The sequence below is a fragment of the Zonotrichia leucophrys genome, chromosome 7 (assembly GCF_028769735.1).
Source record: "Zonotrichia leucophrys gambelii isolate GWCS_2022_RI chromosome 7, RI_Zleu_2.0, whole genome shotgun sequence".
Lineage (NCBI taxonomy): Eukaryota > Metazoa > Chordata > Aves > Passeriformes > Passerellidae > Zonotrichia > Zonotrichia leucophrys.
In genome coordinates, this window is record NC_088177.1 from 15140795 (window position 1) to 15191771 (window position 50977).

Here is a 50977-nt window from a genome sequence, read left to right on the forward strand (position 1 = left end):
GGTTCTCTACATTCAACAGCTGTCTCTGTTGATAGAGTCTTAATTTTTTATTTTTTTTTTTACTATGAATAATCCCATTTCTGCTTTTAATTAGTTTTCCAAGTATTCTAATTGTATCATAAGGGGAATGAAAACAACTTGTTCAGATAGCAGTTTAGACCATTAAATAAAAGACAACAGGCCTTTTTTTTTCAGAACTGACTCATAGGAACAATATAAGCAGCAAAAAGGGTCCTGAGAGGCAAAAATAAAAAATGTAGGATTAGATCACCCAGACATTTCAACTGAAACACTTGGAGATCCATCAGACCATAATCACACCGCAATTACACAGCAGTTTAGGTGTAGAAATGACTGCTTTTACAATTCCCTGCAAAAGAAGAAGGAATTGGCAAGAATTCTTCTTCTGAAGCAGCAAACCATATTTTCTTTCTGGCAAGCAGCAGAATTATTAATGTTTGTAAAGTATGTCAAGATCTATCAATAGAAAGTGTACCAGGAACAGAAAACACATCACCACCCATGTGTTACAGAGACCTCCCTTAAATTCACTCCTTTGAAATCCAGCTTGAATTAAGAGCTACATAAAACTTTGATGTAAAGCAAATAATTGTTCTGCTTAAAATACAAGCTGGTTTTGTGCTTTGAAGATGTGTGGCAGTAAAGAGAGGGAAGTCACAAATGATTTCCATGGGAAACATATGACTCCACTGCACTCCTATCATTGCTCAGACATCTACTCCTGGGTCTTCTGTTTACACTGTGAAAGGATGTGAAACCTCAGAAGTATTAGTTCTTGTATATTTACATGCCATGAGCACAATGAATTTGCTTGCTCCCAGGGGCAAATCATTGAGCATGCTGATTGCTAGAATCAGAGTGCACTAAACTCAGGTTTTGATCTATTAAAATAGACTATTTACAGCAAAGGTTTCCTTTCTGAAGGAACTTCCCTTGTAAAATATCAAAAATTTTTGCCCTTGTAGAGTTTGATGGTACCTATATGCTTAGAAGAGGTTGCACCTTTTTGCACAGTGCACTTACTGTGGTTTTGGTACTGAAGCTGATCAAGCACAACCCATTTTCCTTTGAGGTCTTCACCAGAGAGAACCAGCAGACTCACCTGAGAAACCCACATTCCCTGTTTGCAGAGGCACAGGTATTTTCAGGAGTTATAAAAAAATTACATATCTGATGCTGTACTAAAACAAATTGAGTGAAAAATAATTTCCATTCACAAAAGGAAGAGAAAATGCCTAATTTTAGCAGATGACAGGTAAGGAAATTTATTCTTACAGCTCTATAGGCAGACAGAATAGGATTTTACATACCTCACTGGATTTTTGTGCTGCTCATTTTACACCACTCACCTGTCAAAATGTCCAAACATCTTTGCAACATCTTCTTGCTCAGAGCCTCTTGGCAATCCACAGCCATTCCACAGTTGCTGCCAGCCATCCCTACCTTTCTGGCAAGTGTCTGCACCATATGTAAAAAAGTAAAAATGACTTTTGGCCTAAAATACCATTTCTACAAATCCAATTTTTAATCAAAATTTTATTTGAGAATCCCTTCTTATCCTAGAATCTGAAGTAACTTGAAGCTAATATTGTGCATATATTTATGACTCATTAAATATTGACCTTCCCTTTAAGTTGGTCAGGTTTGGTTTTAATTTTTAAGCCTCTTTTTAGGAAAAAAAGTGACTTCTCTGAAAGAGTGCAAACAAGAGGTAGGGGTTCATTCTAGACTACATGCAAGGTGAAAGAGTGCATTAGTTCTTTTCAAGGGCAAAAATAGAGATCATGTGAAGAATGTGCCAACTTTCCATAAACACCCAATGGACAGCAATTTAAGTTCCTAATTGTATTTCTGTTTTTCCAAGGACAGAAGAAAGAGAAGGACTTCAAGGAAATGAAACTCTTCAAGTACAAGTATCAGCACAATTACATTTGCAATATCTGAAAGGCATGAGTTTTTCTTTCTAAGGACAGAAATAACATGTTCTAACAAGTGACCCTGAGGTAAAGGGTTCACTCAGAATTAATATTTTGGAGTACACAGATTCTCATATAAAAGGCACTGTAAGCCCTCCTGATGCTGGATAGGCACTGGAGCAGGCTGTTCAGTGACTAATGCATCCTTGCTATTCCCAGCCTTGGAAAAAGCAGATGAATCTGCTCTCCAGCACCATCTTCCTTAGCAGTGCCTGCGTGCAAGACATTTATTTCATGGCTGAGGTGAAGCTCATTGTGTAAATTAAGCACAGACCTGGCACACTGCAGATGGTGTTTCACCTTGCTGACCTCATAACCACATCTTTTCAATGTGCATAGAAGGGTTTTACTGCATCTCTCTTTAAGGAAGCATTTCTACTATTTTGTCAGTAAATTAGTATTCAAAGCCTAACAAAATAAAGACTACGGATTTTCTTTCAAAATCAGCTTAATCTTTCCCAGTTAGATACACTAAAACAGCACAGAGCCTGTGTCACACTGTGTTTAGAGGCGGAGTGTGCCAGGGAGGATGGAGGGGAAAGTGAGGATGGTGTGGGCAGGAGCTCTGAGATATTTCTTAACAAACCCCTTTAAAGTGCTGCTCTACCACTATGTGGAAGCTCAAGGGAGGAAAAATCTCAGACTTGGATACCAAGCTGAAGCTGTCCAGCAGGTCTGAATTTCAAAGTAACCTTTAAAGGTGGCTGACTCCCAGCTTATAGAGAGCCTTTGTAGTCACTCTTTTTGAGGGCAGGATGGCTGAAATTTCTACCTTGTTGGTAGTTCTTAGGTAGAAGTTACCAGAATCCAACAATTTTCTGTTGCTTTTCTTCAAAGGGTGATGAACAACAACAATCTGTTCTCAAAACATGAGAGATTCTTTTACAGTGTTGGTTATTACAGAAATTTTTTTCTTGTGTCCACTCCTACACCTCAGCCAGTGAACAGGACCCAGACTATTTGGAAAACTTCAATTTTTCACTTGCAGTCTCTCAACCTAAACTGTGCAGTTTTCCTGGCTTTTGTTTAACTCAGGAAACAGAGCCAATAAGGAGCACTGTTACAGCCAAAGGGAGAACTCATTATTTGAATTGGAGTGCCACAAAGCTTAAATCATTCTAGTGATTGAAAAGAAACTTCTAGAAAATAAACTTGAACTTGCAAAAATTTTAAAATCCTAGCAAGCAGATTATAGCTACTTTACCTCAAAGCAACAAATTGATAAATTGCTTCCTACTTAAGGTGATACATTATTGTGTTCTGCAAGAGCAGTTCTGTGACTTGATAATCAAAATTCAGATTTGTGATACTTAATGAAATTCAAAATATGTATTAGTAGCAATAAACCTCTCTGACAGTAGAAAATTTACACTTCCTGACCCTGTGAGAAGTTGTAGCCTGCAGTCAGAAAAGTGGATTGTTACTCTGTGGTCAACTCTAATTGTCATTCTGATAATACTTTACCAGTAAGAAACACAAGGATTTTAGTTCCTTCCCCTTCCTAAAGGTCCATGCAGGGAATCTGTGCAAAGTGCTTGATGCAATAGTTTAAAATAAAAGTTTACTTGAAAAAAATTTTTTTAGGGCTCAAATCAATAGACTTACCACATTTGTAGCATTCAACCTTTAAGTTTATATCCTTCTCGTTCTAAGAATAAACATTTACAGAATCCAAAAATGAAGTCCAGTGGTAAAGGCAACATTTTTTTTTCTTTGAAATGCTGGAAGATCCTGTACAGATTTTTCCCCATGTTCATTAAACACTGTTTAACGTGTTCACATCACATCCAAGTGAAGTGATTTCAGTGCTTACACCAAAGGCTGTTTGATTTTCCAGGCATCCAGAACCACTGGCATGTGCAGTTTGAGTAACAGGATGTTTCACACAGAAGAATAAAGCTAAAGCAGGTTAAAGCAAGGCACATCCCCTGCCAGAAGCACAGTGTGTGTTGGTAAGGGACTTTCTTACAAGGAGATTAAAAGGCTGTCACCACTGAGGAATTTCATGAGCACCTTTGCTAAAAGAATCTGAAACAACTGCAAGGTACTGTAAAATAATTATCAATGTTTCTGATAGAAGGACCTGTTTGAAGTGTTTGCAGCTTCTAATCAAATTTCAATGCTTAAGGAATTTCTCAAGGAGCAAACACAGCAGTTTTGAGAGCACAGTTGTAGTTTTTTCCCTCATTAAGAAAAAATACAGGTACAATGTCAAATGTCCTCCATCAGCTTCCCAGAGGCTGAAGCAGGGATATGTTCAGCACAGCTGTGGCAGGGCTCCAGCAGTGGTAGGAGGAAAGCTTTGTCCTGCCTGCCAAGAATGTCAGGCAGGAGATGGAGAGCAGCAAGCTGAACTTTGCCTTACATAGTGGCTGACAAGGCCAGAGGTCTGCACAGCTTTCATATTTTCATTTGGCTTTCCTTGCTTACAGAACTGTTAACTCTGTGGGAATCATCCAGGGGCAAAAAAGCTTTCATTGTCAGTAACTAATTCATACTGTGCTAAGCCTGTAGTCAGAGGTCAGCTCTCACTCTGGTACCCAGCTACTACAGAATTCTTTTAACATACCTTCTCAAAAAGACTTCCCACACACCCCATATTGCCTGACAGGGTGGATTTATTCATCTCTTAACCTAAAGAGCCCTGATTTGTCATAAACACACAAGAGAAAACCTCACATGACATATCCCACATTTGTATTTCACTGCTGAAGTTTTTCATCCTGCTCATGATCAGCTGAGGGAACATGGGACCCCCAAACCTTCAACAGCCATTTTCTTGTTACCTTTACCAAAGGACAACTAATGTAAAGAGTTTAATTTTGTTAAAAATTTCTTGGTTTGTTTCTGTTCTGGTGCCTTGACATCACACTCATTCTTTCAATTCCATTTTCATAAACCTTTTACCCCTCTAATATACAAATGACTGGGCTGGGGCTATTGCAGTAAGAAAGTTTTGGTGGGAATTTGGTTTAAGTCACAGAACAGCTTCAAACAAAATACACAGATTTTTCTTTTCACTGTAGTAAAGAAAAACAAGCAGGTAAGTTGTTGGGGGTCTGACATTTTATAACATTTTAATGTTCTACTTTGCAGAGTTACTCTTGTTTAGAGGCAACTTTGTATAAAGCTCAGTATTTTGTCTTTCCTAAAATATATTTTGAAGTGTGTGTTCTTCTGTTGTCAATTTTTTGCTGGTTTTGCCAGGAACATCCAAGTGCATGAGGCTGAGTGACACCCATGTGTTTGGGATGTTTTTCACCTAGCCAAAAGTCTCTTTTCCCTCAGCTCAGACACTGAATCAATATCTTGTTCCACTGACTAATGGACACTTCACATGAGTTCTAGAACATGCAGTGAAGCTGCAAAGGCATTTTGGTGCCTGACTGCTACATGAACAACAGGAATCACTCCCTCCACTGAGAACTGGCTGATCATTTTTCACCTTTCCAGCAAGCACAGCACTATCAGGTTGGATTCTTTCCACCTCTCATTCCCAGCCCCTCCCTGCAGAGGAAATACCATGAAATGTTTTTCCAGAGGAACGTTTGATTTCACAGATACTGGAAGTTGCCCACACAGGCTCTTTTCCTGTCCATGAAGGAATGGGGTGAACATGCCAAGGGGCATCAGATGTGCTTTAGCCTATTTCCTGCCTGAACACTGCGAAGGAACCAGGAAAGCTGTAGCCAGGAGGCCAAAGGGTTTTCCCACAGTGCAATATCAAATCAGGGTTGTTCCCAGGGAAGGTCCTTCACGTGCTAGGAGTCAGTAACCACTGAGATAGCAGGATGGGGGAGATGGATCTGTGCTGTGTGGATAAAGAAAGGGGACTTAAACTGCTCAAGTTTCTGTCATGGGAGTTTTGTTTCATTTTTAGTTCTGATCAGGATATTCATGGCAAAGGCAGCAAGAACACTGCTTGCTGCTCATGAAGCTGTATTTCTCCTATACAGAGTGAACATGAGTGGTGCACCCCTGACTGCAGATTAAACAAGAGCTTCTCACACACAGCCAGAATTCAACTACCTTAAAATGCAGGGTTTCTCATTATACTTATGTTTTCACTTACACTGCCAGTTCAAATTTCCAGCCTTACAGCTGACCTCTGACAATTTTATTTTTTCCTTGGCAATGCCAAAGGAGTAACTGCAACCAGAACCCCAATCCTAAAAAGACATACAAGTTGATATTAGCAGCCTTGAGAAGATTGCTAGCCCTCCTACCTGCATGCAAAGTTAGTAAAACTAAAATGGTTCAGAGTTGACCCTGCCATGGTTATATTGTATGGATTTCAGCGATCTTTAATTCAAATTAACTGTCTCACAAGAATTAATGTTTGGGAAAGAGCCCCACAGATAATTCTATTCAGCAGGAACAACTTTAGTGATCACTGTATCCATTTGACTGAGTTCTCTCACTAAATTGTATAACCCAATGTTTTCCCATACCGACTAATGAGTGATGCATTAATGGAATTACTATATAACCACAGATAAAGGAAGAAAGGAAAACCATTACTAAGGAACATGTGATACCATGAGTCTCAAAATACTCTTGAGATAGGTCTGCACTACTTGCTGGCTAAGAAACTGCTGAATCATGCCCTTAGACTCATACCAAAAATAGCATTGCATTTGGCAAAGCACACACAAGCTATTAACATTCCCTATTGTTCCAGCCTGCTGCTTAGCTGTGGGTTACAAAGGATGGAAACGCATTCTCTTACCTTTTCTGTCTCCTTGAGAGAAAGAGAATAGCAAATATGTTTTCTCCTACAGTAGTTCTCCCTTTCACAATATCAGCTTTTTAACAGGAAGTTCCCAAAACCTTTTCAAAGCATTCAGTGAGCTCTCTGCATTTAACACACCTCAGAACAGGTGTGTCTTCTTACCTAGAATTGATGGGTAGCAAATGTCACTCATCTCCCAGCTGTACTCCTCCCTGGTGAGACTGATTTTCTCAGTACATGATCGAGAAGTTATTTCTTAGAACTAACGGGAGAAAAGAACATTTCCTGGTCATTTAAAGACTGTATTAATATGAGGAAAGTGATTCTCTCTGAGATCTAGGAAAAAGTGACTGCTTAATGCCCTTAATGAGGAGGGAAAGGTTTTAAAAAGTTGAGTTGAAAAGCTCCAGCTGGAGTTAATTATGTTCTGTAAGAGGCTTTGTAATTACTGTGTTTCCTGGCCTTCAGCATCATGTAGGTGAAAGGACAGACCAGAGCTGCCTTCTGAGCTTCTCTGTGTGCTCATTACCTTCTCCCTCATTCCTTGTGGCCTGGAGTGCCAGAGCCCTGGACTGAAGTCCTGGGTTTATCAGCAGCAAGGGTGCCATGCAGGCTGCTGGGCTGGACTTGGGCACTGTGTGAGGTGGCTGGGCACCCCTCTCCAGCAGCACAGGTGCCACCTCTTTCCAGCCCCTGTGCCAGCGTGCAGGGCCTCTCACTCCGGCCCTGAGGTACCACAGCTGCTGCCAGCCTCACCCTGGGAGTGCTAAGGACAGGAATAGAGATAAGGGAAGGAATAAGTCAGGTAGAGCAGCCTCTCATCAGAAGTGCCAGGGGACAGGCAATGCAAAATTGTAGAAGGAAGACTAAGGGAAGAAATATTTTCTCTGTGTGAGAGTGCTGCTTCCCACCTCTCTGGCTGATTTAACCTCTCCACAGTGGCTGACTGCCATCCATATAGTATCTGACTATTTAAAACATCTTATAAAAAAACAGAAAATGTATTACCCTTTAACCATCTGCTGTTACCTTTACCCAAGAGCTGGGTCTCACATAAAGAAACATTCTCAAGCCATTTTTAATACAAGAGGGGTAAGAAAAACGTCTGTAGTGCCACAGTGACTTGAAGCTGCAGCTCTTGTATTTTATCTGTAACTTATCTGTCATTATGTAAATTTTCCTACAAATAAAATCCATCTTTGAAAAGCAAAATAATCTCCAAGCAGGAATAGTGGGTGGCCCAGCTCCCCAGTCTCTGTGGAGGGCAGTTCACCCAGAAAGCAGAGGGTGGTGTTTCCAGAGTTTCCTTTACAGAACTGGAACTTGTGGGAGACTCACAAGTCTCCCACATGGGGTCTGTGGAAGAGGCAGGCTGAGTTAATTTGCTGCTTTTGCAAAGCTGCTGTATTCACATGGCACAGGGGTTATAGGTACTCTGTGCCACACATTTCTGCTATATAGAAGGAACCCCTAACACATGATAATCACAGTTAACTTTGTGCTATGTATTTCTCACAAGTTCACGGGTAACTCACTGAACTCTTCAGCACAGATCTAACTATTCCTCTTGGTCTCTGATTGATAGGCTGAAATCCTTTTTGCTGAAATCGCCAAACACATTTTGCTTCATGATCCTAGTCTTTTAGATTTCAACAGCAAGTAACTGAGACATTCAGAATCCAGAAAGGGTGATTCCCTGCAGAGCCTGAGACACGACTAACCTGTAATAATGAGCTTTCAGTCAGTGTCAGTAGGATGGTACACAACTCTCTCAGTCCAGCTAACTTCAGAGGCAGCAGGAGGATCTAGAGGCAATTTACTGTAGGGGACAAAATGATGCTTCAGACTCAGGGATCTGGGAAAGATGGGAATGTTTGTGGAATAAACTGAAGGGTGCAGCGATTTAAATGACTAAAAGAGAGGTAACCCCATGAAACCAATAATCCTTAACCTGCAGCAACTCCTGCTGGGCTGCTGTACTTCCTTCTTCCTTTTATCATCCCAGGCTCCCATGCCTCTCTTTTTATCAGTCTTACTTTGCTTCTCTGTGAAACCCAGTCAGAACTCTCTTGCACATTTCAAACTAATGCCTGTACTTCAGCCTCCTGGCTTACTTTCCCCATCCTGTTGTTTTGTGATTGTAGCCAAACTTCTGGCAAAATTTATTTAGCATGATGTAACTTAAAAATCACTGAGTCATCCTCAAGCACATCTAATAATGCCTTGTATCACTTCCTCAGGATGGTCTTGAGAAACTGGTCTTTTCCCTTTTTATTAACAGTGTCATTCGCAGAGGTAAACAAAGCTAGCTGAATAAAAATGCACTGTAGGAACTGATACAGTAGAATTGATACTGAAGTGACATACTGAAGTGACATATTCCTCACTATTTTATTGTTTGAACTTTTATTCAGTAACAGTTTTCACAAGCAGCAATATATAATGACTAAATTGTTTTTAATGAGAAGCAGGAAAGCAAACTAATATCCTCCTATTCTGAAGTATTAGCAAAGAGGATTAGAATTGTAAATTTTGTTACTGATTCTGTCTTTTAGTAAAGAGAATTAGAAGGCCAAAATGGTAATAATAATTCTCTGAATATGCATTTTTGTTAATTCAGTACAACATTTGCTTGTTGTCCTCTCCCAGTGTGAAGGTTCTTGGAATGTACAATAGTGTATGGAGATCTTCACAGAATTACCTCAAGTAATGCTGAGGAATGATCCCAAGCAATGCTGCACACCTTAGGTGAACTACAGAAATAAAAGTTGCTGTTGCCTTGGCCACCATGTTTGGCACCAGGTCACAAGGGCAGCCCATGAAAACCACAGAGAACCCTGCTGGGTGCCCCACACTGGCTGCCCTCTTTCCTCTTTATCCCTCTTTTCTGGTGTTAAATTTGTCAGTGCATACAAAGTTATCTTCAGCAAATATGTGACGCACTGGAAATGTACAGACTCAGAAACCAGCACCTATCCTGAGCACATAGACACAACCTCCATGGTGTGGAGATCTGTGGATGTGGAGGAATGTGGCAAGGGTTGAGGAGAATGCTGACCTGTGCTTCAATTCCTTTGTGACATTTGAGAGGATATGCCAGAAAGTGCTGAGGTTACTCACATGATCTTCCAGCACTTCTGTTTCCACGCTCTGATACCAATCTAATCTCTGTCCTCTGTGGCCAAGTGGGAAATGCCAACTAGACAGTGGAGGCAACACAAAAAAGAAGTACAAGATTAGCCTGAATTTAGAGCTTTCTGCTGAACATCCAGCTATCAGCCTTGGTCTCTTTGCTCTGTTCCATTTAGATAAGACAACATTAGGATTTTATCACAGCTAAGGAGATAAAATGAAATTGTACATTCCTATATAATCCTGAACTTCAACTGGTAACCTGTACTAAAAATCCAAGTAAATAAGCCATGTTACCATTTTCTTACTGAAAATTTACTCTCTGTTAGCAAAGCAGAACTGGCTAAGAATTCATTATTTGTGGAGGGAGGACATACCTAAGCAATTACCTTAAGAAAAGGACAATCTCTCTTCTTTTCTAACCTGGTTGCCTTTGGTGTGAAACTAAAGACTTGGCCTCCTCAGGTCTGATTCTGCTATTCACAAAGTCTGTTCCTCCTTGGGTCCACACACTCACAAAAAATAAAGAAAATAGAGGAAACAAACAGTGGGAGAACAGTTTCTTTTCCCTCTTTTGGCTAAGATGAGCCTAATGACACAGATTCAAAGGAAGGAATTAAAGGTGACGAGGTGTATCTTGTTCCTTTGTAGCTACTGTGAATTTTGCATGGAGGCTGGTGGTATCTGCCAGCATCAGGCATTAATCAGAGCAAGAAAGAAAAGAACACAAAAAAGCCAAACCATGACTCCACTTCTTTGGCAACTGAAAATCTCTGACAAGGCTATCCTTGGATAATAAAGGCATTAAAATTATAGCTAAAGCTCCTTGGTGGGTGAAAGATAAAATGGCTTTATAGTAAGATATAAGAGAAACATTGTCTTAAAATGAAGTAAATAGAGGCTTCCCAACACATACAAAGTTTCTTGGTATTCCAGAGGGGGAAAAAACTTTTCCAAAGACATTCAGGAGATGTTCTTATAAAAAACCTTTCTCCCTGGAGAAGCATTTTTTTTTTTTCTTTTTACATTCCTTTGATGTGCATATGCTACTAGCTCTATTTTGTGCATTTCTCTCCAAGAGCTGTTTGTATTCCAAGTGTGCCTCACTGTGTGCAGGGGCACACAGAGATTATGCTCAAGGTATCTGTGGAGTGAAAATTGTGAAATTTGCAGGGGGTTTGTGCAAAGCAGCTGTGTCTGTGCTTAGACAGCCACTTAGGAAGCCCCACAGCCTGGATGGGGTGCTTGGTGTCTCTTTGCTCCCATCAGGCATGGCTAAACAATGCCAAGGTCAGTACAGGATGACAGGGAATAGTATATTGCAGTCAAGCAAATAAAGCCAAAACTGTCCCAAAGAATGGACAATTCTTTATCTTGATTGGTTATCTTTAGAAGATAAATGAACTGCAGCACACTTCATACTGTAAACAGCAACTTTGCCTGGCCTTACTCCAATAGCAGCTGAACAAATATTTCTAACATGGACTTTTCCTCCTCCCTCTTTCCCAGATGGACAGACCACATATTTGTACAACTCCCTTACATGTGATGTGGTCAGCCAGTGGAAAGAAGCTCCCAGAAATTCAGGAATTCACACATGGCATTTACTTTTTCAGCAGTCTGAGAACCAAGTTGGGCCTTTCTAGAAGCAGGCCCAGAAAATACACAGTCCCAATTCTTGAAGAGCTGTGGCTCTTACCTAAATCAGCAGGGTATCAACAGCTAAAGGAGCTCAAAGAAGGTGGCTGGACAGGAGATGTACACATTAAATGCAGGCAGGCTCTGCACAGGAATATTATGTGAGCACTCTGAAAAACTGTGAAGATTTGCTGCATTAGTGCTTGTGGTAATTGTTTTGATAGTATAAAAAAATACCCTAAATTCTTAAACAGGCTTCCCAAACATTTTACTAATCCTGCAGAACTACTTTTAACAGCAAATCCAGAAATTGCTTATAAACTGAAGGTGAACAGTAAGACTAATCCACTACCTCAGCAGCAGTACTAAAGGAAACACTGAACTGAAAGAACTGCAGAAATACATCACATGCAACTGGAGAAAAACAGAGCTGGGAAAAAATCATACCAGCTCTTGAAGAGTCAGGATTGGAAACTCCACAACTTGCAGAGTTTCAATATGCTGTATTCTGATTTGGCTAATACTTGTCTTCTCAAGCAACATTACACATTTCCATCCCCTTTTACACAGGCAGCTATGGTTAGCACTTCAACTCAGTCTCTAAGTGTCCTGAATTCTTTCACTCATTTCACAGAATTACAGATCAGGTAAGGTTGGAAGGGACCCCTGCAAGTCACTTAGTCCAACCTCCTTGCTCAAGCAGGGTTCCCTAGAGCACTTTACTCAGCATTGCCCAGAGCTCTGACTGCAGCTGTTACACTGTTCTGGCTTCTCTCTGGTTATCACTGCTGTTCAAGACAAATACAAAGGAAAAACTGAATGCAAGTCTCCATTTTTTTCAATTCCAAAGAGAACAGTATCCTGTATCATTCAACTAACGAAGCATACATGCTACAGATCCCATTTCCATTTATTTTTTTCACATTTACATATGTTTTCTCTTTGTAATGCTATAACCTTGCATTTACTTCCTATAGCAGGGGATGTGCATTCCCTACCCAGTATTTGGGAGTCGGTTGTGCCTAAATGAAGGGCCTTGCATTGAATTTCATCTTATTTTTTTCTGGACTACTTCATCAGTTTGTTACAGTGTGCTGTTGGCAATAGATACACTGACATTTCACACAGGACATGTTTTCAGCCACTTTTTTCCAAGGACACAGAACTTACTCAATCACACTGCTCTCTGCCACCTCCTTCACTTCCTGACAAAGAGCTTTTGAACCATTTGGTTAATTCCATCTAAATATGATGAAAGAGAAAGGTCTCAAAGTTTGATTCAGCAGGTGGGCAGAGGAGAAGCCTGGAACTGTTTGAGCTCCCCAAGGTCTTTGGCAGAGCACAGAGCCAGGCAGGTGCTGTTTGTCCTGTCAGCTGGGCCATCCCTCCCCCAGAGCTCTCACGGGCCCCGCGCACACGTGGCACTTTCCAGGATGGGAGCACGGGCTCTGCTCTGTGGCACTGCCCAGGATCAGGATGGGAGCACGGGCTCTGCTCTGTGGCACTGCCCAGGATGGGAGCACGGGCTCTGCTCTGTGTGCCTCCCCAGGATGGGAGCACGGGCTCTGCTCTGCGGCACTGCCCAGGATCAGGATGGGAGCACGGGCTCTGCTCTGTGGCACTGCCCAGGATGGGAGAACGGGCTCTGCTCTGTGGCACTGCCCAGGACGGGAGCACGGGCTCTGCTCTGTGGCACTGCCCAGGATCAGGATGGGAGCACAGGCTCTGCCCTGTGGCACTGCCCAGGATGGGAGAACGGGCTCTGCTCTGCGGCACTGCCCAGGATCAGGATGGGAGCACGGGCTCTGCTCTGTGTGCCTCCCCAGGATGGGAGCACGGGCCCCACTTTGCTCTCTGGCACTGCCCAGGATCAGGATGGGAGCACGGGCTCTGCTCTCTGGCACTGCCCAGGATGGGAGCACGGGCTCTGCTCTGTGGCACTGCCCAGGATGGGAGCACGGGCTCTGCTCTGTGGCACTGCCCAGGATCAGGATGGGAGCACGGGCTCTGCTCTGTGGCACTGCCCAGGATGGGAGCACGGGCTCTGCTCTGTGGCACTGCCCAGGATCAGGATGGGAGCACGGGCTCTGCTCTGTGGCACTGCCCAGGATCAGGATGGGAGCACGGGCTCTGCTCTCTGGCACTGCCCAGGATGGGAGCACGGGCTCTGCTCTGTGGCACTGCCCAGGATCAGGATGGGAGCACGGGCTCTGCTCTGTGGCACTGCCCAGGATGGGAGCACGGGCTCTGCTCTGTGGCACTGCCCAGGATCAGGATGGGAGCACGGGCTCTGCTCTCTGGCACTGCCCAGGATGGGAGCACGGGCTCTGCTCTCTGGCACTGCCCAGGATGGGAGCACGGGCTCTGCTCTCTGGCACTGCCCAGGATGGGAGCACGGGCTCTGCCCTGCCCACAGACCCAGGGAGGGGCAGTGCTGCAGGCCCACCTCATGGCAGGGACAGGATGACACAAGGCAGGGGTAGGAGCCACAGCTACTGCAGCTGGCATGGGCCAAGGACACACACAGAGAAGCCCACACTTTGCTGCTGGTGCTGCTCAAGGTAGGACTCACCCTCAGTCTCCAGTCCGGTGACACTGGGATGAGGATATCCTGCTATGTTGTCTCCCTCCCTCCTGACATGAACAATGACTTACCATGAAAAAGCTGGGATATTTTCTGAGCCACTCTTTGCTGTTGTGGGTGGGGTTTTTGATCTTAATGAGTTATGCTTAGATATCTACTGTACCTTCTCTTTCCCTAATCAACCAAAGGAAGTGACTCCAGATTTGATAAATGAAGTAACTTCCCTTACACTTTATACAAAGGATTAAGGACTCTTAACACTGCATGTATGAAAACAGATTGCTCCATCAGCCTGTACCAAGAATAAAAAGCACACAGTTGCATGCTTCCCTTGTGACCACAAGGGAAATAAAGTTTAACTAGAAAGAAATATTGACCCACAGAAGGACAAGCTGAAGTATTTGAAAAAGCATTATTGAGCAGCATGCACTTTGTCCATACTGCCTGCAAGCCTTTAAGCAAATATCCTTGTTCAGTTTTTTCTGCCCTTCAGAGGGGCAAAATTGTGTCTTTTTAAAAGCAGAAGCTAAAGGCATAGCCTCATCCCAGGAATAAAATACCTTTTATTACACCATGCAGTTAAAGCACCCACAAGCAGGAAAGAGAACGTGTAAATACAGAAGGCAAGACAAAACAGGACTATTACTCTAGCACTTACTACTAACTTCTCTAGTACTGAGCACTTGAGAAAGACATGAATGCAGAGCACAGCACAATATGTTCCTGGAGAATCTGAAAGTAGGCCAGCCTTCAGGCAGATAGGCATTACTACCTCCAGAGTGCTAGATTCACCCACTAGTTGCACCCCTCCCTAGCAGAAACAGTCTTTACTCTGATTCCTAGGACATCCTCCATCTACTTTACAGAAGCAAATACAGAAGGAACTGTAGGCTTTTAAAATTACTAGATGAACCTACTTACTTCTTTGGAATTTCTGAGTTAGATTTCTCACCAAAGAAACAAAACAGTTTAAAGCAAAGGGTCTGAGTTCACTCTTTTTCCTTTAAGAAGACTCAACTAACATTACCAGCGCTCACTTTTTCAAAAGGCTTTTGAAAACAAAAGCAGTTAAATATCTCAGAGAATATAACACAGAATATACAATATACACTGCCCTCCACAGGCAGGGCTGATATCTCAACTACCTGGTAAGCCAAGTAGTCCAACAAGCAAACAAACAGTGGGAGGTATCTCCAACCATTTTACCTTTGGTTGCAGAGCAGTGAATTCAGCAGTTGCTGAATTCCTCAGGGGCTTAAAAAACTCAGAACTTTGCAAAATGTTTACAGCTGAGTAAAAAAAACCACAAGTGAAACCATCAAACAGTAAATTGTGAAGGGACTTCTTCAGTTTAAAGAAGTATATTCTTTACCTATTAAGTACACTATCATTCACAAATCTTTTTCTCTGAACTTTTATATTTACAGGGGTGGATATGTATTCCTATGTTTTCAAATCAGTATTCTAACACCTGTCTTAATTTTAAGTGGCAGTGAAGAAGGCAAACAACCATAAAGGTCTGTTTCTAGGAAACTCTTAGTTCAAACAGGAATCAGTTCAGAGAGCTCCTAGTGAACCAATGCAATATCCTTGTCAAGGTGGATCCTTTGTGCAAACATATTCTAAATGCACAAAGCCAGAATCAGTCCTATAGGAAACATTCTGGGCTCAGTATTGAAAAGCACTTGACTACTAAACCTTGACCACTCCTATCCCCAGAGCTCTCACCTACAGGTTGCTGCTACAGAAGGCTATAATCCCAAATCCAGTATGGTAAAGATACATGGCAAAGTAAAATAATTTGCTTTCTGTTGCTCAGCAGGCCAAGACACAAAACTGTTCTACTGCCAATGCAAGATCCAGGCTGAGGCTGCAAGACCTTCATCCATTGTGTCTTAACTTAGCACTGAGGATGGTAAATAAAATCAATTCACCAAAGAGTAACAAGGTCATTGAAAGATTTTAACTTTTGTTATTTGCATCCTCCTCAATGCTCTTTGATTGTGCTTCATATAGTTCCAGCCCATCATACAAAAAAGCTTTCTACACAGGATCCATAAGTGTAGCATACCCAGATACACACAAGCTGAAAAATACAGGACAAATAAGTTTTTATGTAAATTTATTAATTAGCTTTAACAATAGTAATACATAAATCAATACTATGTCCAGCATAAGGTTGTATAATAAAATATTCTGGTAAGATTGATTTCTAGTGCGTACATTTTTAAGGGCAGTTTTCATCCAATTTGGACATTTTTTAAAAAAAATAAATAAACACAAGGCCAAAAATGCTTACTTAATGAAAGTCCTGCTAAGAAAGACTTCAGGCTCCACACTGCTTCAAAGCACTACTGAGTACAGGTGTCAGCACACATCTTGGACTCACACACAAATGGGCTGTGCTCAAGCAGCATACACTTTTTTTGACATCCAATGCAGACCAATACACACAACTTTTCAAATTTAAACCTCTTTGTTTGTCTTCAAACTAGCATTCACTTTTCTATTTTAGGATTGTCTTGCCTTCCAGCTGTGATGTGCACATATGAATCCTAACCACATCATGTTTACCAAATACAAGGCTCCAGTCCTCTCCTAATAGTACTGCACTATCTAGTGGAACTATTTATGAAACAAATTGCTACTCAAATGAAACAAGACTAAATTGTTTTTGGAAAAAGGAAAAAAAAAAAAAGCCTTTGGGAACAGGCAGGAACATGGCATGCTCCCAGCTCTGTCACATTTTTGGAGCTCTCTGGACTTCAGAAATACATCCTCCCTGGGATGGCTGGTGCTTAGTGCTACAGCATTACATTTTAGGCACCCTGGGTTCTGTGCACTGTAGACAGCACAAAAAGAGCTGCATTTTCAGCTTTGTTTCCCTGATGGCCAATGAGTCCAAGATATACAGAGGCATTCATATATTTTTCAAAGTGCAGTATAGAGGCATCCACTGACATTTGGACTACCTTTATATTTAACACTATTAAAATCTGGTCCCAATTTAAATTAGATACACATGACAAAATCTATTTGGCAAATCAGAGCTATTTTATTTACTAGTGTACTTTTCATATACCACATAAAGCTATCCTTTGGACATATTTACTCTACAAATCTAGATAAGCTTGTTTTATTTGTCTTCTGACAAATTCTGCTGATGGCAAAATTCCCTTTTCCTTAAGTTACACTAAGGATTGAGTCACAAATTTTAAACCTACTCTAAATTACATATTTTACTTTATTGTATCAAAACAAAACCCAAATGCTTGGTCAAAGTATAAACACTTACAAACCTAGTGAAAACATCCCTGAGAAGTTTTCAGCAACATAGAGTAATTATTAGGTTTGGTCCATTAGAGGAGAAAAATCATTACATCCAGTTATTGAAAACTATGGGCTACAAGTGCATTGGTTGTACATTGGATTCCCATTCATTCCATTTCACACCTCTCACAAAACAGTATATCTGAGACAAAAGCCACTAGAGGTTCTTCACATGCTTTGATGGATAATGTAATTGTTACAAAATCTGCGATGACTGGCCTAGATTCAGCCCTGGTGTAACGCCTTTCATTTCAATGGAGTTCACACACATTCCAGGGCTGAGTCTGGCAGCATATGACTGGGAAGGACAGTACCTAAAATTAAAAAAAAACCCTTAGAAGTTACAGAGGATACTTTTCAGAAGTTGCTGACATTATGTTTTCACATACTACTTATTCTGCAAACAAACATTTTACCAATATTTAAATGTAGAAGTCAGACTGCCAAGCCATAGGAAAACTCAGAACACCACCAGGTTCAACTCTACTGAGAAAGCAAAGTGCGTAATTTCCACAAAAGTGCACATAGGGTTAATGACTCTGGAAGTACTGTGTTAGTACACATGCAGGGTGAAAAAAACCAAAACTAACCAAAAAAAAGGCAAGAGCTTATTGAACAGAGGGGATGCATCATTTTCATTGCTCTGAAGCTGCTTTAGAGGGCCTCTCAGTCCATCATCTCATTGGTTTAGCAGTATTCTAGAACAAAGTCAAAATCCACATACACATCAGATAAATGCAAGTAATCCACCTATTGCATGAAACATTAACTATTTTCAAATGCAACTGTTTTCCAAAACCCTAAAAAAGCCTGATATATTGGAAAATTAACTAAAGCTGCTTGTACTCTGAGGCAAAAACTAAGTTAGCACTAGAATTTATCTTTCTGTACCAGTACTCCTGACCTTAGCACTTTCTGCTACATCAAACCCAAGCAAACCTGCCATTTGCAATTTAAAAGCCATGCTTTGTAATATTACATCAATAGCTTCTGCTAAATGAGGCTGCTTTACTCTTACAAGTGCAACAAAAGTGTAATACAATATCTTGTACCTAACAGTATTCTAATTTGTAAGGAAACATGCAAAAAACCTGCAAAGGTGTTTCCATAAAGTTAAACCAAAACGTAAAATACTATAAAGGTTCCGGGAAAAAAAAAATGAAATTGTTTATTAGAAGAATCAAGAAGGATCATAGAATATTGTAAGTTAGAAGGGACCCACAAGGACCATCAGAGTCCAATTTAGAGAGGATGTTTATACCAGTTTAAGAATAAAGGTGAGCAGAACTGTTCATGGTAAAGGAATATTGGAGAAAAACTCCAAACAATCAAATACTGTATAAAAAGTTATTCTGAAGTAACTAAAAGGAAGGACAAGACCCCATTTTACTCAATGAACACAAGAATTATTTCAGAATTCATGGTAAACTGAGTCTGTATAACCACTTAACCACAGTATCACTGTAGGGGTCAGCCATGGAACTTGAACAGTATTTTTGTGATCAAACACCAGACTTGTGGGGAACCTTTGATACTGCAGCTGTCAAGATCCAGCCAGGCTGTCCTCTGCCAAACATAAAACATTTACAGGGTCACTGTAAAATGAATTTTCTCTCTTGGGAAAGCTTCCCCAAAGAGCTAAGTTATGCATTCAACTCTAGAGAAACACCTCAAACAGGGTCATAAAAGGAAGTATATGTGCTTAACCATGGTATTTGTGAAGCAAAGTTAGTAAAGAGAAGTGGATCCTTTCAGACAGTAGATGTGTTACCAGGTGGTGAACTGTCAGGGGCTGTTTTGGGATCAGGAGTGTGACAAACAAAAAGTTGTTTTCCCAAGCTTTTTTGGGCAAATCTGAAGTACATTATGTGGCCCATTGCAACAAAAGACACAGAAATAAGCACCAATAAGCCAAAAGCTTCAGGGTTTGGGGCCAAGATGACCATGATGAAGTGCAGCAAGTCAAGAAGATAATTCATGGAGTTTTGGACACCATTTATGATGCCTCTTTCAGATTCTATGACGTTTTCTTGGAGTAACTGTGTGACAGTCAAATCAAAGGACCAAAGGCCTATGGAGAGAGAAAACAATTATCCATACTGCCGGGCTTCCCATGGCAAACTCATCACTGGCACAATTCAATTCATCCTTCCAAGCACTCACTTTGCCAAAAATGCACAGCATAAGGTATCCTCTTGCTGACTAGAACTGATTTCACACTCCCAGTCAAGAGCAATTGACTTTCCTTTTACAAAATATCTCATGAAATAATACATAAACAAACTTGATACATGAAGTTGCCTGACACATCCTGTTTCATCATGACTAAGGAGTCAATGTTTTACTCATCCTTTTCTTCTTTAAATAGCTGGCTTACAGCTATTTACAGTGTATTCATGCTAGGTGCAATCACTAAAGTTCTGCATTTAAAAAACCCACAAACATCTTTTAAACTATGCAAAATACACAATAATTTCAAATGGGTGACATCAGCTTCCATACTGGTTTAGTCTGTTCATGACTCAGCTTTAGAAGCTTATCTTGCAAAAAAACCTAATGCATGTGAACCAAGTAATTTACTCCTCCAGAATTCAGCAAAAACTGCAGAAATTGAGGATAATGATTCTACAGATGACCATTACTGTTCATAACATTTATATGTTAGACTGCCTATTCTGGTTAGCATAATATTGGTATTCTGTTGACAGATACTAATATTATGCTAACCAGCAATACCTCAAAAACTTAAGCTGTAATCCAAATCAAAGCTTCCTTTCTAAATGACAATTTAAATAAATGGATTAATTTAGTAAACTCTGAAATGCAAAGGTTTTCACAGCAGATGTGTTTGGTGCTGTTTCCTAGTAACAAGTGGTTTCATTTGGTCATGAACAAAAATAATTTAGAGATAAGCTTTCCAAAAAACTATGTTATAATCATCTCCAAATGTGGTAACTTTTCTCCTATTAGTGACATAAAATATACAAGGAGTTAGTACTGCAGTCTTCACCCTAGGGATACTCTTGCAGGATCATTTCATTTTTATGTGATGTATAATCACCTAGCACCAGAAACAAGATGTAACATTTCAATTATTGCCTCTAATTCTAAAGTTCTATTTAGTTGACAGGCACTGTAACTTTTAGAGTTAAAAGTAGATGTTACACCAAATTGTAGAGACGTAATACTTACCAACTCTAGCAGCAATGACTCCTGCAAACAGGAGACTAACAGAGATTAAAGGCACAGGCTCAGGACTCATCTCTGGGTCACTGTCAGCAGGAGCAATAGACCCGTTTAACAAGTTGGGCATTCCAGTTGCAAAAATCATTTCAGATTCTGGAGACGCTATAGTAGGCAATGGCTCATTTTCAAACAGCCTGGCACTGATGTCAGCAAATGGAGAGACAGTCAGATCCATAGGGCTTCCAGGCATAAATACAGAGACGACACATAAGATCAGACACGCAAACTGAGCGACTCCAGAAATCAGGCCCGTGCGAATGAGGCCACATTTGCGCCGGAGCCAAGTGAAAGCGACCGTTCCCATGATTCCAGTGACTGCCGAGGCACCCATGAGGAGGCTCAGCACAGAGCCACTCAGCCCCTGAGTGTATGCATAGCCTGTAGTGATACAATCGAATCCCAGAACAGTCATATAGAGGAATGCAAGGCCCATGCCTGCAAGGAACACCGGCTGGTTGTAGTACGCAACCCATCCGTCCCGGAAGGTTATGAAAGGTTCGGCAATCCGGGCAGCGCAGCCGACTTCCTTCTCCGGCTGGGGCTCAAAGCCAGCTACATCTTTCTCAATAATGAGCTGCACTCCTTCAGCAGGTTTCATGTCACTCTCTGCAAACAGAAATGGAGCTGTCAGATACACTCCTGCCTGCAAAATGCACACTGTAAAGCAACAGATGATTGTTTGCCAGAAGTTCACTACTGGAGAAGTGCATCAGTCAAGCTCCACTGCCAAGCTTTCTCTTAATTACCTAAATTAAAATCATTTAAAGCCTCCTAAAATCCTACCTGAGGAGTAAGATTAAGTACAGTTCATCCCTATCAGTTTAATTAATTAAACAGTGATAGGAAAAAGCACTGCCTGCTTCTAGACAAGAATGCCCCAGCTCCACAGAGAAATTATTTAACAAATGCCAGTTGGCATTTTAACACAGCTTTGTATGCTTAAGAGCACTGAATGAAAAAAAGGACATACTTAAACATCTGTCAGTATCTCATGTCAAGGCTGAAGCCTATCCAGAGTCAAAAGCTTTCAAAGCTTGACTTAAAAAAAAAAAAAAAAAATCAAACAAACCACAAACCTATGCATTTCTACCACTCCATTCTCACTGCAATAAAGGAAAAAGGCACTTCCACTGATCACAAACAAAAATCCAAAAACTCACAGCACTATTAACACCACTAAGGAGGACAAATTCCACAAATGTCTGGATGCCTGAGCATGCTTTTACACTATAAACTTCAAAACTAACTCCACATACAGCAAGTGAGATGCATGAAGTACTTCAGCAACTTTTAAAAACCCAAGTCTTCTAATGAAATCAGAATATTGCAACAGCAAAGATTAATACGTGTTTCCTACATATTGACATTTGCTATTGCCATTGCTTCACATTGCTTCATTCTCCAGAAGTATTCAAAAGCCAGTTCCAAAGCTGTGGAGCCTTGTACACTCTCTTGTTCTCTAATACTGAACTGCCAGCAGCCTGGTCCAACAGCTTACTGGACCAGCTGTAACCACCATGGATCTGATGGCTGGGAAGATAGATCTCTTCAGCAGTTTTAATAGCAGCTTGTATGACAATAGTGTGAGACAAGACTGTTAGTTAGCATTTAAACAAAACCCAGGAAATCTTATTTCAAAAAACCCAATAACAAAACACAAACAAAAACCCACCACCTATGTTACAGCTGGGGGCCACAACATGAGCTTTCAGTAGTGTTATATACTGCTACCTTAAAAATGGGGAAACACTTAAGCTTAGTATTTCAGCATCTGACATTTCTACTACTTCACAATAAAAATTCTGCTTCTGAATTTAAATTTCTGATATTGAGCCTATCTAACTTTAGTATCAATTTTAGTGTTACTTATAATAATAGCCATAGTCATCTGCACTGCAAATCCCACTTGTACTGCTTGGCCAAGGAAGCAGAGCTAAAGGCCAAAAGAGTTTATTTTTTTCCCTCCACCATTTCCTGCAGCATGTAAAAATCATTAAGTCATGCCAGAAGAGAAGTATGGCCATCTATTCTAGATTCTCCTGAAAGCCTGTTAGTACTAGGTGTAAGCAGAGATGAGTTAGCCAGGAATAGTCTTGCAGAGGCTGTAGACACCACAGAGCCAAGGGCCTGGTCCAGCTTATCAGCTATAGTATAGATGGATAGGAGTATTCCTTATGATCAGCCTGAAGGCAGACTTGCTCTAAGGAGTTAACAAAGAGAAGACAATTCATTCTGTGGCTGCATTTCATGAAATTCCTCAAAAAGCTGCACAAAGTATTGTTGCTTAGATTAGAGTCTCTGGTATCTATACCCCAAACCTGCAATCTCCAAGCCAGTAGTAGAAAGCTATTTAGCCTCAAAGCAGTGCCTGTGGAAGACAAAAGTCAAGCTTGGCTAGACTGATGCAATGAATATACAGTGAATTTGAGTAGGTACATTTCTGTGTTTTCAATACCTTTCTTTACATTCAGCGGTTTCAGTTCTGACGCTTCAACTTTTGCAGATTTGTGAGCCAGAGTAGGGGTTTTCTGATAAACCTTCCAGAGCAGCAGATATTCAACACACATGGACATCAGGTTCCAGCCAGAAATGAATCCACAGCCAATCATGGGGGAGCCAAATGTCATTATCTGACCAACAGCCATTGGGGCCAAGATATTGGTCAGCTGATCAATTCTTCTTATTGTGGCATTCATATCTGTGAGAAATTATTTGATGATGAAATGACTGGTGAACACTTACAGTGAAATATTCATTGACAAAATTGTGAATTGTACACGTATAAAGGTAAAGCTACAAGTCCTGCTCCAACTGTAACTGGTTCCAGAAATAACCAGAGGCACCTTCAGACTATTTCAATATTTAAGTTGACTGCAATCAACCAAGGTGCTTGTAAGCCAAAACCCAACTGCTTCCAGTTTTGCCTGCATGCGGTCTCCCAGGTTTAGCATGCTGGGTTCACAGTGGCAGCACAGTCCTGTTCATCATGAGATCAGGTAAAACTTCTCATCATTAGATGAGATCACTTTTACACAGCACTGATACTGTGGACTCTGAGCTCTACCCCTGTAACACACAAACCTAGCATGCACAGCTCCAGGAATCTCAGAAGGTGGAATTGTTTCTTGGGAAGATAGTAATCTATCTCCCAACACTGGAACACAGTATTCTTAGTCTCCTCCATTCACTTCTAATAACTGGTGGCCAAAGAACCACTGTGATAGCAGCAGAACTTTGAAATGGCTTTGACATTTCCTTGTTAAGTCACATTGGTTGATGGCAGCTGTAGGCATCCTTAGATCTTACTGAGCAAAGTCCTCACTCCTTTCTGGTCCTTTGATGTTTACAGTCAAAACAAGCAACCCATTCTCAGCATAAATGCATCTTTCATTAGCTGCTAGGGAATGCCTCACCCTTCTCAATCTTATCTATTTTACTGTCATTAAGCTGTCTGGGTTCCAGTAAGTTTCCAATTAATAGTGCCACTCTTCCACTCCTACAAATTGCTAGACAGTGGTTTCACACATGAAGCCCCCTTTAGAATCCTACTGTAAAAACTAGAGCTTGTGAAGGCCAAGTGAAATTCTACATCAGTATGTAGAATAAAGCTGCTTTATTGACTCTGTAGAGAATTAGTCCTCAAATAAACATTTGGGTTACTCTATTTCAAAGTAAATTCAATGTTAACCTAGTTAACCCTCAGTCAAATAGTTAAGTGAGATACTTGCATAACATTTGGCTTTAAAAACTCCAACCAACTAACCTTTGTTTTTTTTTAGTTGAGTTATAATTCCACTCAGAAAAGGTACAAAGAGTGAGCAGGAAAACTAATCAAGGGCAACAAAGGAGAAGTTAAGGTAATTTTTTATTTCCCTATTCTGCTAACTTGCATAACTAAGATTTCTCTTTGAGGAAAGGTAACAATGCAGAGATGGACAATGATAGTTGCTGCAAAGTCAGTGTCAGCACTTAATTTTAATTACTTTTTTCTTTTATGTTAAGGAGTTTCTTTTACGTTAAATAGTTCCCAGGTTCATCATGATTAATCAGAAAACAAGCCTGTTCAGTCTGGAAGGGATGTCTCAGATAAATCTGTTGAACTAAGGAGCTTAATCATTGTTTTCATTCTCAATCAAGTCATAAGAGAATTTCCAATAATCTCTTGCCTGATTTCTCAGTACAAAATGTAAGTGGTGATACAATTGTGCCTGAGCTCATGAAGCAGTAAAGAGGCAGGACTGACTCGCAGGCAGCAGTTTCTCTGCAGGTGTGGTCTGTGCTTTATCTCATGTGTTATGTGGGACAGGGATGGGGGAAATGATTTGCTGAGTAACATCTGACACAACAAGAAAAGTTTTAATAGTTCTCATTAACCTAGGACTTTTACAGATAGCTGCTATTTTTCTACCTGTGATTCACATGTGTAAAGAAAGGTCACCTGTATTACAGCTCTACAAAAGGCATGACCTAGAAAGGCACTGCAAGGTCAAAATAAAAGATTAAGGAAGATAATTTGTGGACTGGGAAATAGATGCATTAAAAGTGTCATACTTCTAAGAATTAGCCTTTCCTGGATGAAATTGATAAATAAGATTTCTTCATTGGAGCTAAACATCAAATAAAAATCTGGAATACAGGATTGAAATTTCCAAAAGGACTCTGAACTTTGTGGGCATTCAGGCAGCTTGATACAAAATTAGAGTCCAGAAGCTGAAATGCTGTCTAAGCCTGAAGGTATCTAAACTATAGAGGTGAGCTATAGAGGTCTGGGTAATGTTAAACTGCTCTGTGCCTTGTTTGCAGTTCAGTATCAGTTCCTCTATCTGAAAAGGCTTAAGTCCCCTTATGGGGTTGATTCAGAGCCTATACAGCCTGACAAATTCATCACAAGAAATGCTGCTTTGTTACAATCAGAGGAGCAGCACAGTCAAAGATTGCTGTACACCCTTTGATGTAATTTGTATTGTGCAGCCTTGGTGAGTCCCAGTCTCTCACATCCAAGAAGTTTCATGACTACCAAGCTGCAATAGGATATAAATGGGAATTAATTCCCTCTCCTAGTAGTATCAGTGTCACTGTGCAAGTGCAGGGCACAGGGGGAGAAGCAAACATAAATAATCTTTTGCCTAGAAAGTATTTTGTCTGTAGTCTATGCTCACAAGTACCTGATGTCAAAGGAAAGCAGAGCTTCCAATTCTAGCTGAAGGGAAGTTCACAGCTCTGAGTTAGACATCTAATGCTAGAGAAATGCAAGGCTTCAAGTGTGCCTGCATGCACAGTATTACCTACTGGCAATTCCCTAATATACCTATTGAACTGTTCTGGACTTCATTCTCATGCATCTTTCTTTGATCCCTATGAGAGGAGCCCAGTTTCGCAAGAGTTCTCTGCTTCATTCCAGGGACCTAAAAATAAAGTATTGCAACACTTGGCTTGTTCAGCAAGACTAGTTTTCCTAACAGAGCTGCAGCAGGACTAAGAGGAGGGCAAAACAAGTTTGGGGATGCCTAACTGAATTGCAATCACAACAGTAATTTGTGATCTCAGTAGCTGTAGTCCAGAGTAAGAAAGAGCAAAATAAAGGCTGCCCTATTTTTTCTCATAATATCTGGAACTCAAAGATGCACTGATCTTTGTAAAACTCTAGTCTTAAAACAAAAATAAAATCAATCTTGGAAAGTAAGACATGCAAGATATTATAAAGGCAATATATTTCACCTGCCAGTTTGCTTCTGTCTTCCCCTGCAACCACAACAATCCAGTCCCTCTGAATTGTGATCGCTGTGGCAGTGCTGGCCAAATTGGCAATATTTGCTATTGTGATAACCAGGATATAGCACAATGTCTAGAGAGATGAGGGGAAAGAGTTATAATGTGAGAAAGCTGATGGACATCGCCACTTTCTATATAAGCAGGAAATACTTTTATATTTGATTCCATACATTTCAGCATTATTCTTCACACAAAACAAGATCAAGTCTACAATTCCTAGCAGAAAACAATCATCATATCTGTTTGCCTAACAAGTACAGTTTCATTTGCCAGTTTTGGCTCCCAGAAATGTCTGTACAGATTAAAGGAATTAAAGATTAAGATAAAAACTCATCCATCTCCCATGCTTCCCAAAGTTTCTTCACAAATTAATTTCTTATAACAAGTTGAAGCACTCACAAGAAGCCATCCATGGTATAATGTCAAGAGCTGTGTCTTAAACAAGAAGATAATCATCAGGATAACACCACACAGGATGACAGATGAATTCTGCACAATCAAGGATGTCTGGGCCACTGTTTTAAACCAAACAGAGAGCAACAGTTATGAACATAAGAATGAGCTAAGAATGACCACAGCTTTAATCAAGGAACACACAGATTTATTAAATAGCCTTGTTTTCCTAGTCTCCCCCAAACATAAGTGGCAAAAGTATACTTTATAATAGAGTCTGAATCTTCCATTGTCTTAGAGAAACCGATGTCTAATGTAACTTTGTAGCTCTTGATTTACACTCAATGTAGGTCTTCTCTCAAAGTCCCTGTTTCAAGTAGTAAAAATCTAGCTCAAGTCTCTGAAATTCATCTTCAACCTATTATGGAAAAAATACTATTTTGAAAATTTTTTGAAAGTAAAAATTTATTTGAAGAACTTGATCCTATTTTATTTGTAAAACAGACTACAGAGTATATGCAAAATGGATAATGCAAATGCAGTGTGTTTACACTCAAGTGAAAGATGTTTGTATCCAGATGAAAGACAACAAAAACACAGGTGCATGTTAGTGGTTTAATGTAAATAGAATTTGATCTGTAGCCCTTAAAGTTACATATTTTTTACCTTTTGTGTTTCCATGCATCTCTACACATCACATGGGATTGGCCTGAGTAACAGACATATCATGACATAAAACTGTTTTCCTCCTGTCTTTGAGAGCCTCTCTGTATAACCATCACCATCCTGAAACCATCTGCCCTTCTTAGACGAGCAAGCCTCATTCTCATATTTGAACTGAGGAATTACCTCTGTCAGCTTCACCTTTTAGACATGAATTTGGAAGGTAAATGAGCTGCTCAAGGCATCTAACCTTTGAGCCTGGAGTTCTTGTCCACCCAGTCTCCAATAAGGGCTCCCAGGAGAAGAACTGATCCCGCCACAACCAGGCCATAGACCGCAGTGAGGAGCAAGCTGTTGCCATAAAGTTCAACCAGGAACACAGACACAGCAAAATGCCACATCCGATCTCCCTTGAAGAGTAAGAGAACACACACAACATTACTGGTTGTTCTTTACAGGTACACAGGTTCACTGTTTTAGTCTGGACTAAAATAGAGGTTTGTTACATGTACAGAGGTGCTGTGGGGTTTTTGTGGTTGCTGCTTTCTTAGGAGGTTTGTTGATTGATACATCCTGTCACCATTGATTTTATCCCAGTGTCATTAAGATCACCTATCCTAATCAAGTGGATCATTACACCTTTAATATCACAAATCCAAAAGTGCCAGATATTTTCTATTAGTATATTACTGGACAAAGTCTGTCACCAGCCACATCCAACAAGCCTCAAAAAGCTTACACAAACTCTCTGGCACAGATCAAATATTATCAACAGATTTACCATCACTATTTAAATAACTTTTCAAGGCAGCAGTTTGCTCTCAGATGATCAAAGCCTAACTGGTGCTTTATAACACAAGAGTGAGTCAAGTGGAAACAAGTCATCATAAAATTCAGGACAGATATAGGTAAATGTTAACTGAAGTTTCTAAAATCAATGGACTTCAGCTGCTTTTAGTGTTCAGCACTGGCATATTACTCAGAGGATGAAGAAAGGCATAGCTCATTTAACCTGTTGTAAACCAACTGCTAGTTCAGCCTATTGCTAATTTAACCTAGTGCTTAAAATAAAACACATTCATGTCCTGATAACCACTTGCTACAGGTACAAAAAGGACACCCAAATGGTTAAACACATCCAAGTGAAGTCATTTTCATTCTTTTCAAAACATTTTCACGTTTGCTAATAAATACATGGAGGTTTTATTGTCACATCTCACTTTACTTTTGAGCATATTGCAGCAATACATGACAGAAAATCCTTTCTGTAATCAGTAAAAAACAGATGAATAGAAATCATTCATACCATTCTAGGGCACACAGGTTGTTTAATAAGGGTCTCTAACATTGGTCTCCTACAAATCAAACATGAAACTGTTTTCTTCTGTTGCCTTATCTTAAATAAATAGTTGCTATGTGATACAGCAAAGAGTACAAATCTCTAAGGACCTCAAATATTCAGAAGGGCTGGGGGAGGTGTAACATAAAAACTTTTAAAAATCAAAGCCAGCCAAATCTAACCATGTAACACAGCAATCAAAAGCTACATAAATAGCGTATTTGGGGAGTCAAAATAATTGCAAAGTGTGATTAGCCCTCAGTATAGTCCAGACACAAAAAGCACTTGCCTTTTAATGTTATTTGAGTTCACTGGAGTTTTCTGCAAACATTGTAACATGCAAACTTTGGTACTTGTTTCCTTAAACACAGGCTGAAAAAAGTTATACTCCAATCATGGGAAGAAAAATTCCATCTTTCCAAATAAAAATCCCAGGGTGTTTTGTATACTTTTTTAAACTAAATCCAATGACAAATGCTAGTATAAGCATGATCATCTTGTGCCTCTCCTCATATATTATAAACCATTTTTCACTCAAGAGATATCTAAAGCCTTCTGTAAATATGTTCCACTTACATTCCACGGTTAGTTAGCAGAAATATATAGAAAACATCCCAGTAATGAATCCACAGGCATATCATTTCCCAATTCCACCTTTCACTTAAACTTAATATGACCTCCTGAGGTGGTACTTTATAGAATTTCACTTAAAATACATGCAGGTGAATTAACCCAGACAACTTTTATTAAGATAGAAAAACAATCAAATTAACCCATTTTATATTAAATTTGGCTTTTTTTCTTTATGCATAGATGTTTCAGTTACTGGATTCTGAGAAAATGAAAAAGGCATTTTTAAAAAAACCTAAGCATGTGCAAGTCAGTGCCAGTCACTACTGTCAGAGTAAAAAAAACTGAATCTCACTTCAAACTCGTGGAAAGGTCAGTTTGACTCCAGAGACATCATGATTTTGCTTACACTTATCTGAGAGCCTGTGAACACTGTTCAACTTTATCTAACACATTTACCCAGAATATTTTGATCAGGACAACCCACAGAGAAGACTTCTGGAGAAACCACAGCTGTTACAACCAGAAAGTACGATTTTCTTTCAAGAATTAAAAACCATAAAAAAAATAGGCAAAGATAAAGGAGAACAGTATTAGTGGATTGCAAAGCTTTGTAGCAGGTATATTCTTTCAAGTTAAGAGCTATTGACACTTGAACAGCAAATATTCTTTAGAGAAACAGGCAGACCCTTCATTACATACACTTAGTCCCACCTTAAAATGTGGCTCTTTGAAGACTTTTAAATAGTTACAGCTGTTCAGCATCACTATCCTTTTAAAGACAGCTCCTCCCCTTCTTTAATTATAATTACCCTTACACTAAATGTATACAATCCACGTCAGAACTGAAGCCAACAAGCTGAGGAACAGCCAGGCCACCACCTACTGCCAGCCTCCTGAGGGACACAGATAAGGCTGGGAAGTTGGGATCAGCTGATCTCCTGGAAAACATCGGGCCTGACACCCAGAAGGAGAACCCAGCTCCATGCTGTTCCTTTATTGCTGAGGAACAGACAGCAACAGCCCAAGGTCTGGGGCTCCAGTGCAGCACTGCTGGCCAGCCTATTGAGAGCCCTGAGGCCAGGCACACATTCAAACACTTGACTGAGCAAGGGCCCAACAGAGTCTGGACTTTGTTCAAGTCTGAACATGCCTGGAGATGTGACATGTTTAATCATTTACAGCTTCTCTTGGCATTTGGGAATGGCATAGTAACACAGAAACCCAATCAGCTCTATCAATTACAGCAAAACCCCATTTCTCCTGGGTTTTGTGTTGTGGACAGAGCCATTCTAAAACAAAGATGATCTATTACTTGGTGTTCTGAAGATTCAGGTATTTGTTTACTGTTTCTGGTAGCAAAAACCTTCACACTACAGGAACACCAAAGCTTAGGAGATAAAAAAGGTGAAGTCCTGCACCCAGTTCTGTCAAAATAAGCTATTGCAGAATAACTTCTGTTGTTTGAGCAGATTTGGCTGGGGGTGTTTTGAATCAAGATTTTCAGCACAAAACCCACCAGCGCCTGACCAGGTTATATTAATATTGCTAAACAGACATCTTGTAGTCTATCACTTGTTACTGTGTGCAAGATTGCTTTCTAACTCTGCTTTGCCACCTTTACTCAGGGAGTCGGAGCAAGCCCACCACAGAGCTGGGAAGCACTGGCCAGAGAGGAGTAAGCAGGGTTGGCCAAACTGCCAGTGAGGCACTTTGTGGGCATGACTGACAAAAACTGTGGCAGGAAATAGGTCCTGACTTCTGAAGGAGCTGTTTGGCTCGCTGCTTTTTAATATTAACAGCTGCCAAAATATTGCATTTGTTTAAACAAACATTTGATACCATCAAAGACTGCTTTCATTAAGAGAAACATCAGTACAACCTTTCAGGTTAGGGAAAGCAAGAAGCTCCAGAGTCAGGCATGTGCTGTTGTAACTGGAGATCAGCCATTTCTTCAACACATACATCAAACCAATCCAAATGTTCCAACACAGGACCAAAACACAGAACAAAGAAAATGAGGGGAAACCTTCCATTTATTTTTGAACCAAGCCATTGTATGGAGACTTAAGATTGTGCTAAAACACATACTTAATTTTATTCTGTGAAAAAGAATCAGACTGTATTTTTAGTGCATATCTTAAGGTAGCTTTTTTTTAAGTATTCCTCAAGTGAGTAAAAGCTGGTATAGTAAGTTACATTAGCACAGAAGGAAATAATTTCAGGAGGCAAGCATTACAGAGGACAACTCCTGATGCTGTCAACAAGTTAGCTCATGAGTGGCAGTATTGAGTCCATTGTAAACACTGAGCATTCCCCATTAGTAAATATGAGTCCTTTCCATATAACGCTGCAATGGACTGTCTCTCATTCTGCTCCTCAATAAGGAGTCTCACTGGTTCTACAGTTTCTTAAAAACAATAAAAGGTACAGAACCAGTCCTTCCAAAAACTGACTGCTGCACTACTAACTAAACCTCCAGCAACACATCTTTTAAAGATTATGAAAACTTTTAACAGCAAGGTGTTGTAACAAGACCTCTATGGTGGTGTGCTAATTTGTGAAGATTTTTGGAAAGCACCAATAAAGCTCAGATAAATCATAGCCAGATTAATAAAATCCTACTTCTACCAGGGCAGTATTTTACTTACCCAAGTGGACAGTGCATGTCCAAGATAAAGAAGAAACTTTGCAGACGTAAAATAGGCAATCACAGATCCTAAATGAGAAACAAGAAACAGATGCTAAAGCAAATGCGGGCACATCCACCGCATTTCGGTACAGCAGGCGCAGCTCGCTGCCGTGGACATCGTTCTGAGAGCGGAGGGGCCAGCGGGACACGGCGCGATTTGGTGCCCCCCACCCGCGGGCAGCCCCGCCCGGTCACCCGCGCCCGGCCCGTCCGCACTGACCGCCGCGCCGCCGGCCCTCCGGCTCCGCTGCCCGCGCCATGCCGGCCCGCTCCGCCGCTGCCCGCTGCCGAGAGAAGGGGGGGGACACGCGGCTTCGCTCCGTGTTGCCTTCCCCGACTTAGCTAGCACTGTAGCTGAAGTCGGAAAGCCTTGGCCTTATGCGCCGCGGGCGGCGGGGACGCTCCGCCGCGGAGGGGCCGAGCGCCGCTCGACGCCCGGCTCGCTGCTCTGGGCTGCCCAAAGCGTCGGGCTGGGAGGCGGCGGCGCAGCGCCTTTTGTAGCGGCGGCGGCACCGCCCCCGCCCGCCCCGCCCCGCCTCGGGGGCGGCCCCGGCACCGTCACCGCCGGAGCCCCGCGGAGTAGGAGCGGCGCCCCGAGCGGCTCCGGGAGGCAGCGCCTGGTTCTGAGCCTCGGCTCCAGGCACCGCGGAGGGCACCCCGGCAACAGTGAGCCCCTTAGCGCTGCCTCTGCCGCGGCTCTCGGCTGCTCCCTTTCTGTTTTCTGGCATCTTAAAAATCGTGACGTCCTTGAATATGCTGATTGAAGAAGCTGGGGTTGAAAGAGAGGCGTCAAGTACCTCAAGCGTGTGGTTGAAACACTGCCAAGGACAGTGCTCTCAATTCTGAGGTTCCAAGTAAAAAATACCTAAACAGGGTATCAAAAATTAAGCTAATTCAAATAGCATTTCTATTCTAATGAAGGTGGTGTAGAATTGACCCAGCTGCTGCTGGCTCAGGCTCTCTGCTTCAGATGAAGCATCCCAGTTCCTTCCATAAATACTTTTTTTGCACACTATGTGACCTACTTTTGGTATTGACTACCACAAAAAACTGCATGTTTATAGAACTTAAGAAATGGTCAAAATGTACAATTAGCTAGATCTTTTTCAGGGTACTATGAAAATATATAAGAATTGTCTGTCCTTGTGTGGTTGAAATCATAATGATTGTTCTTGGCTGCCAGAGCTGAGATTATATTTTCATTGTGTAATACTGTGAAGTTCCATCCTCTGTGTGTAAAATTGCTTTTGGTTTGGGTTGTGGGTTTTTGTTTTGTTTTTTTGGCCACCCCAGAAGCAAATGCCTGACATAACAGACCAATAACCTGTCCTGGTGTTGCCGCTCCTGTGATCTTGTTCAAAGTATTCTTACATTAATTAGATGACTTTCTATGCATGAATCATGGATTATACTTTGCATAATGGGAACTATACCTTGGGAAAAAATAATTCAGAAATAAAATTCAATATAAACATAGGAAGCCTAAAATTGCTATTTTAATGGGATTGTTTATCCTATGTGAGTTAAATGTTTCTTCTTATGGTATTTTCTTAAAATTTTGCAGGAAATTATCTTAAAATTTTGCAGGAAATCTTTTCTCAGATTGGCATCAAAGCAGAGTAAAATTTTTTAATGGTTGCAGAGTATCCCACTGGACTCACATCTTTTCCAGCCCTGTCCCTGGTATGGCCACTGTTATGATTTGGTTACTGGATTGATGGGGTCTGATCTGGTCTGTGATGTACACAGTGCATACACACATATATGTGATACAGCAGCAGCAGGAACACCAGCACAGTACTGCTGGTTAGACTTTTCTTTGTTACTAGAGAACAATGTGATTTCTAGTTTTTAGTTCTCTAGAATCAGAGTTTAAATAATCATTTCTGATTGTTTGCTGAATTTTATACAAGTGCATTGGATTATATAGGTGAAATCATCATCTCAGCAATTTTTTTCTGCTGGTAATGGATTGGGTTTGGGTGATATTTAAGCTATGCCCAAAGGATGTCAACATCCTTTGGTTGCTGTATGTCTCTGGGATTTCTATCATGGAAGAATGTGTGCTCTGTCCAGCGGGACACAGAGTGAGCCCAGTGTGAGTCTGGGATGCTGCTGCAGGGGATGGCAGCCGAGGTGTATGGTGTGTGCAGCATGCTCAGCCTGTCCTCAGCACACAGGGGTGCTGCACAGGACTGCACGGTGCAGACAAACCCTGCAGTCTGGCCGCTGCAGCTCACACCTGTCCCAGCCCCACCACAGTCACTGCACACACTGACACAGGGCACTTGCTGCCAGCAGGCACAGCCAGAATTTCTTACATCCACAGGCATGTGTGTTATATCCTTCTCTAACAATTTCCCTGCCAAATATCCAGAGGATTTGGATATATATCTAAAAGGCCATAGCTGATTTGTGAGGTGTTTCCCAAAGCAGGAGAGTTGGCAGATAGGGGAAATTCATCGTTTTTCCCCCAAATTTGCCACCACTTTGCTGATGATCTTCTCAACATGCTTATTAAAGTAAGTCTGTGCTCAGGTTTTTTTTCCCTTACAATACTATGATGCCCAACATAATACAGTAACTTGAACACTTTGATTTTTACATCTAAGATGCTGCTAAAAAAAGCCTCAAATACTTTTATAAATACTCCACTAAATCCAAATTTTATCAGATTGCTTTGTGAAGCCCTTGTAAATATATTTTTAAAGATCCAGGACTTTTATTCAGGTTGACTGGCTCACCAGTTTCTTTTCACAACATTTACAGATTTCTGATCTATTTAGAATGTTTAATATCTGGAAGTTGTATGAGAGGAGTTGCCAGTTTTACTTGTGCACCCCCAATTCAGGAGTCTTGCAGCAACAATTTACACAATGGCCCAGCACACCAGCCATGGATTTGAGACCAGGCCTGACTAATGGTCACTGGAAGAATGAACATGGACATTTGAATTAACAAGATATATATTTATGTTATAGTCTTCTTAGCTAAAGTTTTTTTAGTGGATAAATTCCATAAGCTTTCTTAAAAATATATTACTAATATAATTTCTCTAGTTATTATTTGAATGAAGAAATACAAATACTAAACTAGTTTTTAAATTTTTAAAGTTTCTGATGTAAATATAAAAAAATTCATTCAAAAGGCATTATTCAAAGTATTTCTAATAAGACAGCTATCTAGAACAAAAAAACCTAATATTTAATTTTTCAGGCAACAAGAGCAACAATTAAACTCTTAGATGTAAACAACTGAAAATATTTTCGTTATTGGTAAGTGCATAACTATGCTGTCAATAATAGTCAAAGATACATTTACAGGAAAGACACAGCTTCAAAAATAAGAGAGGATGTATTTTGGCTTTAATCAACTGCCCACATCAGTGGCAGCTTCTTTAAGCACTGTGCTTGTAATAGAGCTGCTGAATGTAGAACAATAGCAATTTTACCAAATAATACTCACAATTGTCATCATGGGTTAACCAAAGAGGCATGAATCATAGTGAGAGACCTCATGCACACTCACACTCAGCTGAGAGCTTTCATGAAGTTTAATTATCATGCTGTTGCCATTCTTCATTAAGACACACCTCTTGGTGTGCAAAGTGGTTTTTTATTCATTCAGCTCACACACAGCCAAGCAAAATTGAAAAGAATATATACAATCTGTGTCTTTGGAAGGGTGAAGCTCAGAAGCCTTTACTGCACTGCCCCCTGCTATGACTTAGGCATGGGAAGCTGTAGCTCTGCTGCTCAAACCCCACATGTTGAACTCTCAGAAGTGCCATCTCTGTATCAGCTGACACTCTGAGTTTGCAATGCTCCTGCACAGGCAAACAGGCAGAGGTGGGATAGAAAAGCCTCCCAGGTTTTACCCCAGACCTGTTCAGGTCACTTACATGTCAGCAATTGAACATCTATACCTACTAATGGTCATTAACTAAACATCTACTCCCTCCCACTTTCTCTAGGATCCACAGTGGGATGCTCTCATAGGATTTGTTTCATTCAGATTTCAAAGTGACAGCTCCTGTCTCTCAGGGCTAGATGACAGATCAGTCATTTTAACCTGAAACAATCATTATTTTCAGGACCAGAGCTAGGCTCCTGTGACAAACTCTCGTGAGAAAATCATGCAGAACCTCAGCAAATTCAGAACTGAGAGGATTGTTTGGAGAAGCTAGAACTATCTAGCTTCTACACAACTCCAGCTCAGGGAGCTGAATCGGCTCTGTGTTCACATGGGCAAGCTAAACATTTCTAACTGATCAGGGATAGCCTGACTAGTGACCAAAACAAAATTCCTTATGTGTTATGCCATATATCATAGGACAACTGGTTTCAACAAGAGACTCCTTTTGTCCAATCTTTCTCAGTCATAAGAAAACACTGTACCCCAAACTCAAATAAAGAAAACATCTTGTACCAAATGAGAAAAAAATAATTAAAAGAAAAGAAGTCACCACATCTACTTAGGGACAAGTGAATGTTTTGCACCAAATGTCAAGAGTAACATTTCTGCAAACTGCCTATATCACACTGCACATTCACTCTCAAGAGAGGGAATTATTTACTTGAACTGGAACACTGTGCTGAGGAAGGGCCTGAAATGAGTCTGGAGGGTAAGATAACAGCCTATCTGCAATTTAAGCTCATTTGGTTTGTTTTCTTCATTAGATCTTACAGCAGTTTGCCTCCTATCGGGTGTCATTGTTCTGTTACTAAACAATAAAAGAATGCTTAATAAACAGTATTTTGTTTCCTGTGTGTATTTTAGTATGCAATATGAAAAAGCTGGGATTTGTTATTTTTCCCACAGCCTTCTAATACCTATGAATTTTGCCTTTATTCTTTAATTAATTGTTAAGGAATTTTGATACATAAAATAAAATCAAATATTAACACAAGTCAGACAGTATTTGTATCCCTTAAAAAAAAAGCAATTGTTAGAAGTAAAAGGTATCCTTCCCTCAAATAACTCCTATTGGAGGTAATAGTTAACCTCTTTAAGACAGTCAGATTTTGATATTCCTGTTCACCTTTCTGCAAAGTTTTGTTTTGATTCTATGCCAAGAAAATACTTAAAAACACATTTTTAACTTTAAGCACATGTTTAGTTTCCGTTGATTTCAATTAAATAGACCAAACAAAAACATTTCTAGATTTAAGACAGTGCTGAAAAACTTCTTGGAAGTTTTCTTTTGACCTGCCACTACCTTGAACTGAACAACCTGTAGTATCAGTGATCCCACAGGAGGAAAAGGGAAGAGCTTCAGTTGCACTATCAATTTCTGTTTCTGGGTGTCTCCAGAACAGTCTTCATAAAAACATGTTTGTCTTTGGAGACCAGTTATGATACAGTTATGTTCAAACCAGCCACAACTTGAAAGCAATTTTTTGGAAGGTAAAGCATAAAGTACAAGATGTACTTAGAATGACGTGGTGAAGGAAGCATATGCCAACAAACAAAATCATTTCTGTGAACTGTTCTGGAGTTATGCAAATAACATGCACTTCAACAGCCATCAATTGTGTAGCCACCAATGTTGCAGGTAGAGCCCTTCACCTATCCATATACAGCACCCTGTGTGAACAGGGCTCTGCACTGGGGCACACACTGAGCCAAATACACCTTTAGCAAAACCTGCAGAGATGAGTCTGACACACAGTTCTGAGTTCCAGAAAAACCTCACACTACCACCTGCCTATATTTGATGATTAACTAAGTTGCCATATCTCATTAAGAATAATAAGCCAGTCTTTTTCCCTTTGCAATGTCATTACCATAACCCTTTGATGCCAGTGCTATATTGATTATTTACAATAATAATGACAACATAATCATCTAGTAATTAGTCATCATTCTACAATTACTTAGCCTTCAATTCTCATAAATCCTAACCTTAGCTTTCAAAGAACAGTTTACCCATCAGACTCAATCAGATACCTTCTTGTCACTGATGGTATTTGCCTTCACTAACACAGCAAACTTCAACTAACAGCCAGGGAAAGGTGTTCCCACAGAAAGCATTGTCCATCTTCAGGCTATTTTCTTTAAGGGTGGCAAGCATAATAATCAATTTAAAATTTTTCAAAAATCCAAAACCTGAAAAATTTAGTTTGTTCTGAAAAGTCTTTTATAAGGGCTCTAGTAAGAACATTCATATTAATATTGTTTTGTTAATTTTCTAACTAATGGGAAATGAAAGTTGAGATAATAGCACAGAAATCCCTCTCTCTGTTTCATTAATGACACCCAGGGCTTGAATCATATTCCAGAGATACAGCCAGGGAGACCCTGCAATGTCCAAAATGGAATGTGGAATCTGCTAGCAGAAATATATTTATGTAGTGTGCTCAGGCACAGGACACAAACTCCTCTGCCACAGAAAGTTTTTCAAAATCTTTGGCCCCTGGCCCCAGAGGATGATTTAGCCCTCGGTTTCAGCTCTGTGCAACCCTGTTCTAGCAGAGCTGGAAATGTGGCTTACCTGTTTCTGCAGATATCTTATTTTTTAAAATATCTTAAGCACAAATCTACTCAATACCCTTAATCATCTAACAAGAAAACACACATATGACTGATAACTTGCTGTTATCTAATACTTCTCCACCCTATTATTATGGCTAGCACTCCCAAATGGATGAAATGATCATTAATAAATTAAGGGAACTGATACGGAAAGTTAGCAACATCACGGGGTCCTGGTCATGTGAAGCCTGGCACGTGAGTCTAGAGGTAACAAAACCCTTTCCTGACACATTAATGGCAGGAAAAAAAGGGAGAAGGAAAAAAATCTGAAAAAGTCTGTATATTACTGGTACTGCCAAGAATAGATGTATAATAGCTAAATTCTTAAACTACACCACATGGGTTTGCATACAGAAAACATAAAACAATGGCAAGATCAAAGGATTTCAAATTGTCTTAATACTGTACATTGATTTTTTTTTTCTGACCTCAGCTGGGGCTGAGGGAGGGCTCTTGCTTCACTGCAGAAGAGGTTGACTTAAGTTGCTTTTCAAGGTAAATTTCAAGTAGTCTTTTAAATCTATGGGCTGCTCACTAATTATGTCTTCAGTCCTTTAAAACATATAACTGCCCATTACTGTATTCAGTAGAAATACTCAAACATTAATTATGCACGTGCTTCCAAGTGTTTTCAGGATGAGAATCCATGCCAAAGTCAATTAAGTATAAGGTTCCAAAGTGGTTGGGAAATTATAAAGGATAAACAGGCAGAGGATGTTTCTTAAGTGAAGGTGCAATTCTGGATGTCAGACATGGTCAGGAGCATTGTTGTGATGTGTTTAACCTTGCGAGCAAACAGAAGAGTTGTTGCAACCTATAATTATGAGAGACAACGTTGTCACAATGAAACCTCTAACTAATGTCTATTTACACAATATTCACATCCATCCTGAGGAGCACAGGTTTTTCATTTGTGAATTCCTTTCTTCTGTAGTATTCTGTTTTGACCACATTCTTATTGCCAGCAATCGATTTCATACCTGCCCTTGCAAAACAAGTGTTTTGTTTATGCTTTGTCCATAACAAGTTTCAAGACAGTGATTAATTTAGATGAAAAACTTCACAGTGACTACATGTTATGTAGGGTCAAAATAAGTTGCCAAACATAGGCATCTAACTCAAGAGGTCCTGTGAAAGTAAAACATTCAAATGGCAACTACAACACAGGTCCTGTAAGAGAGCTGAGCTCTACAGGTGTATTGAGTGGCAGACAGGACAGCCACTGTCATCTCAGATGGTAAGAGATGTCTGAATTTAGAAAAACAGAACAAATTCCTACTCTATAATAATTTTACTGAGGCTTTTGTATCTTTAGGACAGCACGTGTATGGCAAAATTTTGTCTTTTCTCAGAGTACTTTGCCAATCATTCTACACTGTGATTCAGCAGCACTTCTGCACTAGGTTTTACAGCAGGGAAGAACATGGATCCAGGGAGATTGAGAGCCACCTTCAGTTTTCCCAATTTCATTTCAAGACTGTAGAAGTCTTTAGTTCAGCATTTTTCACTGGAAACTCCTACAACCAATTGAAATGCTATCACTTAGTAGCAATTTACATGGTCTGAGTGAGGCCAGCTTTCTCCAGGATGATCCCTTGGAGCCAAGAGAAACTTTGGATGGAGTTTTAGTGGGGAACCTGACTGGCTTTTAGGAGGCAGTCTGAAAGGAGAAAATGAGGCCACTACGATATATGAGCTTCTGCTCAGGTAGTGAATTGTAGCTGTAACTGGATAAGGTACTAACTAAGAAGGTAAGAATCATCCCAAATTGTCCAAGGGAACATGCCTGTCTTCACAATCATTACTCCTTAGACAGTTAAATACATGGCTGTAGGCTGTGGGAATCATTGGAATAAAATGGTTGAGATCCTTAACATTTTGTACAGGAACCTAGACTTGGAGATTTATAGGAAAACATCAAAAGAAGTATTTCATTAATTGATTCAAGACATGAGATCCATTCTTGTGATTTTTTAGGTACAGCCATTTAATTAGAAAAATTACATCATTATGCTCTGATATGTCAAATTAATGGATGTAAGATTCAGTCAAGTCAAGGTTTATTACTTTCTCAAAAATGCACAGTCCAAGGATAGGGTATAAGGGGACAAGAAGGCTGGCTGGGCATTTACTAAAGTAGGAAGGCTGAGGGAAGAAAGAAAAACGAAAACTGTACCTGCCAATTTGCACATGATCTGATCTCCAGTGAGGCCTGCAGGAAGCAGAAGGCAAATGGGAAGAAAACCAGCAAAACAAAAACACCAAGTCTTTGGCACACAGGAGGACAAGACCACGAAAGAGAGAGGCTGCAGCGAGCGCCCAGCAGCGCGGGTGCCGGCCCCTGCTGGATTTTGATCTTGGATTCTGTGCTGACTCACCAGGGCCGCCAAGCCATGGCTCCACCTTCGTGCTTCAGTTTGTCCCGAGAAGGCGGCTATTTATCTATTAGCCTTGCGGACTGCTGTAAAGATAATTAATAAACGTTTGGAAAGTGCTTTGAAGATGAAAGGCCAAATTCACAGTAGGAGGGCATTGAGCTGATTTGTTTTTTCCTATGCTTAGAGAGAGCAAGCAAGAAATTGGCCTTTGCTATTGCCATCTACTCCCTTCTCTACCTGTTTTCACCTATTATTATACTCTGTGTTTAGTTAATGTTTGATTCAAGTAAATCATATGTGTACAACTATTTATCAGCTAATCATGTACCCAACTGATTGTCAGATTAGATTCCAAGAGTAAATAATATACAGGGGACTGTCGATTATCATATATATGACAAATATATTTAGCATTGATCACCAGCTCTCTGAAATTAGGACCATTTTTAAGGGTTTTTTCCTACCTTAGCATCAAAGTAAACTATTGATGACAGGTGTTTGTTGAAATTTTGTATTATTAAATAAATTCATAAAAATGACCATAGTCTGACTTCCCCTAACAATTCCTTGCTCAAGACTGAAGTCTTTCAGGAAGGCAAAACAGTCTTATCTGTTAGGCCATTGGTGTTTTATGGGTGCCATAAATCAACTGCAATTTCCATCCAACTTAATATGCCAGTCTTTTCTATGAATCTACTTCAGGTTTTGTATGTCAGGTTTTATAGATCCAACTATCTATGAAATCACGACTTGACCTAATTTGGTAGTGTTGCGTAACAGAAGAAAGCTCACTTGAGAAAACTCATTAGCCACCCTGAAATAAAGTGTATTTCTAAATTATTCAAAGAAATTATTTCATAAATATTTTGAACTATATTTTTAGTTTGTTGAAAATTAAGATTTGCTAAGTTTGGTCAGGTACTGCCACTGACTAAAGTGTATTATCATAATAGGAATAGAAAAGTCAGTTATTCAGTATGAATTAGTACATGAAATACCAGATATGCCACATTAATCAAGTGACTAGTCCACTTCTGTTTCTCCTCTACATAATCAGTGAATAAGCCATATTTTTAATTCTAAGGAGAACTAGAAAGCCTGATAAAAGGCCAAAATACTAAATTCTAAAATTCTGAGACAAAGTTTACTTTTATAGCTTAATACATTTGTAGTTCAAGGCAACCCAGTGAAAAATAATTTGACATCTCTGCAAGATGTTCAAATGGGAACACAACCAAGGACACATATAGGTTTTGTAAAAAACCTACAGCAAGTTGTATGTATTTAACAAAAAAATAACTACTGGTTTAAAAAATATAGGCTGCATCTCCAAACTATAGAACACAATTGCTACTTTTCAAGAACACCACAAATAACATGACTTGAGAAGTTGCAGAAAGTGACATTACATCTAGATCTTCACATGTGAATTTGAAAGAAAAACAAGGATATTTTTGTGGCTTAACCGGCTTAACTGAAAGTTGGATGGAAGCGCTGATAATTCAGTGCCTGCTTTCTCCCTGCTGATACCAAAATGAAGTTATATAGCAGTGTGCTAACCAGTAATGCCAGTAATTTTGGATTCCCCCTGCCTGGGGTTCCTGTCACTGATGCAGGGGGTATCTCTAATGCTGTCTCTCCCTCCAGTCTCCTTCTGGCACCATGGAGCTGAGCAGCAGCTACAGGGCCTGCCTGGGGAAATAGGGTACATGCTCAGAAAGCTCATGGTAAGATTTATGCTGCCAAACCTACTGGTACCAATGCTGAACTCATGCTGCACAATCTTCCAACTGCAGGAAAAGCATATCAATAACTTGTCATATTTTCCTTTAAGTTTTATCAGCAGCTCAGTGTCTGCAGAGTGAGAATCCACTGGTCAGCCTACTTTTTGTTCTATCACAGGGTTTTTCTGTGTCTTTACAAACAAGTCCATTTTTAGGTCTTTATTTCCTGTGCTATAAAAAGAGAGAGATTTTCTGAAGTCTTCTAAAATTTGTGGATATAGAGGAATAGAGTCCTGCACAGTAAATCCAGAGCGCTGTCACATGCAGGCATGACTAGTTTTATGTCCTTAAATTTTCTCATCTATAGAATGAAGATTATTCTACGTATCATTAAAATGTTGAATTAATGAGTGCCAGTCAAGTAGTCTGAAAACTTGAAAATGGAGACAGCATTCAATTAGTTTGCTCTTTAGTTCCACCACATGCACACTTCATGAAGTTTAACTCTGCAGAGGCCAGGGAGGAGGAGGCGTGGAACAGTGATGTTATGGTGAGCAGGGTGATATTAAATTAATGACCATTATAAGCAGATGATACTTTATCAACTGACTAATGTTGTTGGCTATTTGTTGGGAATAGGCTTTATATAAAATATGTAATTCAGTTTACAGATCTACTGTACTAGAAATGAGCTCCACCCACAGTGGTACCAGTCAAGTTCCTTTATGGCAGGATGTTGATCCCTTCTTAAAATCCAAGCAAGAAAAGAAAAGTTTGCAGACAGCTTGGGCAGTTTGCAGGATTGACATGTCATGATTTGTCACACTGGTAATACCTAAAACGTGTTTGTACACTGTCCACAGTACTGGGTGCTCCTCAGAACACAGAGCACATGGACAAAGTATTGGGGCTACCACTGCATTTTTCCTGTGTATTTTCCTATATATATAGTAACCAAAAAACTAGTGACCAGCTAATATCCAGTGTGTCTGACCTCACTGTGGCTCCCCAAGGAAGGAAGATCCTTGTGTAATGAGTAAAGAGGTGCTAAGTTTAGTCAGACATCACTTTCCCTGAAAGTTCCTCAGAGCCTGTCCCCACTGCATGCCTTGCAGGCGTTTGCTCTGTGCTGTCTGACATGCACAGCTTTTGGGTGGGCAGTCTGCACAGGAACTGTGGGATGAAGTGCAGCTGTTAGAGCAGTGACTGTGCAGCCCCACAGCAAAGCTCATAGCTGCAGAACCAGAGGGGAAAATAGGGGATGTGGAGTGAGCAACAGTAACATCTGAAATGCAAGATGCAAGCCATTTAGTTTAGGTATTCGAAAAACATGGAAATTAAAAAATGGCCAGAGTAGAACAATGGAAATAGCTTACTGGTCAGGCTGAAGCAAACAGTGTGATAAAAGCATGAAAGGAAGAAAAACAGATTAGTTGATCTCAGTGGTATTGTCAGCATGGAAGAAGTAAGGAATTAAATTTCAGTAGCTAAGCATGCAGAAGAAAATAAGGTATACTGCAAATAAGAATATGGTACACACTGTCCTTGCTCTCTCTCTCCACTGTAACTTTACAGAAGACAAGCAGAATTTTTGGTGAAAAGTACAATCTTTGTATTGGAGTCTGTGGCAGATCAGTAAATAAGGGAAATGGGATTTAACTGGCATTCCACATAGGTCATCTCACAGAAGCAGGAGATGTGAGCAGGCTCACTGGAAAGAGGGGTCATGGATTAACGGAAGACCTTGCTGGTAAACACTAGGATACACTGTGGCAGGTTTTATGGACCTTGTGAGATGCCAGACCTTTTCAAGCTTTTCTCAATCTTAAAAAAAAATCATATTGGAAAAGAGCTCAGAAAGTCTCTTCCCTATTCTGCTGCTCCAAGCAAAGTCAGCTATGAGATCAGGTTGCTCAAAGCTTTATCCAGTTCCAAGGCTGGAGACTGCAAAATCTCCCTGAACAACCTGCTCCACTGCTTCTCTGTCATCATCTGCATCTTCTTTTATCTCATCTGAGAAATTAATTAATGCTTCCAGTTGCCAAATATCACCCATATCTGTTCCTGGTTCATCCAATAGTGGCACCTTGGAATTTTTTATTCTGCAAAGGAGGCATAACTAGCGCTCTTGGGTTTTTTTCACTGTTCATACAGTATGGGCTGAGGCATTGTGAGGAGAATAAGAGTCAAGGAAGATGATGGTGTGCTAAAATCTTAACCCTTCACCTTTGTTCATGGAATCATAAAGCATTAGAGGATGGCCATGTTATCAGTGAACAGTCTAACAGTTGGTATATTTAAATTCTGTAGGCTAAAAGGCTCTAGTGCAGTGCTTTTAGGAGAAACCCCGACTTCTGTACAAGCTGAAAATATTCTCACTGTCATCAGAACAAAGATTTCAGTCCCCAGGGATGTTTTATGAAAGAAAAGAAGCAGCTGTACAAACATTCCTGCCAAAATAACCAAGAAAACATAACTATCAGTAATTGGAGTACATTGCTGTATGTTTTGCACCCTGAGAACCACAGGGAATCAAAATGAGAGCAACAGCTGTGGAAGAAGCCATTAAATCATAAAGGAAATAGAAAAGGACAGCAAGACACTTCATGATAAAGATTTTTATTAATTTTGAGGTATGCCTTTGTGCCCTCTGAGACAGAGGTCAGTCAGGATGCTCATCACCTCAGCAAATTAAAAATCAGCAACGTCATTTGGGTACCAAACCAAACCATGATAAATGTTCTTCCCACACCTATGCACAAGGTGTGGCACTCTGATCTTTCATCAAATCTCTGTTTGCAGGAAAACAGCTTGCTAGATAAAGCTACTGCCTAGCAAGAGCCTTTCATAATGACCACTCTACATCTGGCTGGGTTACCCAGGAAATTTCCTCCAATGAATAATCCCTGTCTGAAGTTGGCATGTTCTGTATAATTCTGCAGACACTGCAGGGTGCTCAAGGACAGAATATTGGCCTGATTACACCCCCCTCCCTCCTCAGACATAATGCAGAATTTTCAGTCAGGATGTTGCAGCTGTTCCACCGCTGTGCATTGCAGTGTTATGCAACAATTAGGGCCAGGAAATGGAGATTACTTCATACCTAGTGCAGAGTGGGTGATGGCTTTTAAATATCCTCAGAAGTAAAGTTTTAATTTACAATTAAACAATAAGCAAACAAACACATGAAGCAACGGCACTGAAATCAAGCAGGAACTATCTTAATGACTTTCAAATATGAAGAACTGAAAGTACAGTCTAACATCAAATCACAGTAACACATGGAACATGAATTAACCAGAGCTGAGTTTAGCAGAAATATTTCACCTATTGGGTCGTACAGAAGATGCCCCACAGGCAGTGAGAGCTACTTGATCCAAACACACAGTACACTGATGAGAAACAAACCATAAAGAATTAAACAATAAAATGCTTTGCTATGCATGAGCTCTGTTCTGAAAATCAGAATTTGACAGATATATAATAAATAAACCCTTGCAAAAAAACCTATTTGCTAGATACAGATATATTGCAAAATCTTACTTTTGAAGATGAGCTAGTTAGAAAAACCATGAAAAATTAATTGTGTTAATGTCTAAGCAGAATGCCCTGCAGTTGTATCTCAGGAAAAACTCCAGTAGATGCTTCTGTGGAAAAACAATGTTCTAATGCTAAAAAACAAATGCAATAAACCTCAGGGAATCCAGTTATTTTTAATTAGTCATGCTAATTAGCACAGTGAAAGCCTCAAAAGTGAAGATGATAACAAAAGCTTAGCATTGCCAGCTGCCTATCTTCTGATAGAAGACAACTGAGACTCCACTGGCACTTGTGCAATTGCTGAAATACTGAACAGCCAGCAGCAGTGAGTGTAGTGCAAGACACTCTGCCTTTTTGTGGTTGTTCATTTCTTAACAGGAACATTTGACCCTGCAGTATCAGATCTATCAGATCCACCTAAGCTCCTGCCATTCTGGTCTGCCCTGCGACAGCCAGAACTACAGAGCAGATTTCTGTAGCTGTGCAACTCACTGTTCCTTTTGTGCACACAACTACAGGAGACTTAGGGGCTTAAACTGATTCCCTTCCAACAATTATTGAAGCATGAGATTTCATTCTCCTCATTTACCTGTATTCTATGAACAAAAAATACCATTAGTGCTCAGAAAATTAGTCTATTTTAAAAAGCCAGCATTTTAAAACTGGGAATTTCTGTGGCATTACATTTCACCAACCATGGGCAACATATATATTTTTAGTTCCAAATATATTAAAACCCCACCACTCAGTGCTTTTTGTGTTATAAAATTAAATTTAAAAGAGGCAACAATCTCTACTATTTGGATGTCTCTTTCAACCATTTTTCCAGTTTTGATAGAGTTGTAAATAATTCTCCCACATGTCAAACACACAGTATCAGTGAAGTATCAGATCAGAAAGATAACCACTGTCAACACTGCTAGCAAACATCTTGTCAATCATCTAGCAAGTATTTCCCCATTTTTGTTCTGCGTAGGGTTAGATATGCAGGCAGAGTAGATGGTGCAACCTGTCATTAGAAGCTCTGCTGGGAAGAGGCTGAATCCAACAAACCTCCTCTTCCTCCACTTCCCTATCTACATGTTGGAACACAAAACCTTTACCCTCAGCTTTGTCCTCAGCATCAGAATATGAGACACTCAAACTCTGCCATGGCTGGAAACTGAATTGTTCAGTAACTAGAGTCAAATGTTCACCTTTCTGCATCAGCTATGTGCATGATGCAGCCTGGTCAAAGAGAAATACCTTCAGTTTGAAAATCTAAAAGCAGCTTGAGCACTGACTATACTGTCAAGATAATGTATTGAGGTATACATTTAGTGCTGAATATGCTTGCCAAGATAAATACTAAGACATCCTGCATGGTTTTGGAGTGGAGTAGTGCCTGAAAGAAAATAGCAAACTGCAGTGGTATCAGATGCATATTTAGGTCTGATTCATTACATGTGAAATTTCCTTCTTTGCTGTTCTGTTTGTAGGAATTTTAAGTTTGTCCAAGTGTTAACTCACCTGAGTTTAGTTTTTAATGACTTCTGTAAACCTGAAAAAATATCATTTGAGTTATCCATGATGACTTAAAAATCTTTTTCAAAACAGCACCTGGCCTCCTCAGAGGTCATCAAGCCCAAGACAAAAGTGTGTATCAGCAGGCAAGAGAGATCAGATGTGGAGCAAGAACAGCATCTCTTAAGGTATAAAGCTATTTAAAATTCTTTGTGGGTTTTTTTGTTTGTTTGCAGGGGTTTTTAAGTGCTTAATATCATCTAACTTCCATATTTGTCCTTATTTGACAATATAAATACATATGAAACACAGAATTCTGCAATATAAAGACATGCTACTCACAACAAATAGAATATCTAGGATTATTATTTAATAGAGTAGGCTTATGTGCATACTTATAAACTTGTATTTCTATATTCACAAACTTCCACACAGTTAAATTTATACAGATGAGACCTGAAATTTTATTAAATCTAACCAAAATCCCCCAGCAGCAAGATGTTCAAGACTGTGCTGCTTAAATTCCCTGCAAGAAGAATGCAATAACCCAAATAGTTCTTCACCACCTAAACCTTGCTCATCTTGCTTTGTAATCAAGTCATTTGATTCAAATTATCTACAGGAGGAAAGCAGCAGAATTTAGCTTTGCAGAGTACTATTCATTTAAACAAGCAAGATGCAGATCACATATCCAAGTTCTTCTGTAATAAGATGATAATGACTTTGTTACAGTTTAAAATACTAAACATGAGAGTAAACAAAAAATAAATGCTTTTTATTGTTCTTACTCAGAACAAGAAATGTATTTCATTTCCCAGTGTCATCTCTGAAAAAATTTTCCAATTTTTCAGCCATTCAAATAATATATTTTATTCTGCAAGGTGTTAGATGTTTTATTAAGAAGATAAAGACAGAGCACTGATGGAGGAAGCATCCAGTCTGCTGCAGTCTAGTTTAGTGCATGATTGAAAACAAGCCTGGCAAAGTCTCCTGGCAACACTTTGTGGAAAACACAGTAAACAAATAAGTGTAAGTTACATGAACAGTAACTGAATGCTAAAGCCTTCATTTCTTAGCCAAAAATACTCCAATGCCTCTATGTGCAGCTGGGGAGCTGCTGCATCCATTTCAGTAGCAAACAATATTTGTTAGGCTGTATTCAGTGGACATAACAGAGGATTAAAAGTCAATTAAATACTTCAGACAAAAAGTAAAATTAAAAAATAAAAAGAGCAATTATTGTCTTCCTCTGGTTTTACAGAGATCATTACCTCCTTCTAGTTAATACAGTTTTTAATCAGATACCTTAATGTAATCTCTGCAGTCACTGTAAGTCATGGGGCAAATCTGATAGTTGCAAGGACTATGAGGCCTCTTCAGCAAGTGTTGGCCAAACCTGCTCTGCTTGAATTGTGCTGATTACTGTATAAATTCTAGAACAGTTGTGACAGGTTTATCACTTTAACTCTGCTTACCATTAAGGCAAGCACAGCCTGTGACACCACTGCTCAGGGGCTCAGGGTTTTCTCCTACAGGGACAGAGAATTCAAGAACCCCTGCAGTCAAATCTTAACCATACTCTGTGTCTAAGAGTTGCTTTAAATTTTGAATTGTCTTTTGAGCTCTGAACACAGTCCATAAGAGGATTTTGACCAATTCATTATCTCCTGGATAATAATTTTTCAAGATTTCATTGAAAGTGGAGACAGCAGACAAGGCTAAGAAGATACAAAGAAAGTAAAAAATAGTTGCCTGTTTTCCCTTCTTTAGGGAGAAATTTCATCATTTTGGACTGGAATAACTCCATAAATGTATGTTCTTTCAATTCAACTTATTGTTGTGCCTCTCTATTTGTTCTGGGCTGGAGAGAATCAAATGCAGTCAAATGCAGTCACATCTTTTCCATGCTGCTAGCAATTTTACCATTTTACTAATGGCCAGTCTAAATTTTCCTCCTTTATGCCATGTAAACTGATGCTGACAGGACTGCCACTTCCACCTATTGAGACCTGTAAGCAACCTCTAAGCAAAATTTGGCAAAGCTTGTTTATTCTAAATTCAGTATTTTTATTTCTGAATTTCACTGCTAACCAAGTCACTACTTCTCAGTAAGTCTGTCAAGTTACACTGAGTGTCATATTTATAACCTTGTAAAAAGCTTTTAAAATTTGCTTTAAGAGTATTAACAGAACTTACATTGTATGTAGGCTGAGAAATTAATTTACAAGTATCTAGTGCTAGTTTGGGGTTGTTTTGTTATCCAGACAGCTACTGTACTGATTTCTGAAGTGCTACATACCAGTAGCATTTCCAAAGAAATGTCAGAATATTAATAAAAAGGATGTTACTCAAATGTTCAGTGTTAAAAATTTGTATGATTTTATCTAGGTAGAAGGCTCTACCCTCTCACATGTGATAATGTATGTCAGTAGCAGAAAGACCTTAATTCTATTACCTAAATTACTGTTAAATTCAGAGCCATGGACAAAGTTTTGCTAAGTATTCAACAATTAAAATACATACCAGGAATTCTGCAATGATACCCCTCCCTTCCTTGTGGTTATTCTTGCTCTAAATGATGAATTAACATTTTAAAAATCAGCACTGAAAACACCAGGAATGCAGGCAGCATTACTGCATTTTAAGTAACTATACCAGATAAGATATGGCAAACATTCAAAGCCTATCTGCATTTTCCTTGCTGTGGCTCCTCCTTGAGAGAGAAGGAAATCTTTTGAGGGCTATTACACTACTTAAAACTTGAGATTTTTACACCTCAGAGTAGTTACAGCCTACCCTTTTGTACTGCCACAGGCCCTTCTTCCTGAATTGCAACAGCTGTACGTATTCCAAAAACTGTGTTAAAGTGGGAAAGGGGATAGGATCAGTGATGGTGTTTCACATGAGAGTATTTGGGAAAACAGTTACTTCTTAGTGATGTTTAGACTTCAAATAAGATGACAATCATTGTAAAGCTTAAGGCACAGCAACTTGCAACCAGGGAATTTTGTCTTTTTAAATTTTATGCCAACATGACAAATAGAAATGTTTTGTGCTGTGATAACCCACAATAAATGTTTCACGAGCTCTTTTCTGTGAGCTTTTCTGCCAGAGGTCACTTAGTAGTGGAGTGTTTAGTGTGCTGCTCCATGAGAACTTGGTCAGAATATTTTCTTTCCAGCTACTGAGATGAAGGGTCTAGATTGCCAA

General features: G+C 40.0%; 1 protein-coding gene across 1 annotated transcript; it reads right to left on the reverse strand.

Moving 5' to 3' along the window:
* Nucleotides 1-16188: 16188 nt before the first annotated feature.
* On the reverse strand, nt 16189-32563 carry SLC40A1 (solute carrier family 40 member 1). The gene is made up of 8 exons (XM_064718448.1): nt 32309-32563; nt 32048-32115; nt 27738-27897; nt 26831-26946; nt 26378-26504; nt 23115-23357; nt 20606-21265; nt 16189-19484 (listed from the first exon to the last, which is right to left on the reverse strand). The coding sequence occupies exons 1-8, from the start codon at nt 32346-32348 to the stop codon at nt 19165-19167; spliced, it is 1734 nt and encodes a 577-aa protein (XP_064574518.1). The 5' UTR covers nt 32349-32563; the 3' UTR covers nt 16189-19164.
* Between the last annotated feature and the right edge of the window lie 18414 nt (nt 32564-50977).

Coding starts and splice junctions, on each gene's coding strand:
- SLC40A1 (XM_064718448.1), bottom strand. CDS start 32,348: ATGGCGCGGGCAGCGGAGCCGGAGGGCCGGCGGCGCGGCG. Junction 26,947..27,737: donor CAAGAACTCCAGGCTCAAAG/GTTAGATGCCTT, acceptor GGTTTAAAACAG/TGGCCCAGACATCCTTGATT. Junction 19,485..20,605: donor AGTCATTGCTGCTAGAGTTG/GTAAGTATTACG, acceptor CTCTCTCCATAG/GCCTTTGGTCCTTTGATTTG.